The sequence below is a fragment of the Dasypus novemcinctus genome, chromosome 10, assembly GCF_030445035.2.
Source record: "Dasypus novemcinctus isolate mDasNov1 chromosome 10, mDasNov1.1.hap2, whole genome shotgun sequence".
Taxonomy (NCBI): Eukaryota; Metazoa; Chordata; class Mammalia; order Cingulata; family Dasypodidae; genus Dasypus; species Dasypus novemcinctus.
In genome coordinates this window covers 30,097,719-30,159,596 of record NC_080682.1, presented here as the reverse complement: position 1 = coordinate 30,159,596, position 61,878 = coordinate 30,097,719, and the positions used below count along the sequence as shown (strand labels likewise).

Here is a 61,878-nt window from a genome sequence, read left to right as displayed (position 1 = left end):
CACTGCTTGGACCACATTTGTCCTCCTGGGCTTCTCAGATTACCCAAAAGTTTACATCACTCTCTTCTTGGGATTTCTGGCCTTTTACAGTGTTACTGTTGTTGGAAATATTGAAATGATTGTGTTCATCAAAATTAAAACCTTTACTACACTTCATTTCCTCATGTACTTTTTCCTCAGCCATCTCTTATTGGTTTCCACTGTTCCTTCATCACTGCTCTCAAGCTGCTGATAAGGCAACTCCTAGAAGACATACGCACTGCTAGGATGTGTAGTACAATTCTTTTTCTTTTATATCTTTGGTATCTGAATCCTTTGTATGAGCTATGATGGCCTATGACCACTTTGTGGCTATTTGCAACCCTGTGCTCCAAAAATATGTCATGTCACGGAGAAACTCTGTTCTATACTGGTGATAGGATCATAGACATGGGGAGTAGCATGTTCCTTGAAACTCACATGCTTTGCTTTCAAATGATCCTCTCATGTTTTTGACACAATAAATCACTTCTGTGAGTTCTCCTCACTGCTCTTTCTCTCCTGTTCTCATACTTATCTCAACCACTTGCTGCTTTTCATCTTTGTCACCTTTAATGAGAGATTCATCAATCGTTCCTCATATGTGTTCATCATTGTCACCATTCTATAGAAGCATTCAGCCAGTCTGCGTCACCTGTACCTCATACCTGACTACCATCACCATATTTCTTCACACATACCTCTTCCTCTGATGTGTGCTTAACCCCAAAGTATCGAGCTCAAATAGGCCTCTGTTTACACATTGGTGGCCCTTATGTTTCATTCTCTAATCTATAGTCTGAACAACAGAGATGTCAATAACACAGAATAATAGTGTGTAGTGATTTTTTCCATATGGAATGTGTAGCAGTTTGACATGGTTATGAATTCCAAAAATAGATAGAGGATTATGTTTGTAATCTGATCTGTACCTGGCTGTGATTAAGTTATGATTAGAGCTTTGATTGGGCCATGTCATCAGGGTGTTGAGTTCCCACCCCTTGGTGAGATGGGGACTCACAGATTAAAGGCATGGCAAAGGTCAGAGTTGAGGGTTTTTGATGTTGAAGTTTTGATGTTGGAGTTTGATGCTGAGGACTTAAGCTGGAGCCCCTGGAAGTAAACTCACAGAGGAAAGAGAAGCCAGCCCAGGAAGAAAGGAACCTTGAACCCAGAGAGAAGCAAGACCCTGGAAGAGAGGAATCCTTGCAGGTATTGGCAGCCATCTTGCTCCAACATGTGAAAACAGACTTTGGTGAGGGAAGTAGCTTATGCTTTTGGCCTGGTACCTGTAAGCGCCTACCCCAAAAATACCCTTTTAAAAAGCCAGCCAATTTCTGGTATTTTGCATCAGCACCCCTTTGGCTGACTAATACAGAATGCGTACATCTGCGAATTTGTTTTTCAGTTAATGCGTAGTCCTTCTTTGAAATTAACCATTTTGATCACTTATGGTTAGAAGATGCCAGTTTTGTTTTTACTTTTAAATTGATGAAAATTCTGAGAAAATTTTGCCATATTAAACATAAACGTTTTTATCCTGAAGATTATAAATTATTAGAATTTGAATGAGGGCTGAGAAAGAGAAGCTGATGTTTAATGTATGAAGAATTTTTAATAAGGTTGACTGTAAATGTGTGGAAACGGATAGGGTCAGTGACAACATATTATAACAAGCTTAACACTGCTGATGTATAAAGGTAACAGTGGCTGAAAGGGGTAGTCTGAGGACATAAATTTAAACAGAAAGAATGATAGAGAATAATCTAAGGACTGTGTAACATAGAGAACCTAGTGGTAGATGAAGATTGTGATTAATAGTAAAAATACAAGAATACTTTTCTGTGATCTAGAACAAATATAACTCAGTAATACAAGGGGTTTAGAATATGATAGATGAGGAAAATATAATTAATATAACTTATGGTCTATAGTTATCAGTAATATTGAATTTTTTTACAGCAATGGCAAATATGGTAATAAATGTGAAGGTTCAACAATAGGTGGGTATGATGGGATATGGAATTTTTCCTCTTGAAGCTATGAAAACTTTCTAAATTTGATGGGGATGATAATAGCACAACTCTCTATGGTGAAACTGGGAGTAAGTGAGTGATCACTTTGGATAGACTATACAAGGCAAGGGACTGTATAACAGAGTGATGTTTGTTATGCGTGATGGACTGTGGTTAACTGCAAAAATATGAGAATGGAAATTCCCTGTCATTTTTAATGTAATATTTGTGTAACCTATCTTTAAAACATGTGTGTGTGTATGTGTGTGTGTGTGTAATATGGTGTCATTTTGGGGACATTGGAATTATCCTAAATAATGTTGCAGTGACAGATACAAGTCACTAAATATTGTGTCATAATTTACAAAAATGTATGGGAGAGCATTTAAACTATAATGTAAACTCTAATCCATACATAGCAGCAATGCTCCAAGATGTGTTCATCAATTGTAACAAATATACCACACTAATGAAGGATGTTGTTAATGTGGGAAGGTGTGGGAATGGGTAGGGAGTGGGGCATGTGGGAATCCCCTACATTTTTATGTAATATTTATATAATATAAGTATCTTTTAAAAATTAAAATATTTATAAATAAATATAGGAATGTTCTCTCATGACCTATAACAGAAATACAATTCTAATAAAAGGCGTTAATAATAGAATTGCTAGTAGGAAAAGTACGCAGATGTTACTACAGTTTACAGCAATATTTTGAAGATGTTCTTTCAACATTTTAACAAATGTTCCACAATAATGCAGGGTTGGTAGTGGGAGGATATATAGGAATCCCGTATGCTTTGCATGACTGTTTTTTAAATTCACAACTTCTTTAAGAAAATGGGGCATTACGGGAACACTGCACAATTTTTTCTTAGAAAAATGCTATATACCAGAGAAACAACCAAATTTCCTTGTCAGGTATACTGTTGTACTCTGAGGATTCTCTGAAAGTACATGCAAAGAACCTTACATAAGAAACAAGGCAAGTATATAATTCAAGTTCTACCTTAATTAATTTAATCCTGTCAGAAGGTAAAGATGGGATATATCAGGTGTCCTGACACACAGGGTCTTTTGAACATCTTGAAAGTTATATAGCTTGATACTTACATGGGATATAAAAAGATACCTGGTTGCCATTGGTTTGCTTTCTGCTTAGATAGATGCCCACAGAGTAGCTAACAAAATATTAAAATTTCATCCTTGGAAAGTCATGCTACTTTCACAAATATGATAATATAGTGTTCTGGATTATATGACACTTGTCTAATAAGAGAAAACAGGCCAATAAGCCAAGCGCTCGATCTTAAATGTTGCCCATATGAACCTTATTCCTGTAATAATAAGAATATGCCTATGTAAAATTAATACCTAATAAATGCCTCCTAAAAACCTTCTTGTAACTCAGATGTTTGTCTTTCTAGGACAAACTCTGAAAATAAACTCACTCCCCTCCTCCACGTGGTACAAGACTCCTGGGGATGAGCTCCCCTTGCACTGAGGAATTATTATCATGCATTAATCACCAAAGCATATGGAGAAAGACCATGACCAAAAGGGGGAAATATGAAATAAAAAAGACTTATTATGACTAAAAGATTTCCAAATGAGTTGGGTGGTCATGCCAGAGGTTATGCTTATTCATATTTCAACCAGACTTCACTAACTGACACAGTAAACAAAGCCTCAAACTAAAGTACTCCTGAGGGACCTAGGGACATCCAGACACCATAGGCAAGCCACACAGCCTCATGGAATCATCACCCCACCAGTGGAAATACAGGTAAATAATCAATTTCCTCAACTTCTAGAACATAGTTATATTCATTTACAAATTCCTTAATCATTATTCTTCTACTCTTTTATCTGAACCTGTAATTTTCAACTTACCTGTTAATTATATTTCTTAGAGATTTAAAGTCTTTGAATTGTCCTAGCAGATATGCAGTCAACTCCTATTTCTTTAGTTCTTCAGGTTTGCCATGGACAATTAACACAATGATGAGAATGGACCAGCTTCACCCCAAAAACAGGAGTATCTTCAACTGCATGCAAAAGAACTCCATTTCACTGCCCTTAAATATCTATAATCCTGTCCAGCCTGAAGCAGGTGTCATTCCAAACCCCTCAAGATTGTGTAATGAATAAAAATTGGGGGGTAGTATAATCTCTGACCAAAGTGGATTTATTGTTATTGCAGTTATTACCTTTTGTTTAGTAAATAACTTGTAATGTTGATATAAATAATAACTTTAATTTTAAAAAGTAAATGAGAATGGAAACTGCTGAATATTGAATTTCATAGCAATGTCATTCAACTCTTTCAACTTCATCCGAGTTTTATGACAATTTCGCACATTGGTTTTCAAAAACATTATTTTAAGAATGCATTAAACTCAGTTAATTTGTCTTTCAATTTTGCTGACAGTCCAAAATTTAGGAATGACTTGTCTTCTATAAAGATTTATTACTTATTATGGTGCAAATGTGCCCCAGATTTTCCACTCCTTTCTGTATCCGTGACTTTTATCAATGTGACTTTGCAGCACTTCACATTATGTAGTGAATTCTATTTCTCCCTTCCTTGAACATAAGCTGCTCTTAGAATAGTCTTTGATTAAGACAAGGTGACCTTGCACTTTTACCAAACATTTGAAAGGCCTTGTGGATTTTCACACTCTTGTAATCCTGTAAACCTCCCATGTGAAAAATCATGGAATAAATAAGGGAAATAGACCCATAGCTCAGTTGCCCCTTCCCCACATCATACCATCTCACAGCTAGCCAACCACTACAGTTAAGAATTAAGCTCATTTAACTGCCAGCTGATATCATATATATGTGTAAGTGAAGCCAAGACCACCAAGCTTGGACCACGTTAGCACAGCAGCACAGCTAACTCCTGAAATAGTAAATGGTTGCTGTTTTCAGTGAATGTGTCTTAGAGTGAATGCATTTTAGAGTAGTTTGTCATGCATTCTTCCGAGTCATTCACTTTCTCAATTTTGGAAAGGATACCAAAATGACTTTTCCAAGATTTATCATATGACAGTTAAGAACATCTGTTATTTTTCAACATAAAGGCGACTTGCTTAAAAAATGAAGAAAACACAAACAAAAACAAAAAAATAAAATAGAAACTATCAAAATACTGTTGATTTCATCGAACCTTGCAAATATAACATTATTAACATTGTGTTATCTTATGCGATTTTAGTATATTTTCATCAAAAGCATGGAGTTTCACATTTAGATTATTCAATAATGAACATGAAATCAATTCCACTCAGATCTCTTTTTTTTTCTATTTTTATATGTTACATTCAAAAATTATAAGAGGTCCCCATATACCCCGCACCCCCGTCACTCTACTCCTCCCACGTCAACAACCTCTTTCATCATCATGGCATATTCATTGCATTTGGTGAATACATTTTGGAGAACTGTTGAATCAACCTTTAAAAACACATCAAAGCTCCTTAAATCTAGAACAAATAGATAGGCAAGGCAACTTGCTTTGTGTGTAATCCATCAAGACAATGACTTTTAGAAATTTTCTTATTGCTTTGCTCTAATGGAATTCTCTCCTTCAGTAAGGATGCTCCCTATGGCAAAGTTTGGGCGGTGAATTAACAAAAGAAAGAAAAGATATTAAATATTATCATCACTCTTTTATATCTGATTCAAAGCATCACCATGCAGGCTTATATCAGTCTAATGCCTTTCCTTTTCATGGAAAGTGTCTCAGTTTCCTTGATTATAAAACAAATACTAAAAAATAGTTTGGCTTAAACAACAAGGATTTATTGGCTCATGGTTTTGAGGGTAAGGGAAGTCCAAAATCAAGACATCAGCAAGAAAATGACATCTACCCAAAGATTGTGGCATTATGGGTCTGGCGAATAGCAATCCTTGGTATTTATCTTTTCTGTTTGCTTTTTTTTCTGTGTGCAATTTCCTTTGTTTATGAGGACTTCAACCATATTGGATTATGGTTCACCCTCATTCAGTCTGTTATTACCTTAACTAATAACATCCAGGGTCATTTTTACAAATGGTTTCATTCCCACAGTTCCAGGGGTTGGGACGTGAACATGCGTTTTTGGGGGGATATGAGAAAATCCCCAATAGAAAGAAATATGAAAAATCTTTCAAGAAATGAGAAGTCATACCATGATTTGAGGTGCTGTGATTTAAAAATGAACTTCAGGGTAACAACATTTCAAGTTAAAAATAAGCTTCAGGATAACAACATTTCAAGTTAGCATTTTGTTTTGAATTTAGACAATTGTTTTGTTTGTTTTTCTTATGGGGCAACTCATCATGGTAGTATATGAATGGATAAGAAGAACATCTTGATTTTGTAAAGTGAGAGAGGAGGGATTATAGAATACGCTAAGTGGGATGGGAGAACCAAAAACACTCCCAACCTATGGGAATTCTCAGATTAATTTTATGAAAACACATAAAATTAATTATGAAAACACATATGCTAAGAACTTGGATATAGATTCACCTATATCCAAAATAAAAATACCTGTGAAATTTTTGAAATGTTTGGAATATCCAGGATAAACAAAACTCTGGTGTGAACACTATTGGATTAGATAGAATTTATGAAGTCAGAAAAGGACTAAATCTAGGAGAGATCTTTGAGGCATTCCCATTTAAGGTCCTCAAGTATTGAAAATGCCCACTAGGAAGTACCCCATCCCAGAAACCTTCTGTCCCTATTCTAAATCAGTTAAAAAATGGAGGAAATACTTTGTTGTGTTGGTTTCTAGTCCAGATTCTTTTCTGCCCATAATAATCCAGTTGATTCATCAATACTTGTGGATGTATGATCAGGGTCAGGAGGAGAGAGAGTCCTTACTTTCTATTTGCATTTGTGATTTTCTTGAACTTAAAGATATCTTCTTCCAATTAAAAAAAAAATACTACTGACTGTTCCAACTATACCCAATAAATACTTATATTTTGTGAAATTTCAGACAACCTTCCATATTTCTCTTTAAAAGAATGGAGATAAAATGTTTCTATTTCAAAGATGTTATGAGGATTCAAAATACAATGTAACTTATGTAGGCATACATAAAATTCTGCCTGCAAAACAAGGCTCACTATTTTTTAACTTGCAGTGTTATCAAGTCATTTTTAAGATCATCAAAAATTCATCAAAATTATCATTTAATAGCTGCATAGTTTTTCATCATATATATGTGAAATAGTTTTGACTATGTCCCTCTTATTTAACACTCAACTTACTTCTAAGTCTTAATATAAATAATGCTGCGATGCATCAGTAGGCATTTTTGTTAATAATTGCTATTCACATATTTAATCAGTTCTTGCAATAGATTGAAAGCAGTTTAATTAATTTATCAAAAATATTTTTTTAGGGCTTTGGGGTCATAGTTACAAGAAATTCCATAGTTTCAGGTTGATATATAAGATTATCCAATTTGCTAAATTCTGGCAAACACTGAAGTGAAGAATGAGCACAGTAACTGTGCTAATGCTTTTGAGAAAATGCTATTATATACCATCAAAGCTATTTTCTGCATCTACAAACATTAATATAAGATAAAACCTTGGGGGTTAGCAAATTTAAATAAATATTCCTTCACTTTTGTGGGGAAAAATGTATTTGGAACCATGGAACAATAAAGCTACTACAAAATAATTTAACTTATTTCTGATAATTTAATGTCCCTAAAGTGTGGAAGATGAATGTAAAGAATCATAGGATTCTGCAGATGTCAATACATTTAATATTTCTGTGTAAATTGTGAATTAAACAGTCTTATGCGTTGGTCTTCTATTATTTCTGAACTCCTCCTGAACATGGCAAAAGAAATGTCCTGTATCTTGCTGCCCAAAATAAGTTAAAAAATTCTTCTTATGTTTGTTTTCAAGAGAGACCAAAAACTCAATTTTTGATTTATAATGGAAAGTGACTTTTAGTTTATATTTTTTCCCAACCCCAAATGAAGTGGTGATATGAACAAGGAAAACCGCAGCTCTGTGTCCGAGTTCATACTCATGGGATTGTCAGACCTCCCTGAGCTGAGCGTCTTCCTCTTCCTGGTCTTCCTTCTCATCTATGGAGTCACAGTGATGGGTAATCTGTGGGCATGATCATGGGCATGATCACAGTGATTCAGACCAGCTCTCAACTGCACACCCCCACGTACTTTCTCCTGAGCCACTTGTTCTTTGTGGATTTCTGTTACTCCACCACCATTGTGCTGAAGATGCTGGCCAATATCTTAGACAGGGAAAATAGCCATTTCCTTCCTGGGATGCCCTGTACAATTCTATTTGTTTTGCACATATGTGATCACTGAGATCATCCTGCTGGCTCTGATGGCCTATGACTGCTTTGTGGTGATCTGTTACCTACTGCTGTACATGGTGATCATGTCCCAGAAGCTCTGTTTGGGATTGGTATCTTCCTGTTTTTTCTGTGTAACATGCTCTTCTCTGATTCACATATAATTAGCTCTTCAGATCCAGTCCTATAGATAAATGTGATTAACCACTTTTTCTGTGATTTACCACCTCTGTTATCATTTGCCTGCTCTGATGTGTCTTTGAATGAACAGTTGGTATTTATTGTGGCCAATTTCTATGAGATCATCACTATCATGGTCACCCTCACCTCCTATCTGTTTATTCTTGTCACCATCTTGAAGATGTGCTCTACAGAAGGGAGGCTCAAAGCCTTTTCCACCTGTACACTCCCACCTCACAGCCATCATTGTCTTCCATGAAAGAATCCTTTTCATTAATTGCAAGCCCAGTTCTAACTACAGTCTGGAAACTCATAAAGTGGCTATGGTGTTCTATACTGTAGTGATTTCCATGCTGAACCCTCTGATCTACAGCCTGAGGAACAAGGACGTGAAAGTAGTTCTCAGTAAATTGGTGGGCTCCCAAATATCTTCTTAGGGACTTTTTTCATAAAACAGGACTCAAATTTCCAAATAGTATTCTTGAGGAGGTATGAGTAGGTGGACTGCATTGCTACATTGTAGAGAATAGTAAGGAGCAAGGTAGTTATGAATGAGTCTTTTTTGATTCACATTTATTTGTGCCTTTTCAATTTCTAAGAGTAGGATTGAGCATATTTCAAAATATGCCTCTATGTTTTGCTTTTCTTCAAATTGTTTTGTTTAAACTATACATGGAAAATGGCACTACTAAGACTCAGGAATTTAGGTTGCTGTAAAACTTGCATAAATCTAATGAATAGTTCATGAGAATTACACTTTTTCCCCCATAGCCTTTAGGTAAACTATAATTCTTTTCAAAATTGCAATCCTGTTCTTCACAAGGTATATATTAGTAATCGCTATTATAATCATCATCACTAGCAGCATTTGGTACTCCCCTTTTTCTTTTACTGCTTGTATTCTTATTTACCCTATGTTTAACAATTCTGCATGAAATTCATCCTGTAGCTTATAAGTGGATTCCCCAGGCTCTGCACATGTTCTTTGCATGCGTCTCTGCTTGTGCTGAACTGCCCTTTCTGAGCATTTCTTTACAAGCCTAGATCAAAACTCAACACTCTGTTACAATTATTATGAACCAATTGATACTATAATTGTGTTTTCATTTTGTTTCATCTCAGTCTCTACATTATTTACTTTAAAAAGAATATTCTCACCTTCTACATATAGTTATATGAGAAAAGCAATAAGCTTGAGAACATGAAATAATGGGTTGGTGTTTTGATCATTTTTTCATTTGGTAAATAATTAATCTATCCAATTCTCAGATTCCTCAAGTTTAAACATTGGATAACGCAGGCAGCCTCATAGCATTATATTGAAATTGAATTATGACAACATATTTGACATTTGACAGCTCAGTGGAACATAGAATGTTCTTAGCTAATGTCTGTTCAAATGAAATTTTGAGGCTAGGAGTTATTTATCTTTTACTCTTTGACATCATTTGCATATTATAGTTTCTATTTTTTATTTAATTGATGAATGAGTAAATGCTGATGAATAATTCACTCACTAAAATAAATTCCTAGAGCAATTTAATACTTGGAATTTTAGATGTTAGAAAGCGGAAAGAACACAAAAGGGATACTGTGTATTAGTGTACTGATTATTAAATGCAGAGGACAGCTATTACATTTGATATTAGAAGGCAATAAAGAAGAGGTATCATTACCGGGTTCTCAGAGCTTGAAGGATGTGCTCCACTCACTCAGCTGTTTTTTAAATTCTTGGGGAAGGTTCTTGGCTCTCAGGGTGTCTGAGCCTCTGAGGATGGCTTTGGCCTCAGCGTTCAGACCTCTGTTGGCACATCCCAATAGTCGTTCAACATCAAAGTCTGCTGCTTCTATCGTGAAGAGAGAGGGGAAATGATGAGAAGCTGTTAGCCGCAGCCAAACATCTCTTTCTGCTGGATTTACATAAATAGTATTTGGAAAACAAGAAGGAATCCCCTTCTCCTTTCCTATACACATGTTTCTAATCCTCCATTTTTTCCTGTCCCCTTGATCTTGAGTCCCTCTACTGAGCAAAAACAAAAGGGAAGACAGCTAACAAAAATGTCTGGGGTGTGCATTGTGTATACTCCCAGAAGCATCATTACAGCCTCAAGAATGGAAAGGAAGACGTGGAGATGAGACAAATGCAACAAACACACCTTCTGAGGGATTGCAATCCACATTGCAAGGAAGAGATTCTTTTAACCTCTTGTTATCTCCATAAGCACTGATAAATCTCTCTAGAACTGAACACTTAAGGAAGCCTCAAATCTCTTCAGACTTAATTTCATTAAACTAAGCATAGATGCAATAGAAACTTTGCAACATTTGTAAACCAAATGTGATGTCAGTGGTGCTGTTGATTATTATACATTAAGATCTAGGTAACTGAAGTTCTATGGTTCCAATTCAAAAAGTAAGTCTAATGTTTCCCCCACAATTTTTAAAAATAATTAGCCTTAAGTGTTTCCTTGGCTGTTTATAGTGATACTCAATGAGATGAGCCTCTTCTGGGCAGTTTGATTCAAAATGAATTTTACTCATTAATAAAATATTATCATTTGGGGAACTTGGTGACATGACAGAATTGAAAAATCATTCGGAATTGGGAGAATTGGGAAGAGGTTGAGTGTACAATAACCAAACCTTTTATTATGGAAAATATTCATTCACAATGATTTATAATATTGTTTTCAGTGAGATTTCTGCTGAAGCACTTTGCCATATTTCTACTTGGTAGTAATGCCTTCATAATGATTTGGAAGATATTTTACATTTTAAGAACACTAACTCCTAAATAATATATTGAAAATATATCACAGTTTCATATATTTCAATAATGTTATGCATTAGGCATGCTTCTTAATGTATATTTTACTTATTTTATGTTTTAAATTCAAGCAGAAAAAGCAAATTCTGTTCTAGCCTACATGTTATTTTGAATATTTTTTTTACAACTTAAAGTGTAATGTCTTCAACTTATTTGTTTTTCTGTGATTTAGTATATGTTTGTTCAGATTGATTTCTTACAAATTGTCTAATTCCTTTTAAAAATTAACAAATTGTATATTAACTTTCACAATGCTATTCCTTGAGAATCCTCTCCTTCTCTGTTTGTAATGCATCCCTTAAAATAAATGATATCCTTCAATAACCTATGTTCTTAGTATTGATTCTTTCCCTCAGGGCCTTGATAATATCACACAGCCCCCAACTCATTTTCTTTAACAAAGAGAAAAGCAGTCACTAAAGGACAAATATAGCATGATCTCACTGATATGAACTAAAGATATTGAGCAGACTCACAAAGAGAGTCAGGATGATAAGTTACCAGGAGATTAGAAAGAGCATAGACAGTGGTGACCCAATGCACATTCTGGGCAGAATCTATGATAAGGTGAATGGGACTGATTTGACAGTGGATGAAGGTGATGGTGGTACAAAGACATGAGAGAAGTCGACAGTGCTGGGCTGTGAAGGAGATCGGGTATGTGGTGGGTTGGGTTATCCATGAAACTGGGAGAGGGATGGAAGAAGAATCAGGCGAACTTTGGTGAGGTGGTGGTCTGTGGATGAGAATACAATGGTAGGGATATTCTTTTAACAACTGTGGCAAGGAAGGGTCACTGGGGCAGGATCTTGGTGGTAGGGAGATGTGTAGGGAAGGGTGTACCTGAGGCATGCCCTTGTGGAATATGAATGTGTTCATTTTCTCATAGAGTGTTATCTCAGTGGATGGAGATCCAGACAATACACAAGAAAATATTAAACTTCCATCCTGGGGAGTCTTGTTGCATTCTCAAAAAAGAGGAACAAAAATCTCTTGAATATAGAGGTAGTGCCTAATTAAAGGCAAGAGACAAATATGCCAAGCCCTCAGTATTAATGCATGTACTTATTGACCTTATTCTTGTAAAACTGAAATTTACCTAAATAATAACTATTGCCTAAGAGTTGATTCCAGAAAACCTCCTTGTTACTCAAGTTTGGCCTCTTTCTAAGCCAAACTCAGGAAAGATGTATAGTTTGAATGTCATTTACAGTCAAAGTAAAAAATTTCTCCAATTGGAGCCCTGAAACACATTGATATTATGTGAGGCAATAAAATATACCTTTTCTCTTCTATTATTCATTGCTGTTGTTAAATGGATAGACCTATATTGTGTCTCTAGCTGGGTACGATGAACATCAGTGGGAGGATAAAATTTACAATTTAGAAAAAGATTAGACAGTACTTTGAATTGGAGCACATTGCAGAGTTCCTTGCAAATGTTTTTCTGTAAAAGTTCATGTTACTTGGTATTCACAGTTGAAGAAGACAATTAACTCATCCATATCAGCAACTGCTTATCTTAGAGTAAAATTTACTTTTGAAAAGAAAAATCAATAACTAGCAAAAAGTGATGTTCTATAATTTAAAAATTGACTTTAATAATGCAATTCAAGGTCTGTTAAAGAACTGAGGGGACAGACTAAATGTTTATAATGATTCATATTTGGAAGTTTTGTTCCAATACACACAGTGGTTTAATTCTTTTGGTATAACTTTAATGCAATCTGTATTGTAATCAGAATCATCTTTAAAAGTTCAGGATTAGACGTATTCAAATTATTATAGTCCTAAAACAAACCACACTTTAAACTCCTAGAGTCAATATAAACATATCTCATTTTATTGCCCCTTGCTTTATTGTGTTTTGCAAATATTGCATGACTTTAGGAATTGAAGGTTGTTAGCATCCTTGCTTTGAGCAACTCTGTGTCCTTTTTCCAACAGCAAGTGCTCACTTTGTGTCTCTCTGTCACATTTTAATTAAACTATATACATTGTTATTTTTGACAATGCTATTGAACACTTCATACATTTTTTTTTAAATGTGAACATAGCTTTTACATCAACTGGGAAACCAAACATTTCATCTGACTCAGTTTGTTGTCGTTTCTTTATGTCAGCGGTCTGTTACAACATCAGCAATATTTCTGAAGTTTGCCTGTAACATCAATATCTGCTCTGAGCATTTTTTCTTTTTTGATTATTTTTACTTTTTCTTCAATTATGTATAACATTTAGCTGATGAATATACAAAAAAAAAAAAAAAGAAGGAACAACCATAACAAAAAGTACAAGATCTATTGCAAGATTTACCAGAGCTACTAACAGTGATCTTTAGATAAATCTTCCTAAACTCTGTGGTCACGTTTTCTTCAATAACATTTATTTTGAAAGGCACAACATTGGAAAGAATAAATCCAATTCATTATTCAATTAATCCTTAGAAGATCCATGGGTAGTCTAATTGGAAAGATGAGGGACAGTCTGTCCAAGTAACAGGACCACCGTCTTTGAGGAAATTCTCACTATGTACCCTTCTTTTCTATGTCATATATGCTTTAATTTTAATACTCCTATAAGATTGACCATTATTACATGTATACATAATAAATAACTTTTGTTAATTAAATTATAGCATAAGGTTGCTTGTAATTGCACAATTATATACAATCTCAGTGATATTATGGATGAAAATATACCTTAAAATCAGTGAAATAAGGTATTTCCAGATTTGCCAAGAAAAAAAGAACTATTGAATCCAGATCTTATTATACACTTTAAATTAATTTTCATAGCTCGTTCAAGCTATGAATGCTTTTCCATTCATAATTATTTGATACTTACACCAAAGATGGAAGGCCAGGATAGCACAAAGAAAGGTCAAAACATGAGAAGATTGAGAAGGTAAGACTGGAGACCTAGGCCTAGAAGCAGCAATTAATACATGGACTTCAACATAGACAAGTTGTTACCCTTGGTATGAAAACCATTATAGATTTCTTAAATGTTTGAGATGAGGAAAATATGGCTAGAAGTTCTGTTTCAGTCAATCTTAATAACATGCACTTTTGGGTAGATATAGAAATAAATGAGGAGAATGAAAAAATGAAAGAAATAATTTGTGATCTCCAGGAATGTACAATCTATTGTAGAGAGGCCATATACATATATAAAGAGATTAGTATAACACTCTGTAGTGTGACAAATAAATAGTGGATGATTAACAGAACCATGGCTATCAAAAAGTTGAACTTGTTCCAGAAGAATTATAAAAGTCTTCCTGCAATGGTTCAAATCTCAGCAGCTTTTCATAGATGAAATCACCAAAGTTGTTGAGACATAGCATAAATGCACAGATATGTAGACTTGGGAATTGAATTTTATCCTCCATTAAAGGCATGTTCAAGTTTTATTCTGCATTCCAGAGGTTTTATAAATAGTATCTTTGAATATCTTGAGGTGTGTCAGGGTATGGATTCATTTATTTATAGTGGTTTTGAAGTTTCAATGATCCTCTTTAGGCATGGCCAAAATTTGTAAGGGTTGGCCATATTCCTTATAAGTCTTAAAAATGGAGTAAATTCAGACAAGAGAAATAAGAAGAAAGCAGGAGAAGCCAGAGAGAGAGATGATCAAGTGATGGAGGATGATTACTGAAATTCCAGGTGAAAGTTTGGCCTGTTGGGGACTTGATGTTGGACTTACAGCCTACAAAAAATTATGTACTTAAAATTTCCTACCTGCTAAAACAAATATCACTCAAGGGGTTTGCTTAAACAAAGGGGACTTATTGGCTCATAATTTTGAGGTTGGGCAAAGACCAAAATTGAGGCATCAGCTAAGTGATGCTTTCTCCAAAAAGATTGTGGCTTTCTGTGACTGACTGTCAGGGAATGTGGGCCCTTAGCTTTTCTGTCACATGACAATGCCCATGGTGGTATCTTCTCCTTTATTTCCATATTCTGCTGACATCCAGCTTTTGATTGTCTCCCATGGCTTTCTCAATTTTTGTCTGAATTTCGTTTATGCTTATAAAGGACTCCCATAATCTGGATTAAAGCCCAACCTGGTTCAGTTGACCCACACCTTTACTGAAGTTCATCTTGAAGAGACCTTTACAAGGAGTCCACATCCATTAGAATGTGGACCAAGACCTAAGGCACACTCTTCAGCCACAACATTGTGAGACAATAAATGCATGCTGTTTAGGATAACCAGGGTGGTGTAGCACCTGTCATGTTGTATCATATAATTATGTAGAATATTTCTTGATACTTATGAACCTAATATTTGGATACCATTTTTAGAAACTGAGACATCCACCTTTTTAATTGGGATTCACTTACATTTACATATTAGGGAATGATTTGTTTATGATAGCTTCAATTATTTATTTTAATTTAATTTGAACTTATTTAAATTTTTTAGAGTAAGTAATGCATTTACATGGCTCACTTTATCTCCCTTTTAGTCATATGCAAATCTCCCAATATATCCTTCCAGATGTATTTATACATATTCAAACAAATATATAAATATAAGGTGATTTCTTCTGTAAATAATTATTTCAGTGGCAGTGTACTGGACAGATATGAGGACAAGTGTATAGGCAGGAAGACCTAATTGGAAACTAGTGAACAGCATGACTATGAAATAATTAAAATGTGATCTAAGGATATATCAGGGGTAAGAGAGAAAACAGAATAAAAAAATTGGTGGAAATACGGATTGTTAACTGAATGCAGAATTATGGATAACTTGTTGAAAACTATGTGATAAACCAATGAAAAGATGAGATAATGCTGTGAGTAGTAGAAAATATAAATTTAATCAGGGATCTAGGAAGTTGGCAATAACACTAGAAACCTAATGATACTGGTTCTAGCCCCAGATGTAGCTTCTTCTTGGGACACTGAGAAATCAAATTTCCAACATCTATCATCCTATCCTCAATATACATGAAGACATACTTTGTGCCTAACACCCTTGGAAGAAGATAATTAAGTAGCTGAGGGACCTGAAGGAAGGATCTTCCATGTCCCCAGTTAGCTTAGTGTACCAAAGGTGTGATTATGCCTTGCAGAGGCCAGAAATATGGAAGACACTTAAGAAATACATTTGTGTAAATTATAAAGATGACTTCGGCTACGATTCCTTATTATACAACAATTTGTGGAGACTATGGGAAGACATGGTGCGGCGGCTTGCTCGGTCGGTAGAGGTGGGGTCTGGCTGCGGACGAGGGGTCGGTCCAGCTCTGGACGAGGGGTCGGTCCCGCTCGGGATGAGGGGTCAGTCCCACTTGGGACGAGGGGTCGGTCCGGCAGCAGACGAGGGATCGGTCTCACAGGGGTTGCGCGGTTCGGCTGACGGGGTCGCCCGGCGAAGCAGGCGACGAAGGGGTCGCCCGGAGAAGCAGGCGACGAACTGGGGACAAGGGAGGCCAGGCCCTTGTCGGGGGCTCTCAGGACTGGAGGGCGCACGGCAGAAGAACTACCGCGGAGACAAGGTAAACACGCAAGTCCACTTTATTGAGGGAGAGGCAACAGTTTTATAGGGTCTGGGGAAGGCTGATTGGTCAAAGCCACGCCCTGTTCTGATTGGTTGCCGGAGAAAGGTCAGTGGGCGGTACTGGATGGGGGAGGGGTGGTGATTAGGGATTGGCTGTCGCTGTTGCTGGGGGAAGGGGCAGGGTTTAGTGATTGGTGGCTACTGTTGCTGGGGTGGAGGGCAGACTTGAGTTTCCCGCCCACGCCTAGCTATTGCTGCTGTCGGGGGGAGGGAAAAGGGCAGACTGGATTTCTCCGCCCACACCTGGCTGTTGCTGCTGTCGGGGGAGGGGAAAAGGGCAGACTGGAATTTTCTGCCCTGCGCCTGCGCAGGGAGAAGGAAGAAGGGTGCCGCCCCACAAGGCTTCGGGTGGCGCCATCTGGGAGGAGGGGCGGCCGCGGAAGCATGGCTGCCAAGAAGGGGAGACCTGAGGGCACTCTGCGCCCATGCCGAGCGTCCTTCAGGGGTGGCGGTGGGCCCGACCAACCACCCTATTATGGGGGCAGCGGAATTAGGCCTACCGCGGCCGCTCCCCTCGCCAGGTCAGCAAACCACACTTCAGCCCGAGGGGTGACCGCATCATGGAGCACAGTGAGAAGACTTTTAAACCTCTTCCTAAGTTTAATGTAAAATGTTTCTTAAACTGCAGTGGTTTTCCTTCTTGGTTCCCAAGAAACCTGAATTATATCAGAAAACAGTACTTAATATTAATTGCTTGCTTTGAGACCTTTAGAGTTAAGGCAACAGATATTCTCTATGGACCTGCTGCCACAGGGAGTGGAAGTTGACATAGGAATATTAACATCTTCCCCAAACAAACTTTCCAGAGCTTGGAGGATAACTCCATTATTTTTCAGATGCTGAGACAATTTGGATATTTTACATATAAGGCATCTCGAAGATGCCTTTGGTTCAAGCAGTTCTCCTTTGAAATATCATTTTGGAGAAATTTACAGCCACTGCAGACATTACATATCTGGGTATTTCAGGAAAAGAAGCAGACTCTTTCTACTGAGCTTTGTATAGAGGACCTGGCTTAGCTTACCTTCCCAAATGCAAGGTCCTGAAAAACTGTTTTCAGGGAGAGGGAGAAGTAGAAAGGTCTGACCTGAGAGTTTCTGCACTATATGTCTCCCTGCTTCTGTAAATATTTTAAAGAGTTTTACAAGGGAGAATAGGCAGATATTTAGATAAGGTTCACATGAAATTAATAAAATAAGGCTTCTGGTGAAAGAAAATAAACAGAACCACGTTTGTTTACTACAGCCTAGTTTAGTCCATAGTTGCATTCCTCCCTTATATTTGCTCATTCCTCAGTCTTGAGGATTTGGGGATGATGATGCCTTCCCTGCTTCTGATTGAGAGGGGGCTTAGATCCCATGGGGCAAATTGATGGAACTGTCATGCTTGCACATGTAGATACTCTCCATTTTTGTAATGGGTGCTGTCCTTCATCGTTTTGTTAATTGTCCTGGGATAGTCTAATGAACTGGAAAGCAGGCGTTGGCTGCAACTCTGCTGAGATTCAAGGTTTAACCAGCAAATGAACAGACTGAAGATGTAAGTCTCTGGGACACACATTTAATTGGTATAATGGTTATTGTTGGTTCAAGTAAAAGTGGCGTAAGAGCCATGTATAGGAAAATTATAAATGAGTCTAACTTTTTACATTGGCAAGATAGACTAACATATATTCCAAGACAAGGTCCACTGATGCCAAGCCAAATTCCTGGGATTATCTGCCCTGCCTATAGTGTCAAGATGTCTCTAGAGTCCTCAGGAGGCCCCCTGTATAAGGTTCTGTTTACTTTTGCAGTCAGTGAAATCCTCCTGAGATATGCATTAGCGTAACCCCTGAAATGACCTCCCAACTTATTTGAAATTTCTTAGCATAAAAACTATTTGTATTTAATATCTCCTCTCTTGCCACTATATTAGAAAATGTAGCAGGATTCCCCAGGATGGGAATTCAATATTCTTTTTGCTATTGTGGGTCTTCACCTACTTAGACAACAGCCCATGACCACTTGAACACATAATATTCCATAGAGGAATGCTCCAAGTACACTCATCACCACACATCCCCCCAACACCAATGATACTCCCCTGCCATAGCTGCGACCCTTCTGCAATCCAAACCCTCTCTAAAAACAAAGCCAAAAAAAGAAAAAGAAAATGTTAAAAATTACAAAAACTAGTAAAAAGTAACATAAAATTTTAAAAAATTGTGTTGTATCTTTCATTACCATAAGATCTGTTATCTTCTTTGTACCATACATTTTATGTACCAAATGTATGTTGCCCCAATGTCATATTTTTTTCACTATTTTCAAAGAAGCTTTAGGTTACAGAAAAGTCACATAACAAATATAGGGGATTCCCATATACCCCATGCCCTACCTCTCTGCATTTCCCCTTATTAATAACATTTTACATGAGTATGATACAATTGTTAAAATTGATGAACAAATATTGGAGCATTACTACTAAACATGGTCAGTGGTTTATATTATGTTTACCTTTTGCACCATACGCTTTTATAGGTTTTGACAAAATATATAATGGCCTGTATCTGTCATTGCATTATCATGCAGAACAATTTCAATGCCCTACAAACACCCTGTGTTCAATCTATTCTTATATCACCCTGGAGGAATTTTTAATTGTAATGATGTAGTGGGATGCTACTACTGGCATCTAGCGGGTCCAGGCCAAGGACATTGCAAAACATGCTATAATGCAAGAACACTTCCCCACAACAAAGAGCTTTCCAATCCAAAATATTAATAGCACTGTGTTTGAGAAACCCACAAAAAGTGCATTAGGAAGAAATTTTATAATAGTGACTATTGTCTGGAAAAGACTGTCTTCTGATTTGTCCTTAAATCCTTGGATATGGAACAGATAAAACCATTCACAGCCCTCATCTTTGCATGGGACCTCAGGCTTTCAGTGTTGGGACATGTGGAACCTGTCTCTTGAGCTGCAGAATCAGAGAAGATCTACCAAAAGTGAAAGTGTAGTAAGAAATCTTCATTTTAGGGTTTTGACTAAATTCGTAAATTCCACAAATAGTCCTAACTCTTGTCGAAATTAATCTTCTAATATTCTCGTGTCTATTTTTAGGAAAGAGCAAAAACTCATATTTGAATCTTACAACAGAAAATGACTTTTAGTTTAGTTTTCTATTTTTTCCCCAACTCCAGTTGAAGTGGTGACATGGACAAAGAAAATTGCAGTTCTGTGTCAGATTTCATTCTTGTGGGATTGTCAGACTTCCCTGAGCTGAGCGTTTTCCTTTTCCTGGTCTTCCTTCTCATCTATGGAGTCACAGTGATCGATAACTTGTGAGCATGATCATGGGCATGATCACAGTGATCCAGGCCAGCTCTCAGTTGCACACCCCCACATACTTTTTCCTAAGCCACTTGTCCTTTGTGGATTTCTGCTACTCCACCACCATTGTGCCAAAGAAGTTGGCCCATATCTTAGACAAGGAAAAACCCATTTCCTTGCTGGGATGCATTGCACAAGTCTACTTGTTCTACACATGTGTTGTCACAGAGGCCATTCTGCTGGCCGTAATGGTCTATGATCACTTTGTGTACATCTGTTACCCACTGCTGTACATGGTGAGCATGTCCCAGAAACTCCATTTAGGACTGGTGTCTGCCTGCTATCTCTGTGGAACAGTGTCTTGTCTGATTCACATGTGTTTAGGTCTTAAGATTCCATTGTATAGATCAAATGTGATTTACCACTTCTTTGATTTGCTCCTTACCTTATCTCCTCCTTACTCTGTCTATGAATGAAATGTTGGTGTACATTGTGACCATATTCAATGTGATAATCACCATTACAATCATCCCCAACTTCTATTTGTTTATTCTCATCACCATCCTGAGGCTAAGGATGCACTCTGCTGAAGGAAAACACAAAGCCTTTCCCTCCTATGCCTCCCACCTCACTGCCATCATTGTCTTCCATTGGAAAAAATTTTTTTTTCAATTGCAGGCCCAGTTCTAAGTACAGTCTGGAAACTGATAAAGTGGCCATGGTGCTCTATACTGTAGTGATTCCCATGCAAAACCCCCTGATCTATAGCATGAGGAACAAGAATGTGAAAGAATGCTGGGCCCCAAAATATCTTCTTACAGTCCATGGTTTTAAATAGACTCATGATTCCCACATGCAGGGAGGTGGAAGTGTGAGTAGGTGGGTTGAACTGTTAGAGTAGAGAGAACAGTAAGTTATTATCTGGTTTTAAAAGAATAGTGTTGGCTAGCAAATTTGTGTGCATTTTCTATGTCAAAAAGTAGATTTGAGCATATTTCAAAATGTTTATCCCATATTTTTCTATTCTTCAGTTTGTTTTGATTTTACTGAATACAGGAAAAGCAATGCTAGGATACAAGATTTAATGTGCTGTAAAACTATGATAAATCTAATGAATAACTCATTAGACTTACATTTTATTTCCATATCTATTATGGAGACTACATCTTTTTTTTCAAAATTGCATTCCTATGTTCCACAAGATACATATTTGTAAAAGTTTGTATAGCCATATTACCAGGAGCAGTATTTCTGACCCTTCTTGCTTTATCTATTACTTCTTGTCTTCATAGTGATTCTAAGATCTAACCATTTCCCATCAAATTATTCCTGTAACTTTTAAGCATACTTCATAGCTTCTGAAATGTCCTTTGCATTTTTCTTTGCTCTTGGAGAACTGCCTTTTCTTCACCATTTCTCTATAAGCCTAAATCACACCTCTCTACTCAGTCAAATTAATATACAGCAACTGACACCAGATTCTACATTACATTCATTTTTTAAAAAGAGGATTCTCTCTTAATGCTGATAATGATGTGAGAAAACCAATAGGCTATAATGAATAAAATCAAGGATTGATGTTTTGATTATGATTTCATTCAGTTGGTAAAAATTTAAAATTTCCAATCCTCAGTTTTATGAAGTTTAAATTTGATAATTCTTTCTTCCTCACAGCACTATACTGAGATTAAATTATGATAACAAATTTGACATATGAGACATCACTGCAACAGAGGAGGAACTTAGTTAATGTCTATTTAAATGAAATCCTTGAGTCCTGAGATTATTTATCTTTTTCTCATTGACTATCAGTGGTTTACTATAGTTCTCTTAATTTTTATTATTACTAAATGAATGAAAGTATAAATACAGGGAAATAAATATGTCTATTGACTTAATATGATATCTCACTTAATATATGAGCTTACAGAACTATGTTGTCTTTCAAGAACTGTGAATTGGCTTAAATATGTCCCACATTGCCATGAATATTATATCATTTAGGATTCACTCACTGAAAAACTTCTTTAGAGGGATTTAATACATTAAATTTTCTGTGTTGGAAGTCTAAAAAAGCACAAAAAGGATACTATGTATTAATTTAAAGTACATTAACTGCAGGAAATAGCTATTTTAATTGAAATTTGAAGACAATAGGAAGAGGTAATGATGCCAGAATCTCAGATATTGGAGGGGCTCTCCACTCAACTGCTATTTACAACTTGAGGAGGATTGGGCCTCTCAGGATGGGATGAGTTTCAGCAGTGTTAAGACCTCTGGTGACATGACCCAACAGCATTTTGGTACACCAAAGTCTACTGTCCCAACCTGTGAAAAGAGTGATGAAATGATGAGAAGCTGTTAGCCACAGCCAACTGTCATTTCTGCTGGATTCACAAAAATAGTAATTGGAAAGCAAATGGAATTCCCTTCTTCTCTCCTCTCCACATCATTCTAAAACTCCCTCTTTATTTACCCCTCTACCTCCAGTTCCTCCAATTAACAGAAACTAAAAAGATGACAGCTAGTTAAGTTGTCCGGGAACATGATGTGTAGAGTCCCAGGAACATTATCACAGCCCAAAGAATGGAAAGGAAGACGTGGAAATGAGACAAGAGGCAATAAACTCAACTTCTGAGGAATTTGCCCTCTACAATGCAAGGAAGAGATTCTTTGTCCTCTTCTAATGTCCCCTAGAAGAGAAGAGGAAAAAAGAATATGACAGGAGTGGTGGTCATCCACTAAGATTTATTTGAGTAAAATCCATTGTTCTGTATCAAATAGTAAACCTAATACTTATCCATAATTTCTATGAAATAAGTAGTCTTGTATTTTCCTTGGCTGTTTTTAGTCATAGTAACTAAGATGAAGTTCTCCTGGGCAGCTTGATTCAAAAGGAATTTTACTCATCACTAGAATATTTTCTTAGTAGTTGGTGACATCTGTCATTTTGTAGAATTGAAAGAAGAATTCAGAACTTAGGAAGGGAGTGATGAGGAAACATGATTGAACCATAAAGATATAGTTCTCACTTTTAACTTTACTTTCACATTTAGTCTCTGAGGTCAAATAAAGTAATATAGTTAAAGTGTATAAATCACCAAGAAAATATATAAAGAAGATTTTGAGAAGGTGCCCACTCTGTTTCTAATTAAGAGGAAGCTTACGTCCCATGGTGCAGATGGATAGAGCTATCTAACTTGCAGTTGCAGACATACTCTGTTCCCTTGGATAAGCATTGTCGATCATCTCCTTGTTAGTTGTCCTAGGTGAGTCCAATGTCCTGGAGAATAGCCTATGAAACGCTGCTGAAATTCAGGACTCAGCTGGCACATGAATGGACTGAAGATTTAAGAGCCTGAGACATATATTTAACAAGTAATAGTGCTAATTATAGGTTCAAATAAGAAAGGGAGAAAAATTATGTGTAGGGAAACTAGACTCTTAGTCTGTTACATTGGAAAACATAAATTCCACAGTAAGTCTCCCTGACAGGGTGCTAAATTTCTGAGTTTGTCCTGCTTACCGTTTCTGGATGTCTCTAGAGCCCTCAGCTTCCCCCTCTATTTGAGGCACTGTTTACTGTGGTAGTCAATGAGATGTTGTTGAGACATTCATAAGTGTAACTTATGGACTGACCTTCTGACTGCTTTGAAATTTCTTAGCCATACGAACTCATTTGTATTTAATATTTCCCTCTTCATTATTCTATTATGGACTTACTATTTTAGCAATGGAAGAACTTTTATCATTGATATAAAGGCAGTGTCCACTAGAGTTTCTGAGGGGAGGGAAAGGGGAAAATAGGTGTAATATAGGGGCATTTTCAGGATAATGGAATTGTTCTGCATGACATTGCAAGAACAGATATAAGCCATTATTTATTTTGACATAACCTACAAAATTATCTGAGATAGAGTGTAAAATGTAATGGAAACTATAGTCCACGGATAGTAGCAATACTTCGCTGTGGGTTTATCAACTGTAACAAATGTACCACACAAATGAAGGATGTTGCTTATATGGGAAAGTGTAGAAAGGGAGGAAGTAGGGCATATGGGGATTCCATCTATTTTTTATGGAACATTTATGTAATCTATAACTTCTTTCATATAAAAAATTAAAAATTAAAAATTAAAAAACATATATAAAGAAACATTTTTTTCCTTTAATAAAATATTTGGGCTATATAGGGCTTCAGAAAACATTCTAATGCTGATTTTATCTAAGAGACTAGATGACCTAGATCAGATAGGTGATCTTTCATAATAAATCAGAGACCTAAGAATAAAAGAGAAAAATTTAACAACTTGAAAGCATTTCATTTTCTATGATATTTTATATTATTTTCTGTGAGAATTCTGTTCAAGAATTTTGTCATCTTTCTACTTGATGCTAATGTTATCATAGTGATTTGCAAGATATCTTAAAAACATTAATTCCTAAGGAATATATTTGAAAAAAATCACAGGTTGGTATGTGCTTTACAGTGTTATGTATATAGGCATGCTCTTAAAGTATAGTTTACTTTTTGATATTTATGTTCTTTTTTTATTTTGGAAATCAAAGAATAAAAGCTGTGAAAATCTTGCTCTATTTTACAATTTATTTTGAATCTTTTTCTTTTGAAAATGTAAAGCTTAATATATTAATTTATTGGATTTAATGTGATTTTATGTTTGCTGAAAGAATGAATGTTAAAAAATAATTGTCTAACTTTACAACATCCTAGAGTAAGTGGAACTAAGAGGGCTTAGGTGGGGTGGCAGGAGGCGAGGAAACCCAGAGGAGGGAGAGCAGAGGAGGTGCGGTGGGGGGAACGCGGGGGCGGCACAACAACCCCCGCTTGTCAAGATGAGAAGGCGGTGGCTCTCATAACTAAGCCCCTCCACCCCCCGCCCGCGTCCCCAGGGAGCCCTGTCGGTCCCCGCTCCGGCTCTGAGCCCGGTTCCTCCCCGCCGGGACTGGCGGGCGGGTTGCCCCGCGGCTCCCCAGCCCGCTGCGGGAAGCCGCGGGCGAGTAGGGGTCTGGCTGGCAGGGTGGGCAGCTGAGACTCGGGGAGGCTCGGGCGCCTCGGGAGGGTCCCCGGGCCCGAGTGGGGAGGTCGCCCGCCGAGTGTGGAGCTCCGCGCTGGGGCAGGGGCCGCGCCCGGGGCGGGCGGAGAGATTGCGTCACCCCCGTCCCGGCAGGAGGTGCCTCCGCGCGCCCCGCTCGCCCGCTGGGCGGGCTTCGGCGGGAGCGGCCGGCCGGCGGGGCTGGAGCCGCTGCCCCCGGGACTGGCGGGCCGCGGGCGGCGCGGGGCGGGGTGGCCCGGGGTAGGCGGGCGCGGGCCTCTGGCCTCACGCGGCGGGCTCCCCGCGCGGCAGTGTGGTGTGTGGACGGCGCCTTCCGGGTCACCCGATCGAGCCCAGGCCGGCGGCAGGCCGCTCTCGACGCGATGTTCCACCGGAGCTTGAACCGTTTTTGTGCTGGAGAAGAAAACAAATTGGTACATGCACTGTGTTAGTTGGCAGTCATCCCATTTCAGAAACAGACGCTTACATTGCACAAAGATTTTGTGATAATAGAATAGTCTCATCTAAGTATACATTTTGGAATTTCCTTCCAAAGAATCTGTTTGAACAGTTTAGGAGAATTGCAAATTTTTATTTTCTCATCATTTTCCTTGTACAGGTCACAGTAGACACACCACCCAGCCCAGTTACCAGTGGACTTCCATTAGTCTTTGTTATAACTGTTACAGCCATCAAGCAGGGATATGAGGATTGGCTGAGACAGAGCTGACAATGAAGTCAACAAGAGCACTGTTTACATCATTGAAAATGCAATGCGAGTGAGAAAAGAAAGTGAAAAAAATCAAGGTTGGTGATCGTAGAAGTTCAGGCAGATGAAACCTTTCCCTGTGATCTTATTCTTTTATCATCAAGCACCAGTGATGGTACCTGTTATGTCACTACAGCCAGTCTTGATGGAGAATCCAACTGCAAGACACATTATGCAGTACATGATACCACTGCACTATGACAGCCTAATCCATTGATACTTTCGGAGCAGCAATTCACCATTGACCATGAAGTGCAGTGGTGTTCAGAGATGTATTCACCAAATGCAATGAATGTCTCATGATGATGGAGGAGATTGTTGTTATGGGGGGAGGAGTGGGGTGAGGAGGGTGGAGGGCATATGGGACCTCATATTTTTTGAATGTACTATTAAAAAAATAAAGACAAAAAAAAAAAAAGCAATTGAATGTGAACAGCCTCAGCCTGACCTCTACAAGTTTGTTGGATGAATCAATATTTATAGTAACAGTTTTGAGACTGTTGCCAGGTCTTTGGGACCTGAAAATCTCTTGCTGAAAGGAGCTACACTGAAAAATACCAAGAAGATATATGGAGTTGCTGTTTACACTGGGTTAGAAACCAAAATGGCTTTGAACTACCAAGGGAAATCTCAGAAACGTTCTGCTGTCGAAAAATCCATCATTGCCTTCCTGATTGTATATTTATTTATCTTACTGACCAGAGCTGCAGTATGCAATACGGTAAAGTATGTTTGGCAAAGTACCTTATATGATGAACCTTGGTACAACTAAAAGACCCAGAAAGAGCGGGAGATTTTAAAGGTTTTGAAAATGTTCACCAACTTCCTATCATTTATGGTGCTGTTCAACTTTATCATTCCTGTCTCCATGTATGCAGAAATTCTTGGGTTCTTTCTTCATTTCATGGGATAGGACTTCTATGATGAAGAAATTAATGAAGGAGCCCTGGTTGACACATCTGACCTTAATGAAGAACTTGGTCAGACAGATTATGTATTTACAGATAAGACAGGAACACTCACTGAAAACAGCATGGACTTTATTGAATGCTGCATAAATGAACATATGTATAAAGATGTAATGCAGGAGATTGATGGACTCTCTCAAACTGATGGACCTTTAATGTATTTTGGCAAAGCACGTAAGAATCGAGAAGAGCTATTTCTGCATATCTTGTGTTTATGTCACATGGTGGAAATTAAAACAAATGATGCTGTTGATGGAGCTATAGAATCAGCTGAATTAACCTATATCTCCTCTTTGCCAGATGAAATAGCTTTGGTGAAAGGAGCCAAAAATTACGGGCTCACATTTTTATGAATTCAGTTTGGCCATATGAAGATACAGAACCAAAGGAAAGAAATAGAACAGTATGAACTTCTTCACACCTTAAACTTTGATGCGGTCCGCCGATGTATGAGTGTAACTGTGAAGACGCAAACAGGGGACATATTGCTCTTTTGTAAAGGAGCAGACTCAGCTGTTTTTCCTAGGGTACAAAATCATGAAATTGAGTTAACTAAAGCCCATGTGGAATGCAATGCAATGGATGGGTATCGGACACTTTGTGTAAACTTCAAAAAAGTTACTCCAGATGATTATGAAAGAATTGACAGACAGCTCATAGAGGCAAAAATGACCTTACAAGACAGAGAAGGAAAAATAGAAAAGGTTTTTGATGATATTGAGATGAACATGAATTTGATTGGTGCTACTGCAGTGGAAGACAAGCTAAAAGCTACAAGATCAAACTGCGGAGACCACTGAAGCTCTGCATGCAGCAGGTCTGAAAGTCTGGGTGCTAACCGAGAATAAGATGGAGACAGCCAAATCCACATGCTATGCCTGCTGCCTTTTCCAAACCAACACTGAGCTCTTGAACTGAGCACAAAAACCATCGAAGAATGTAAAAGGAGAGATCGATTGCATGAACTGTTGATAGACTATCGTAAGAAGTTGCTGCATGAATTTCCTAAGAGTACTAGAAGCCTTTAAAAAGCCTGGACAGAACATCAGGAATATGGATTAATCATCAATGGTTCCACGTTGTCACTCATATTAAATTCTAGCCAAGACTGTGGCTCAAACAATTAAAAAACATTTTCCTACAAATGTGTATGAAGTGTACTGAAATACTCTGCTGCTAGATGGCACCGTTACAGAAAGCCCAGATTGTCAGAATGGTGACGAATTTAAAAGGCAGCCTAATAACACTGTCGATAGGTGATAGTTCCAATGATGTTAGTATGATCTTGGAATCCCATGTGGGAATAGGTATTAAAGGCAAAGAAGGTCACCAAGCAGCCAGGAATAGTGATTATTCTGTTCCAAAGTTTAAACATTTGAGGAAACTGCTATTGGCTCATGGACATCTATCTATATTATGTGAGAATAGCACACCTTGTACAGTATTTCTTCTATATGAACCTTTGTTTCATTTTGCCACAGTTTTTGTACCAGTTCTTCTGTGGATTCTCACAGCAGCCACTGTATGATGCCGCTTACCTTGCAATGTACAATATCTGCTTCACATCTTTGCCCATCTTGGCCTACAGCCTCCTGGAACAGCACATCGACATCGATGCTCTGACCTCAGACCCGATTATATACGAAAATTTCTGGCAATGCGATGCTTCAGTTGAGCCCCTTCTTATATTGGACATTTTTGGCTGCCTTTGAAGGGACAGTGTTCTTCTTTGGGACTTTTTTTTTTCTTCCAGACTTCATCCCTAGAAGAAAATGGAAAAGTGTTTGGAAACTGGAATTTTGGAACCATTATTTTTAGTCTTAATACACAGTAATGCTGAAACTTGCCTTGGATACTCAATTCTGGACATGGATAAATCATTTTATGATTTGGAGTTCTTTAACCTTTTATGTAATTTTCTCATTCTTCTAGGGAGGAATTATTTGGCCTTTTCTCAAACAGCAGAGAATGTATTTTGTATTTGCTCAAATGCTGTCTTCTGTAGCCACATGGTTGGCCATTGTTCTAATATTTATCAGCCTTTTTTCCCAATATTCTCCTGATAGTATTAAAGAATGTAAGAAGAAGAAGTGCCAGGATAAATCTGGGCTGTAAAAGGGCATCCGACTCATTATCCACCAGACCTTCAATCAGACCTCTTCTTTTACGAACATTCTCAGATGAATCTAATATATTGTAACAGAATCCGAGTCTTGAACTGCCTATGTTACTGTCCGACAAGCATATTGACAGTGGATACAGCTAAAAAAGAAAGCACGAAGAACCAAGTCCATAAAGTTATCATCTCAGGATACTTGATATGCAACAAACTACACCACTCTCTTTTGTATAGGGTAGAGAATAAATATGCATTAAAATACTAAATGACTCTTAAGCATTTGCAGTTATTGCAAGCAGCCCTTGTGACTGAAGTTCTAAAGTTAAGAATTATGTGAAAGTTGAAAGCAAGAATATTTACAATTCTGGCTATAGATAGAATAATTTAACCACCAAATGGGTGCTCTTTTGACCCATGAACTTTGTGAATGGACTTCAATACAATAGTATAATGTAGAAGTCTTGCCTTGAGAATGAATAAATATGCTAATATTACTTTTGCTTGCCTGGCAAAAGAAATAAGATGGTTGGATCACACTTATTCTGGTTGAATGATAATCTTAAATTATTGTTTTCAAATCTGTGAAAGGAATACTTGAAAATACAGGAGAACTAAATGAAAACGGTATCAGCGCATCTGATAGAATAGTTAATCCTTTCTGTTCACCTCCATGCAAATGATATCCTGGTAGGACAACTTTGCCAAAAAAAAAAAACCACAAAAAACAAAATCTTGAACACTTACTGTGGGAAAAATGTTAACGCTGGATATTTTTTTAGGCATGGGAAATTTATTTATTTTTGTTCTTGTCCATTCAACCCCACCTGTGGGGGTGCTACTCAACTTGAGAGTAAAGCATAAAACATTTCACTTAATAGTCCTTGTAATAGGAAATAGATTTTCCTATATCCATTTTACTGGGATCTGAGATGTGCTGGGTAACACCAAACTAAATTACACAAAATTAAAAGCCATTCTGAACATCAGTCTTTAAAATTTTATTGAGAGTTAAGAAGAAGAATAGCTAATTTTAAACAGTCACAGTTTTTATATTAAATAGGCCACATTTGTGCATATATGCAGCACTTGTTTTTTAACTTGCCAACTTGGGAAGGAGGAATCCTCCTTAGAGGGTAGTTGAGCCTTCCCAGTCATGACTCTGTCAACAATGAGTATTGTCTCTCCTATTTAACCTGGCCAAGGTAATGGTCTAATTCTAAACCATGCAATTCACCTTGGTAAAGACTTTGACTTGCTGGTCCAAAAGGAGTTTTGAGTCTCCTGTTGAGTTTGCGTCAAACACAAAAATGATTGTGAAATGTCTTCATTCAGTGTTAAATTGAACACTACAAATGACTACATTCGGTTGTTAGATTGAAGTGGTCTTTTTTAAAATATATTTTTCTTTCATTCTTTTGAATGGGCTTCAAAATGGGCTGGGTTCTCCCAGCATCATTTATTCAAGAGACTGTTCTGTTCCAATTGAATAGGCTTGGTGGCCTTGTCAAATATCAGTTGGCTGAATATGTGCGGTTCTGTATCTGAGTGTTCAATTTGGTTCCTTTGGTCAGTTCCTAATTTTTCATACCAGCTCCCAATTTTGTCTGTACGGTTACTGGTATCTATATTGTACCTTGATCTAGAAAAGGATTGGATTCATTCAGCACCAGTATATTTTAATTGGTCCATAAGGCACATTTGATTTTTTTTACATACACATTTTAGGTTAATGTTTAGATGTAATTTTTCTTAAATTCTCAAAATGACAATTTCAGTTAGAACCCATTCCTTCATCACTGACTCTTTTTCATATTTCATGTGTTCTAATCTTTCAGTGTTCCTTTTTGAGTATTTTGTTAGGTGCCCATCACACCTAACCTAAGTGTGCTGTATTACAGTAGCCTTATTTGAGGTAATCTGCTAAGAGAGTCTTAATATTATAATTTGCCTGTTCCAAAGAACCAAAAAGTAAACCCAGGAAACCTTTTAATGATTTGTTCTTGTTCTCCTAGTTGCTATTGCTGTATTATTGTTTTATTTTACATAAGACCTATAGGGACTGTGAATAAAAAGAAGAGATGATAGGCTTGGTTAATGCAGAACCATTAGTGATTTGACATATTCAGAATACTAGGGTAGTGGAAATACCATTGGCTGCCTGGAAATTTCCTTACAACTTCAAAGGAAGTTAGTAGAGGAGCTGAGGAGCTCGAATTCAGAATAACCTACTTCCTTGAAAGGACCTAGCTTTTCCTTTTTTTGAAAGTTATTTTTTTACAAAGCTAAGAATGGCCAGTGTGTGGTTAGCAGATGGCATAGATGGAAGTAAGCCAGCCAGTATTCCTAGCACTACAATCTAACCACTGTTTTGTGACAATGAAAAAAACTATAATAGAATCATCTGCCCATAATTTGGATACTTTTGAACTTTCAACATGTCCTCGTAATTTTCACAACTGTTGTCCATTGTTTGAGGATGTTGCCTACTAAACTGAAAACATGAATTCCATATCTACTACATAGACACCAGCAGCAGTATAAATGTAGAGCCTAAATTTGCAAAATTCATTATTTAGTGATGGAATTTTTTAATTACATGTGGTAAAGTGTGCAGATTTAATGCAAGTGTTGACAATTAACAAAATCATTTTTCAGCTTGCAAATTAGGACTGCAATATTACATTTTTCACTCAAGCGTTTTTTACATCTATGTTGTTGCTTTCTATAACAAATGTGAATGCCATCTTTTATGAATGCAACTTGCCTTTTTTCATGACAAAATTTTCATTTGATGTAATCAATAAACTTTGGCATGATAAAAATAAATAAATAAATATTTGTCTAATTCCTTTTTCCCAAATTGTACAATAATTTCCACAACATTATTTATGAGAATCCTGTCCTAATCTATTATTTTATGTCATATCTGCTGATATATATAACATGCTGATATATATAACATATATAAACTATATTCTTAGACTTTGTCTTTCCTCAAGGTGCTTGATGATATCACACAGCACTCACCTCATTTCCTTTAATAAATATAAAATATAAATATTTTCTAATGTTTTTTAACATTTAATGTACATAACATATTGTAGCAAAGCCATGAAATACATTGGTAATATGTGAGACAACAAAATACATCTTCTTTCTTCCATAAGTCATTGACGTATTATTAACTTGACAGAAGTGTCCCATGCCTCTAGATGGGTACAATAGTTATAGGTGGGAGGAGGGCATTTATAAACTAGAAATGCCTTAAATATCACCCTGAATGGGACCATTTGGCTAGACACTTGTATATGTTTTTCCATAAGAGTTCCTCCTATTTATCATTCACATTCCAAGGAATCAGTTAACTCCTCCGTATTAGCATTTGTTCATCTTAGCCTAAAATTTGCTTTTGAAAAAATATCAGTGACCAGCAAACTGATGCTCAGAATTCCAAAATTAACTTAAATCTTCAATGCAAAATTTGTTTAAGAGCTGAGCAAACAGTAAACAGGGTTAAAATGTTTCATATTCTGAAGTTTGAACCAAGTTTGAAATTTGAAATCTACCAATTGCTTAATTCTTTTGGAATCACTTTTATGCTATTTGTATTATAATGAGAATCATATTTACAAATGTAGGAATTAGAGGTAGTTCATGATATTATAGGCCTAGAGCAAACGACACTTCAAACTCCTAAAGTGCAGTCATACCTCACGTTATTGCACTTTGCTTTATTATGCTTTGCAAATATTGCTTGTTGTTATAATTTGATGGTTTCTGACAACTTTTCCTTGAACGAGTCTATGTGATCCATTTTTCCAACAGCCTGTGCTCACTTCATGTCTCTGTGTCACATTTTAATTAATATATGTACATCGTATTTCAGACATAATGCTATTGCACGCTTAATAGACTATAGTGTAAACATAATTTTACACGTGCTAGGAAAACAAAAAATTCATGTGACTTGCTTTACTGCAAATGCTTCTTGATGGCAATCTGGAACCAAATCTGCATTATCTCGATGCTACGCTACATCATTATCAGATTTTAAGGGTTTTTTGCTGTTTATTTTTACGTTTCGTTCAATAGTGAAAAATATTTAGATGAGGAATATACAAAATAAAGAACAACAACAAAACAACAACAGCAAAACATATGTTCTATTGCCAGTTGTTCCTGTGTTGCTAGCTACAATTTTAGACAAATACACAAAACCCTTGTGGCCACAATTTCATCAGTAACACTTATTTTGAAAGACACAAATTGGAATGAATAAATCTCAATTAGTCCACAGAATACTTATGGGTATAGTGATTAGACAGATGGAGACACTGGCAGTACCACTCTCTCTCAATGTTCACTCTTCTCCTCAGCATCTATTACCATTTCATAGTTAAACCCTTATAAGAGTCAACATTGTTAAATACTCTAAATAAATTAGCTTTTATAATTAAGCTATAATATAATGATATTTTTATTCTCAATTGTCAAATAGATTCAATCTCAGAGATTTTATTGTAAGTGAAAATATACCTTAAAGTCAATGAAAAAATGGCATGTGATAACACTGTAAATAGTAGACAATCTATATGTTTATCAGGGATCTAGAATCATGGCAATAATGTTAGAAACCCTCATAATACTGGTACTAGCCCAAGATGTTACTTCTTCTGTGGACAGTGAGAAAAATTCTCTGTATTGGCTGTCAGATCCTCAATGTCCAAGAAGAGATACTTTGTGCCTAACACCCTTAGCAGAAAATAACTAAGTAGCAGAGGGACTTGAAGGCTGGATCTTCCCACATCCCCAGTGTGGTTAGTGTCAACACCAGGCGATTATGACTTGCAGAGGCTAGGAGCATAAAATAATCTTAAGAGTTATTTTTGAGGATGTTAAAACATGATTTCTACTGATTCATTATTATACAATACATTTTTGAGTTGGTAGGAATATCACAGAGCACAGGGAGAAGGCCTTTAAGCCTTTATCTAAGTGCCATATAAAATGTATATAAAACTACTGTTGTGTTCCTTCAGGGTTTCAAAAAAATCTAATTATAGCAGAAAACAGTAGTTAATATTAATTTCTTGTTTTGAGAGCTTTGAAGTAAAGGCAGCAGATTTTCTCTAGGGACCTGGTGCTACAAGGTTTGGAATAAATATAGGAGTCTTAGCATATCCCCTAAATAAGCTCTCCAGAGCCTGGAGGCAGAATGCCTTTTGTTTACTGATTCTGAAAAAATATGGATTCTTTTGCATGTATGTTATCTAGAAGATATCTGTGATTCAAGCAGTTCTTCAGGAAAATTCAATTTTGTGAATTTTCCAGCCACTGCAGACATTATAATTTGGGGTATTTGGAGGAGAAGCAGATTCTTTTCCATGGACATGTCTATAGAAGACTTTACATAGCTTGGCTACTCAAATACATGTTCTGAAAAAGTGTTTCCTAAGAGTGAGCAATACAGAACCTGAGAATTGTCAGCAATGTATGTCTCCATAATTCTGTGAAGTTTTGAGTGACTTTACAAGGGAAAATAGGCAGGTGTTTAGATTAAATTCACATGAAATGAATAAAATGAGACTTTTGGAGAAAGCAAACAAGTAAAACCCAGTTCTAAATAAGATTTTAGAGCATTTTAGAGCAGTGCTCCAAAATGTATTCACCAAATGCAATGAATGTTCCATTATGATGAAAGAGGCTGCTGATGTGGGAGGAGTGGGGTTGGGATGGGGTGGGGTGGGGTGTTGGGTATATGGGTACCTCTTATATATTTTAATGTAACATTTTTTAATCTAAGTATTTTCAAAGAAACAATTAAAAATAAGTAAAGAAATAAAAATTTAAAAATAAGATTTTACAGTATGCAAAAAATATTAAGACAATAAGAAAAATAACTGGGAAGGAATTTTAAGGAGAGAATATTAGATACCATATACCCTGGATTAAAGATAATATATATATATATACTTTAATTAATACACTTAACATAATTTGGAGGAAAAAAACCCATGATATTAAATCTGCACATAGTTGTAAGTTGAAATTACACTGCAGAAATGTTTAAATTTACCAGAATCAAGGAAATATGGTAGTCTTTCTTATCTAAGGGTGAATAAAAAAACTCCCAATTCAAGGGGCTATATGACCATATCTGGAGCATTTTTGATTGTCAGGACTGGGTAGGGTGCAGCTACTGGAATCTAGTGGGTACAGGACAGGGACATTACACATGGTACAATACATAGACAGCTCCCCACAGTATCAATAAAGCAAAATATCATTAGTGCTGAGGTTGAGAAACCCAGAAATAGGACACTAAAACTAACTTTACAATAGTGTTGTTGTCTATAAGAGCCTGTCTTCTGTTTTGTTCTTAAATCCTAAGAGCAGGAACATTGAGAGTCCTCATATTTGCATGTGACCTCAGGTCTTCCATGCTGGAACATCTAGAATCTATCTCTTGGGTTTCAGAAGCAGAGATAATCTTACCAAAAGTGATAGTCTCCTATGAGATCTTCATTCTTGGAAGTCTGACTAAGGGGATTCTTGGCATGTGGAATTTACAGCACCAAAATGAGGAAAGTCCATATCTTTTGAGTGGATGATCCTGAGATTCTCAGTTACTGGGTACAGGTTTGCTAGATTTAACAAATAAAGATATAAGATCCCCAATTTAATTTGAAATTTGAAGTAATAATGAAAACAATTTTAAATATGAATGTATTCCAGATAGTATTCTTGACGTACTTAACCCCAAATATATATATCAATATATATCAATATATATATCATTATCCATCTGAAAGTCAAATTTAATTGGTTGTTCTATATTTTATTTGACTAATTTAAGCTGGGCAGCTATATACAAATTCACAACATACTTTCTGTATTAAGAACTCATTTATCACAAATCTGTGTAGATGGTGGTAGCACCATAAGTTTCTTATCCATCTTTTAAACAAATAATAAAAGTATGCAATGCATATTCTAGATTCCTTGAAAGGAGAGAAGATTGTGAAGCCTAGAAAAGTTATGTAACTCTGTCAAAGTTTAATACTTTTTGCATATTTAATTCTGAATGAGGATATTTCTCTAAATTCCATTCCCATATGAGACATCTTGACACAGCTCTTTATATCCTCTCTTTGACTAAACAATTTTGTTGGACTAATTTCCAAGTTTTATACTCTAATGTTTGCCATAAATGTGATTAAGATAATTAGCACAATGAGGCATTTTCAAATGGAATCTTTATAAAATGAAGATTTTAATATTTCATACTGTAATAATGAGCCTAGCATATAGAGAGATGGGGGCATGTCTGGAGTAGAGGGATGTGAGTTGGAGTTGTAAGTTTATTATCTAATATCTTAATGTGATTTGGAAACTCATGACTTCCTCGGGCTTCCACTTGCTCATCTGTAAAATGAGGCAGTTAATCAGATATTCTTTGTTGGAAAACCTAAGGTAATACTGACTTTGATGTCAGAATTACTGGATCAAAAAAGGAAGAATGAGGAAGTGGTAAACTGCCATTTTAAGTATTGATTTAAGTTATACGAAAGGGTTATTTTTCCATTATACTACAATATATGCATATAATTATTAGTAATTAGAAGTACTTACAGAAATTACTTTAGATGCTTTCACTTTTCATTAATTTGAGTAGAAAGACATATACAGTTCTTTCATTTTCTTTCTAGAACTCATGAAATTCAGGTGATTAGAATGTCTTCTATGAGGATTTGATTCCAAGTCATCATACATATTGCTTGATTCAATAATTACCACATATACAAGTCTTTAAAATTAGATTTCAGAACATGAACAGAATTAAGATTTATAGTTCTTGAGAAAGTAAAATTACTAGCATTTCTATCCTTGACATTTTCCAGTCTTGAATACTTAACAACCATCAGGATTATGAAAGAAGTCTATTTTGCCTCACCTTATGCTCTAAACAGGGATTAGTTATCCATTCTTCATTTTTATCACTTTTTTATATTTTATTTTCAAAATTGATTTTCATAATCCATCAACACAAAATACATATCTGGAAGACAGACATGTAATTGCTGGGGCCACATTTGCCCTCCCAGCCATCACAGATTACCCAGAATTAAAGGTTCTTGTCGTCTTGATATTTCTGAAAATTTGATATAAGGAATATTGGAATAATGGCAATCATAAAAATTAAAGCCAAAACTTCGTACCTCATGTTCTTTTTCCTCAGCCATCTCTCATTTGTTAATAGGTGCTATTCTTCCATCATTGCACCAAAGATACTGGTGAGCCTATCTGAAGAAGACAGATCTATGTCATTTTTAGGATATGTAGTATAATTTTTTACCTTCTATAACACTTCAGTTACCAAATCCTTTTTATTAGCTGTGATGACCTTTGACTGATTTGAGGCTTTTGCAACCCTCTACTTTACACTGTTGCCATGTTCCATGATTGTATCATAGGCTTGGGAAGTCACCTGTTCCTTGATACTCACGTGCTCTGTTTAAAATGATCTTTTTTTGTGATATTGACACAATCACTTACTTCTGTTTTCCTCATTACTCTCTCTTTCCTGTTCTGATATTTATCTTAACCAGTTGCTGCTTTTCATCTTTGGCACCTTTAATGAGTTGCACACACTAATCATCATTTCACCACTTATAGGCTCAACATTGCCACCATCCTGAAGAAGCATTTAGCCAATGGGTGCTGCAAAACTTTTCCACCTGTGCCTTACACCAGACTGCCATCACAATCACCAAAGCCCCATCTTTTTGCTCCGCAGTGTAACCAAATCCAAAATCTCCAGCTCAAAGTGATCTCTAAAATTTAGTCTACAATTTGCGAAATAGATATGTCAAAAACAGAGAAAAGTTAACAGAATTAATTTTCATCCGAAATGCATAAATCAGCTAATTTTTTCTTCAGTTATATATAGTATATCACCTCTTCTAAACATAACCATCACAATCACTCAATGCTAGAAGTCAATAGGGTTCAGTATCAGTTTTATTTCTACTTTTAAATTGATGCAAATGCTGAGAAAATTTCACTAAATGAAAAATGAAGATAGTGGCCAACAGATATTCTGAGGGGCAGGAGAGGAAAGAACAGGTGTAATATGGGGGCATTTGGGGAACATGGAAATTGTCCTGCATGAAGTCTCAATGATGGATATATGCCATTACATATTTTATCATAACCTACAAAATTGTGAGACAGAGTGTAATCTATAATGTGAACTACAGTCCACTGTTAGTAGCAATGCTTCAGTATGAGCTCATTAATTGTAACAAATGTACCTCACTAAGGAAAAATGTTGTTAATGTGGGATAATGTGGGAGCGAGAAGGAGTGGGCATATGGGAATACCCTATACTTTTTATGTAATATTTATGCAAAATAAAGCATCTTTAAAAATAAAAAAAATTACAAAATAAATGGGAATAGAAAATCTGCTGAAAATTGAGTTATCATAATAAATTCAATCAACTCTTTCAATCCCATCCAAGGTATGTGCTTATTTCTCACATTGATTCTTCATAAACATTTTAAGAATGCATTGAACTCAGCTAATTTGTCTCTCAATTTTGTTGAGTTTCCAACATTTAGAAATGACCTGACTTTCATTTCTAAATGTTTTAGTTTAAGTAGTACAAACATGGCCCAGCTTCTCCACTTTTCTCTGCATCCCTGACCTTTGCTAATCTAACTTTGTAGCTCTTCACATCAAGTAGTGAATTCTATATCTCCATTCATTGCCATTAAGCTGCTCTTATAATTTGTTTTAACCACCAGTAGGTGACATTATGCCAGTCCCAAACATTCGAGAGGCCTATGCACACTGTTCTCTAATCCTGTAAACCTGCCATGTGAACAATCATGGACTAAACTAATAGAAATAGAAAGACTCATAATTCAGGCACCCCTACCCCATACCATACCAGCTGACAACTAGCTAACCACCACTCTTGAGAGTAAGGTCATCTAAACTGCCAACTGACCATCTCATGCATATTAGCAAACCAAGCCAAGAACAGCCAAGTCTGCAATACATATTTGAAGTCATTTATTTCTTCAAGTTTTGTAAAAGATACCAAAAAACTTCATCCAAGATTTTATCATATGACTATAAAGGATATCTGTTATTTTTATAATTAGGGACACCTTATTTAAACAATGCAATAAATAATTTGAAAAATTATTTTGATTTCATTGAACCTTGCAAATATAACATTTTATTAAAATTGTATTATCTTATGTGCTTTAAGTACATCTTCAACAAAAGCATAGGATTTCATATTTAGATTAGTCAGTTTATATACAATGAGCATGAAATAAATTCCATTAATTTTTTTTTTTTTAATTTCAAGCAACAGTTAAAAAGACCTCAAAGTTCCTGTAACCTAAAGTAAGTAGATAAGAAAGGCAGCTTTGGTGTGTGTGTTTTGCCTAGATGATGTAAGTCATCAATGCAGAGAGTGAATTTTGAGATGTTCTTATAGTTTTGATCCCATGAAACTCTCTTCTTCAGTAGGCATCCCTCCTTTAGGAATAATTTAGTGGTGAACTAAGACAAGAAAGAAAGATTGTTAAATATTATAATCATTATATGGGAGTCCTGTCTGTTGATATGCAGGTTTGTTTTGTAATGGCACAACTTTTACTATACACTTATTGTATATAAGTGTTCATGTATGAATGATAAATGTGAATAAAAAAGCTAAAAAATCACCATGTAGGCTAAAATATATGTCTTTTGCCATTCCTTTACATGGAAAGTGGGTTACTTTTCTGGATGCTAAACAATTCCAAACAATGAGTTGGCTTAAACAACTAGAATTTATTTGCACATGGTTTATGAGGCTAGGATAAGTCAAAAATCAAGATGTCACCAGACACAATGACCTCTCCCCAGACTGTAGCATTCTAGGCTTTCAGCAACCCTTGATCCTTATCTTTTCTGTTTAATTTCTTGTTTAATTTTCTTTTCTTATAAAGAATCGAACTATCTTAGATTTACACCCACCTACAGTAGTTTAGCCTCACTTTAATACTTCATCAATAGTCCTGTTTACCAATGGTTCATACCCCAAAAGATCAGTAGGTTAGACTTGAAAATGCCTTTTTGTGGAGATGTGATTAAATACCCAATAGAAAGAAATGGTAGAAAGCCTTGAGGAAAGGAGAAGTCATACCATGATTGAAGGTGTTTTGTTTAATTAAAAATTCAGGATAACTGTTTCAATTTGTCTTTTTGCTTTGAGTTTTGAATATTATTATTGTTTTTGTCTGTTTTTCTTATGGGACATTTCATCATGGTAGTTGTGACTGGTTAAGAGGAATATCTTCATTTTTCAAAGTGAGAGAAGAGTAATTGTAAAATGTGCTAAGTGGGAAAGAAGAACCAAAAACAGTTCCCAACCTAAGGGTATTCTCAGATTAATTTTATGAAAACACATATATTGATGTTAAGAATTTGGTCATACAGTCAACTATAACTAATTTTATCCATGATATTCTTGAAATGTTCAGTATATCCAGGGCTTATAAACTGTGGTGTGAACACTTTGGGTTAGGTAGACATTATAGTCAGCAAATGACTAGACCTGGGAGAGATCTTTGATGCATTCCTATTTAATGGCCTCTGATATTGAAAATGCCCACTAGGCAGTATGCCATCTCACCTCCCTTCTGTCCCTCTGCTCTTCATGTAGTCTTATGGGTTGCGAAACCAGAAAACAGCATGTGACCTCTTCTTACCAGTGACTTCTTGCATGATTCTGGGCAATTTACATCTGTCTTTTCTACAGTTGTATCATTTATAAAGGACACAAGAGAAAACTACCTATTTCACTTATTCTTACAATGATGAAGAGCCTTAATTCTTGTATTAAGAACAAATAGCATATAGTAAGAGTTCAGTAATGTAAGCTATTTATTATTTTTATTATTATTCGTATGATTCCTGTTATTCCAAATAAAGATAGTTCTTTACTCCCACACCTTTCTGGTATTGGTGGAATTCTGATATGGCCTCAGACACTACATCCTGTAGGAAGTTAAGAGCTTTTGAATATGGACAGGCAACATTGTAAGATATGTTTATATACTTAATAATGGCAATGTGAACTCTGGCTCATAAGGTAATGCTCAGATGCAGCATACAACGCTTTACAATTCATCATGAATTCTGGAAGCAATTGCATTGCATTACAATACTATTTCTCCTCCCTTCTGAACTTTTTCTACTGCATAAACATCAATAAGTGTTTCTGTACCATGATACATGGTTTTCTTGATGTCTTATTGCTATCCCACAGAGATAAATGCTTGTGAGAGAGCTTAAGGAACATGGACTCCAGGGATGCACAAGAATATATAAAACCTGTTACATTTTCCATATAGCATCTTCAGAAAAGGAAAGCAATGTTTTTCTCACGGTTGGTGATTAGAATAAACTTTTTTTTTTTTGAACCAGGTCTTGATCCCAGGACCTCCTACATGGGAACAGACATTCCATCACTGAACTACATCCGTTCCCCAATGAGAGGGTTTTTTGTTTTTTCTTTTTTCTTTTCAATTTTGGTTATTTGAGAATGGCTATGAATGATATTTGGGGGAGAGCTGGATGGTTGTTTTCATTTTTCTCCTTAAAGGGGTAATTAAATATAGTCATATCTGAAATAAATAAGAATTGTTAAAGAAGAGGTGTCTCAGAGATTCTTCTTACACATTTCTATTTTAGCTGTCTTTTAATTAAAGAATGTATTAAGCAAAAAACATGTTTCTGAGCACTCCATCATGCAAATATTTTTCTCTGAGATTTATGAAATTAGCTAGAAAGGAAATGAAAACAATTTAATTTGCAGAACCAAATATCCTGTTAACTCCTATTAGTAGAAGGAACAGTATAGACCAAGCAGAAAGCATGGATTATTTGATTTTTAATTTGGAATTTACTAACTTCACCCATGGAAAATTGTAAAGAAAGCATGGAGGTTCTCCTCACAGTCACCTTGATGCTGAAGGTGGCAGTTACAGACACTGAAGACTGCTCAAGGAGGGAACAATGAACAACATCTGAAGTGGAAAGGAGAAGCTTCATTTTGGTCTTGTGTAACATACTCAAAAATGCAATTTGATGGCTGGGTTTCTCAAACGTTGTATTATTTTAACAAATTGTGCCAGAGTAAGGGAAATATTTTTTGTGTTAGTTTCTAGTCTACATTATCTTCACCCATAGTAATCCAACCTCTGCCTCTACAGTCGTATATGCACTAACCATGAGGTAGGAGAGATGTCTTTGCTCTATATTTTCTGTGGTCTTGGACCTGAATGCATCTACCTCTGATTAAAGAACAATGCTACTGTCCTTTCCACCTATCAATGAAAATACTTATATTTTGTGAGAATTCAGATAAGTATATATATTCCACTTTTTTTTTTAAACAAAGCAAAATTATTTACATTTGAAAGATGAAGATATTATGAAGAATAAATTAAAAATGCAACTTAAGTAGGCAAGCATCATATACTATCTGTGCAATCTGGCTTCATATTTTTTAACTTGCAATTTTATTACAGTGATTTTTCAGGTCACTAAAATTTCTTCAACCATGTCTTTTTTTTTTTTTAATAGTCCAGATGTAGCTACACTTTTTTTTGTAAGCTCTCTGTTTTTAAATTATCTTTTTTTAAAAAGATACATAGATTACACAAAATGTTACATTACAAAATATAAGAGGTTCCCATATACCTCCACCCCCCACTCCTTCACACTCATCCCACATTAACAACCTCTGTCATCAGTGTGGCACATTCATTGCATTTGGGGAATACATTTTGGAACACTGTTATACAGCATGGATTATAGTTTACATTGTAGTTTACACTCTCTCAACAATATCATTTTAATAGCTACTTAGTTTTCCATTACTTATACATGTCATAGTTTTGACCGTTTCCCTCTTACTTAACATTTAGGTTACTTTGAAGTTTTAATATAGTAAGTAATGCTTCCATGCATTAGTAGACATTTTTATTAATAATTCTTATTAACATTTTCATCAGTTCTTGGAATAGATTGAAAGCAGTGAAATTAATTTGTAAAAAATATCTTTTTAAGGCTATATGGTCATATTTACAAGAAGGTTCATATTTCTAGGAAGATAGTTAATATTATTAATTCCCTAAAACCTCGCCAACATTGAAGAGCATAAATATGAAATCACTGTTCTAAAGTTTTAGTAGAAACAATAGTATAAAGTATAAAAGCTCTTTTCTACATCTACAGATATCAGAACAAAACAAAAACTGGTGGATTAGAAGTCTTAAGTATTTATTTCATTATATCAATAGATAACTCAGAGAAGTTTATTATATTTTTTAAACATTATTTTCTTGTATCCTATGTTTGAATAATTAACTGAAGGTTGTGGGGAAAAATTTTGTAACCATGGAGCAATAAAGCTAATTAAATAATACTTTAATTTCTTCTAATGATTTAATGTTAAATCCATAAACTGTGGAAGATAAATTTAAAGAACATTATAGGCTTTTGTAATTCTTTAGGTTTTCATTGACTTTGTGTGATTGCTCAATTAAATTGAGAGCTTTAAACATCTGACCTCCCCCTAAACTTCAAAAAAGCATGTGCTATTCTTTATTGCCAAAATTAATTTTCCTAATTATTCTCTTTACTGTTTTCAGGAGAGAGCAAAAAAATGAATTTTAGAGTCTATAATGGAGAATGACTTACAGTATTTTGTTTTTTTTTCCCAATACCAAATAAAGTGGGGACATGGGACACGGACAATGGAAACTGTAGCTCCGTGTCAGGGTCATTTGTGTGGGATTGTCAGAATTCCCTGAGCTGAGCCTCTTCCTCTTCCTGGTCTTGCCTCTCATCTATGGGGTCACAGTAATGGGCAACCTGGGCATGATCACCATGATCCAGGCCAGCTCTCAGCTGCACACCCCCATGTACTTTTTCCTGAGTCACTTGTCTTTTATGGATTTCTGTTACTCCACCACCATTGTGACAAAGATGCTGGCCAATATCTTAGACAAGGGAAAGCCATTTCCTTCCTCTACTTACTTTGCACATGTTTGGTCATGGAGTTCATCGTGCTGGCTGTGATGGTCTATGACTGCTTTGTCGCCATCGGTTACCCACTACTGTACATGATGATCATGTCTGAGGAGCTCTGTTTGAACTAGTGTCTGCCTGCTACATATGTGGAACAACGTGTTCTCTAGTGCACATATGGTTAGCTCTTCAGATCCAGTCCTATAGTTTAACCACTTCTTCTGTGATTTAACCCCTATCTTATCTCTTGCCTGTTCTGATATGTCTATTAATGAGTGGCTGTTGTTTATTGTAGCCACTTTCAATGAGATCACCATCCAGATCATCCTCATCTCCTATCTGTTTATTCTAATTATCATCCTGAGGAAGTGCTCTGCGGAAGGAAGGCACAAAGCCTTTCCCACCTGCTCCTCCCACCTCATTGCCATTGTTGTCTTCCATGGAACAATCCTTTTCATTTAGTGTAAGCCTAACTCTGACTATAGTCTGGAAACTGACAGTGACCCTGGTGTTCTATACTGTAGTGATTCCCATGGTGAACCCCCTGATCTATAGCCCGAGGAACAAGGATGTGAAAGCAGCTCTCTGGAAAATGCTAGGCTAGGAAATATCATTTTAGTGGATGTTTCATAAACAAGACTCAGGTTTCCAAAATAGAGTGTGATGGAGGGATTAGTAGGTGGCTTGTAGTGTTAAAGGGGAGATAAGCAAGGATCTAGGTAGCTTGGAATGAGTGTTTATGATTCTATTTCTGTGCCTGTTCAATTACCACAGTAGAGTTGGGCATATTTCAATATGTTCATTCCATATTTTGCTTTTTCCTGTTTTGTTTCAACTGGATATGGGAAATGATACTAGTAATGCATAGCCATGTAGTTTTCTGTCTAATGAAAATCTCAAGTGAATTATACTTTGGGTAGTATCTGATATGGAAAATATGATTCTTTTCAAAATTGTGTTTCACTTTTCCACAAAATATATGTTTGTAATCATTTGTGTATCATTACAAATAGCAGCATTTATGACTCTTCTCACTGTATCTTTTACTTCTTCTCTTCATAGTTACTCTACAAGCTTTCACAGTGAATTAAATTCTTTGTGGAACTTAGAATTTAATCTTTGTTCCCTTCCTTGCCTCTGTTCAAGTTGTTTGCATGTACCTTTGCTATTGTTGAACTGCGCTTTCCTTACCCCTTCTCTACAAGCCAAAATGTCACCTTTTTATTCAGTCATATTTAATATGCAGCAATTTATGCTTTAATTGCACTTCCATTATGTTTCCTGTTATATTTCTACATTACATTTACTTTTTAAAAAGAAGTTTGCTCCTTCTTCCAATAATGATGTTAGAAATGTAATTAACTTGCTTTCCTGAAACCATGGATTGATGTCATGCCTATGTATTTTTTATTTGGGAAATAATTTAAACTCCCCAATTCTTGGCTTCCTAAGTTTAAATATTGGATAACATTGCCAACATAATGGTATTATAGTGAGAACAAATTGTGACAATATATTTGACATATGACAGGTCACTCAAAACAGACGAGTATTTAGTTAAAGTCAATTAAATGAAGTCTTTGAGGTCTGGGTTTTATTTATCTTTTTCTCTTTAATTACCATTGACATATTATAGCATCTATTAATTTTTCATTTCATTAAATAGATGAATTAATAAATACTGATGAATAAATAATATATACCCAAACTTAATATATGAACTTACAACACTATATTGACTTTCAAGAATTGTGAATTGGCTTAAAATTTTCCCAAGTTGTCATGAATATTATATCATTTAGGATTTACTCACTAAAAAAAAAAATCCATGGGGGATTAAATGTATGAAATTTTAGATGTTGAACTGCTGGAAGAGCACAAAGTGGGTACCGTCTTAATTTAAGGATTATTAACAGCAAGAAACTGCTATTATATTATATTATATTATATTATATTATATTATATTATATTATATTATATTATATTATATTATATTATATCGTATCATATTAGGAGAAAACAGGAAAGAGATATTGTTACCTGAATTGCAGAGCTTGAACAAAAGTCTCCACTCGGCGACTCTTTAGACCTTGTGGAAGCGTCATCAGTGCCTCTCAGCGTGTCTGAGCCTCTGAGGATGGTTTAGACCTCAGTAGTGTTCAGACTTCTGGTGGTATGTCCCAACAGAGTCTGTGAACACCAAGGCTGCTGCCCCCTTCTCCACTTAAGAGAGTGGCAAATGATGAAAATTGTCAGACAGAGACAATTGTCTATTTTTGCTGGATTCACATAAAATGTAACTGGAAAAGAAGAGGGAATTCTTCACATTTTTCCAATCCTCCCTTTCTCTTTCCTTGTCCCTCCACCTCCAGTTCCTCCACTGAATAGAAACTAACACGTAGACAACCATCAAATTTGCCTGGGAGTGCAATGTGTAGATTCCCAAAAGCGACAATGCAGCACAAAGAATGCAATCTACAATGAAAGGGAGAACATTTTTTTTTTACCTTCGTATAAATCCTAGAGTACATAAATCTCTCCATAATTGAATACTGAGGTAAGCAGGCTTTACATCACTGTATTAATCATAGATGCAATTGAGACTTTGTAGCACTGTAAACCAAATGTCATGGTGATAGTGGTCACCAAAGGTCTAGGTAAGTGATGTTCCATGGTTTCACATGAAATAGTTAATCTAATACTTTTCCTGTGATTTCTATAAAATAAGGAGACATGTTTTCCTTGGCTGTTTTTAGTCATAGTTACTAAGATGAAGCTTTTCTGGGAAGCTTGTTTCAAATGGAATTTTAGTCATCAATGGAATGTTTTCCTCATAGTTGGTGACTTCCATTGTATGATAGAACTGAAAAGATTATTCAGAATTTATGCAAGGGGTGAAGGAGAAACATACATAACTGAAACATGAGGATGTAGGTGTCATTTTTAACTTTACTTTCTCATTTTTCTGTCTGCGATTGAATAAAGTTTTAAATAAATAATAAATTATTTATTTACAAATAAGTTTATTTACAAATGAGTTTTATAAATAAATACTTATAAGTTTATTTATTTATAAGAGTATGTATCATCATGAAAAATATATAAAGAGACATTTTCACTAAAGTAATGTTTTTGGGGTATAATAGGTCTTCAGAAAACACTCTAATTCTTATTTTATCCCAGAGAATAATCACTTACATGGCAATCTAAAAATTAGGGATAGAAGAAAATACATTTTAAGAAATTTTACATATGGAAGCATTTCATTTTCAATTATTTTCTGTAAGATTTCTGTTCAAGCACTTGGACTTATTTCCAATTGGTATTAATGTTTTTGTAATGATTTTCAAGATATTTTATATATTAAGAACATTACTTCTTAAGGAAAGTATTTGAAAAATCATCATAGTTTGGTATGTATCACTTAGATGTATGAATTAGGCATGTTATTGATATGTAGTTTATTTTTTTGTATTTATATATATATTTTGCAATTAAAAGAATAAAGCAGTGAAACAAATAATGCTCTATTCTACAATTTACATTGAGAGTGTGTGGGTTTTTTTTTTTAAACTTGAAACTTAATTTCTTAAATTCATTGGTATTTATATGATTTTGTTTATTTACCAAATGATGGCTTAAAAAGTAATTGTTTAACTAATTTTCCCAAACTGTATAGTAATTTTCACAACTCTATTTAGAGTCCTTTCCTTCTCTATTGGCCTTTTGTATATCACTTAAAATATAAAACATCCTTAAATGAATTATATTCTTAGGATTAATCTTTCTTCCAGGTTCCTCATAATATCACACATGCCCTACCTAATTTTTTTTAGTAAAGAGAAAATATAAATGGTCTATAATGCCATTTAACAATCTATTTACAATTTTTTTTCTAATGGAACCATAAAATATATTGTTATTATGTGATATAATAAAATATGTCTTCTCCAATTAGTGATTGTCATACTGTAACATGAACAGAACTGTATTGTGCCTCTAGCTAGGTGCAATAATCAGAAGTAGGAGGAGGGCATTTAGAAATTATTACAAGATTAAATATCACTTTAAATAGAAACACATTGGAGAGTTCCTTGTAAAGATTTTTCCATAAAATTTCATCTTATTTGGTATTCACATTTCAAGGAATCATTTAACCGTATAAGAGTTACTCACCTCATACTAAAATTTGATTTTGAAAAGAAAAATCAATAACCAGGAAAAAATGATGTCCAGAATTTAAATATTAACTCAAATATTTCAATTCAAACCTGTTTAAGAACTAACAAAGAAGACTTCAGGTTTTAAAGGGGGGAGTGGTAAAGACAGATGAGTTTATATGGCTAAAAGTCTTCAAAAAAAAGAGTCAGGAGGTCATCTGAGGGGTTGAACATATGCACGCCTCAGCAGGATCCCAGAGACAGCCAAAGGAGGTACAACCCCAGGTACTGGATTTCCTGAGGGCTGCAGAAACACACAGGTCCTATGATCATGGCAGTTGGCTCTGGAGTTCAGTGCCTTGTCAGTGTTCCTGAGTGTGAAAGAGTTGACTCAGTTGTGAACTTTCTACACAAGCCTATTCTGTCACTTTTACTGAACCTGTGGTTAGCTCTTGGGTTGGTGTATACACAGGAGACTTCAATCTCTGGACTAACCATGTGCCAGCTGGGCCCTGAGCCTCAGCAGAGATGCAGTTCCTACTCTCCAGTTTGTGGGACTTGTGCAGGTCGGCTAATGATGATCAACCACCATACCAGGGAATCAAGACTGCCCACAACTCCAACCAGGAGAACTGCATCCATCAACCACATGGGATCTAAGCACCCTCTCAATATAGAGGTGGAGTGGACTTCGTCAGCCCAGGGTCCAAAGGATGGAGGAATAAAATATGAATTAGAGTGAACTTACTGATATTCTACTATAGAATGATTGTGACTAGTAAGGGAAGAAACTGTAGCATTGATCTAGAGAAAGTGGCCATGATAATTGCTGAGGGCAGGGAGAAAGAAGAAGAGATGAGATGTGGGGGCATTTTCGGGACTTGGAGTTGTCCTAAATGATATTGCAGGGACATATGGTGGATGTTATATATCCTGCCATAAACCACTGAATGTACTGAGTGAGAGTGTAAACTACAACATAAACTATAATCCATGTGGTGCAGCAGTGCTCCAAATGTGTTCACCAAATGCAATGAATGTGCCATAATGATGCAAGAGGTAGTTGATGTGGGAGGAGTGGGGAGGTGTGTGTGTGGGGGGTGCAGGGCGGGGGTGGGGTATGTGGGAACCTCTTATATTTTTTAATGTAACATTTTGTGTGATCTATGTATCTTTAAAAAAAAAAGACAACGTAATTAAAAAAATAGAATGATCCATGTTCTGAAATTTTGTTCCAATATACCCAGTGGTTAAATTCATTTATTATCACCTTATGTGATTTGTATTATAATCAGAACCACTTTAACAATTGTAGAAATTAGAGGTAGTTCAGAATATTATAGGCTTAGGGCAAACCATACTTAAAACTCCTAAAATCATTACAGTCATTCCTTATTTTATTGAACTTTGTTTTATGAAGTATTGCAAATATTGGGTGTTTTTACAACTTGAACTTCTGTGACAACCTTGTGTTGAACAAGTCTGTCTATGTGATTTTTCCAGAAGTATGTGCTTACTTCATGTGTATCTGTCTCATTTTAACTAAGGTATGTACATTTTTATAGACATGCTATTGCATATTTAATAGATTAGAGTGTAGTATAAGCATAAATTTTATATGCACTAAGAAACCAAATAATTCAAGTTCACTTTATTGTGGTCACTTTATGTCAATGGTCTGAAACCAAACCTAAAATATTTTTAATTTCTGCCTGTGACATAAATATCAGTTTGAAGGTGAGTTTTTTGTTTGTAGGTTTATTTTTACATTGTGTTAAATAATACATAATATTTAGGTGAGGATTAGTCAAAACAAGCAGAAAAACAAAACAAAACCCCCTACAGATTCTATGGCAAGTTTTGCCTATGTGACAAATCTAGCATAACTCTTGTGGTCACAATTTCATCAATAACATTGATTTTGAAAGACATGAACCTGGAAAAACTAAATCTCAAATTGTTCTCTAATTAGTCCTTAGCAAACACATCAGTATCTGAATTAAATGTATGGGGAAACTGTGACCAAGTTTCAGGACCATTATCTCTGATCTGTTTCTCACTGTGGTCCTTCATTTCAATGGCCATTACCACTTAATAGTTACACTCCCATAAGATTAACCATTATTAAATATATCCAAAATAAATAAACTCATCAATCAAATAATGACATAAAAATTTATTCTTAATTTTAAAATATATCCACTCTGAGAGCAATTATAATAGATGAAAATATATATTTATAATCTAAGGAATATAATTTGGATTCAGATCTGTGAGGAAAAAGAACTATTGCAGCCACATTTTATTCCACTTTAAAAGTGAATTTTCATAGCTCACTCAAGGTATGGGTGCTTTTCAATTCATGATTATTTGATTCTTTCACAAAATACGGAAGGCCAGTATAAGAAGGAAGAAAAATAAGACTAGAAGATTACATAAGACTGGAAACCCAGGCCTGCATGCAGCAAGTAATGTAAGGACTCGATCAATAGTCATGTTCTTACTCCAAGAATAATGAGGTTTATAGTTATCTCAAACATTTCTGATGAAGAAAATAAGGCTCCAAGTCTGTTTCAATAACACTTAGTGCCATGCAGTCTTGGGTAGACACAGAAATGCAGGAGGAGAATACAAAGGTGAAAGAGAAATAGTGTCTGATCACAAGGAACCCACACTCTAGTAGGAGAGAAAGCCACATAAATGAATAAACAAATAAGTACAACACACTGTGTTCTGAGAAGTGAAGAATGGATGATGAGCAGAAATTTTGACTGCCAATGAATATGAACTTGCTTTGAGGAGTCAGAACTTAAATTCAGCAGATTTTTGTTTGTTTCCATTTGTATTTTACAACCATGTATATTTATCAATTCTGTGTATTTTTTCAAGTCATTTTCCTTTAAGATACACTTTTTTCCCCTCAAAATTGCATTCACAGTATAGACACCATTTCAATCCTTCTTTCTTTTATCAGTTAATTTAGGCAATATCTTTCATGCTATTAATTCTTATATTTCTATTATGTTATTATCTCAGCACTTTTGATGGATAAATTCTCTTAAATTGATGAGACATTGCACAATGTGCAGACATGCAGAATTGGGAACTGAATTATGTTCCCCACAAGAGACATGTTCAAGTCTTAATCTGCATCCAGTGGCTGTGTATCTATTTTTAAGTATCTGAATATGTCAGCGTGTGAACTTATTTGTGAATAATATTTTCAAAGGTCCTACTTGGGGTGGGCAAACTATAAAGGTGGGCCTTAATCCCTATGACTGAAAGCCTTATAAATAGAAAACTTCAATCCTGAGATGTCAGAAGAAACCAAGAAAAGCCAGATAGATCTGTCCTTGTGGTGTAGGATTGCCTTCACTAGAACCCTACAGACAACAGGTAAAAGCTTGGCCTGTTGATATCATGTTGCACATCTAGCCCTCAAAACTATGCAATTTAGTTTACTTGCTGCTAAAACAAAATTGGTTCATGTTTTTGAGGTTAAGTGAAGTCCAACATTGAGGCGTCAGCAAGGCAATACTTGCTCCTTAAGACTGTGCCCATCTGGGGCTGTCTGCCAAGGAATATGGGTCCTTAGCTTTTCCGCCAAATGGCAATTGTTATGAGGCTGTCTTCATCACTCTCTTTAGTGTTCTGTTGACCACTCGATTCTGGCTGCTCCCTTGGTGTTCTTTCTCTGCAACAGAATTTCATTATGCTTACACAGGACTCCTGAAATCAGGATTAGAGCCCAGCCAGAAATCAGATAAGCCAACCTTAATGAAGTATCATATTGAGGATATGATAATAACTTTTTTATTTATTAACTTTTTACAAAAAAAGTAGAGACTTATTCAGCTAATAAGAAGCACATGGATGCCATTATTAGGAACTTGAACATGCACCTATATGCCTGGGAATTACTTACATTTACACATGGGAGAGGTTTACTTATGATAGCTTTTACTTAGTTGCATTCATTCAGTTAACACTTATTTCATTTAATTATTTTTGGAATAAATAATGCTTTCACATGTTCCACTTTCTCTCCCCTTCTTTCAGTCAGATACAAAATTCCCTGTATATCCTTCCAGAGGTGTTTATGCATGTCAAAAATATATATAAATATAAGTTGATTTCTGTTGTAAATAGTTGTTTTAGTAGTTGTGCAATTGGCAAATATAAAAGGACATGTTTATAGGTAGGAAGACCAACTTAGAGGCTAGTGAATGGTATGAATTTGAAATAATTAAAATATGATCTAAGGAAATATCAGCAGTAAGAGAGAAAATAGAAACAAAAACTTGGTGGAAAAATGGGTTTTTAAGTGAATGCTGAATTCTGGATGTCTTAATGAAAACTATATGATAATCGAAAGCAAAGATGAAGTAATGCTTTGAATAGGAGATACTATATACACTTAAGAGGGATCTTGGATTTGGGCAAAAACAATAGAAACCCTAATAATACTGGTTCTAACCCAAGACATAGCTAATTCTGGGGACACTAAGAAAACAACTCCCAACATCCCTTGTCCTATCCTCAATATATATGAAGTGATACTGTGCATCTAACACCCTTGGCAGAAGATAACCACATTGCTGAGGGAAGAAGGCAGGGTCTTCCTGCCTCTCCAGTGTGGTTTGGTCATCGGGGTTGTTGTTATGCCTTGAATAGTCAAAGAACATGGAAGACACTTAAGAAATATTTTTTCAGTAAATTAAAAAGCCAACTTCTACTATGATTCTTTAGTATATAACAAATTTTGGAGATTATAGAAAGATTACAGAGCACAGGAAGATTAGCTAAGTTTCATCTTAAAATGTTTCTAAATAGGCTGTAGTTTTCTTTCAAGATTTCCAAAGAACCTAATTACAGCTGAATAGGGATATTAATATTAATTACTTGTTTTGAAAGGCCTGGAGAATAAAGCAATAGATTTTCTCCAGGGTCCTGATGCCACAGGAAGCACAAGTAGATAAAGGAGTCTTAGATAGTCGCACAAACAAGTTCTTCAGAGCTAGGAAGTGGGCTTCCTTTTGCTTGCAGGTTATGAGAAAATAGGTATATTCTTTTAAATGTAAGTTATGTAGCAGATGCCTTTGTTTCAAGCAGTTCTTCATGGGAAAAAAACCATTGTGGGGAAATTTCTAGTCCCTGCAGACATTAAGTATCTGGATAGTTGGGGTAGGAGAATCAGACTCTACTGAGCTTTTTTATAGAAGACTGGGCTTTGCTTAGCTCTTCAAATGCAGCATACTGAAGAAATGTTTCCCAGGAATGGGAGAAATAGAATAGCACAGACCTGAGAGTATTTTACATTGTATGTATCCTGCTCCTGTGAATTTTTGCAAGAGTTTTAAAAGGGAAAAGTCACAGGTATTTACACTTGAAAGAAATGAAATGAGCTTTCTGGAGAAACAAAATAAAGAGAACCAGCTCTAAATTAGATGCTAGCACATGGAAAAAAAAACATCTGGCTCATTAGGGGAAAAAAAAAAGTTAAGAACTTATAAGGAAGATTTAAATATCACTCTTCCTGGATTGAAAGATGATATATTTAAAAAATCTGTATAATGGCATCATTTCAGAAGAAAAGATAACCTAATGTGAAATGTACACCTTAGTTTTAAGTTGAATTCAGGTAGCAGAAACCTTAAATCTATCAGAATCAAGGAAATAAGGGGGTCTTTCTCAACTAGGAGTTATCATGAGCAACCCACCTCAAGAGGTTAATTCACAGTATGTGGAAGAATTTTTGATTGTCACAATGGAGTGACTGGCAGCTACTGGAGCTTATTGGACAAAGACCAAGGACTTTGATAAACAAGGCACAATGCAAGAAAAGTTCCTCACAACAAAGAGTTTTCCAGCCCTAAATATCAATAGTGCTGAGGTCGATAAACCCAGAAAAAGTACACTAAGGGGGAATTTTATAATAGTCAAGACTATCTTCTGATTGCCTTTAAATCCTTGAATGAGTAGCGTTTAGGACTATTGAAAGCCCTCATCTGTGCATGAGACCTCAGACCTTCAGTGTTGGAACATCTGGAATGTGTCTCTTGGGTTGCAGAATCAGAGATGACCTACCAAAAGTAATAATATAGTTAAGAAATCTTCATTCTAGGGTTCTGCATAAGGTATTTCTTGATATGAGGAATTTATAGCACTAAAATGAGGAATGTTCCTATCTTTTGAGTTTGTAATGCTGAGATTCTTAGTTGTTCTGGGCACATGCTAGTGAGATTTAGAACATAAAAATACAAGACGCCCAGTTTGATTTGAAGTTCAGATAAATAATGAAAACATTTTTAAATATGAGTATACTCCAGGTAATACGTGGGATAGGGATATACTCATACCAAAACAAAAAAAATCCCACATAAAACAAAAAGCAAAACATTATCTGTATAGGGAAGCAGACTTGGCCCAGTGGTTAGAGTGTCTGTCTACCTCATGGGAGGTTGCAGTTCAAACCCCAGGCCTCCTTGACCCGTGTGGAGCTGGCCCACGCACAGTGCTGATGCGCGCAAGGAGTGCCATGCCATGCAATGGTGTCCCCTATGTAGGGGAGCCCCATGCGCAAGGAGTGCACCCCATAAGGAGAGCCGCCCAGCATGAAAGAAAGTGCAGCCTGCCCAAGAATGGCACCACACACACACGGAGAGCTGGCATAACAAGATGACGTAACAAAAAGAAACACAGATTCCTGTGCCGCTGACAGCAACAGAAGCAGACAAAAGAAGACATGTCAAATAAACACAAAACTGACAACTGGGGCAGGGGTGGGGGGGGAGGTTGGAAGGGGGGTAAATAAATAAAGAGAGCATCTAAAAAGCTATGCCAAATGAAACACAGGTTTCAATGGAATTTAGAGAAATGTCTTTATTCAGGAATAAGTACAGAAAAAATATTAAATTTTGAAAAAAATGACTAGCTTTTCTAGGCCTTTCAACTTACTCTCCCTTCAAGTGATCTATTAATAGAATGCACATTGAACTTGTATTACTTAGTAAAAAAGGTGGAAGAGAATCTTAAGAATCACTACAATTGGAAAATATTCATGATAAAGGATTTCTTAATAGAGAAAGCATGAGATTTCTAAATCTGGTGGCAGGCTAAGTTTGTCAGATAAAATATAGACAGATAATGTTTTGTTGTTGTTGTTTTTATTACATGCTCAAGCGAGCACAGTGATTTAATATATATTTGCACTGATTTTTAGATCATGGAAAGAAAGATTAACACAGGATATAAGCATATCATCTCTGCTTTTGTTCTCAGTATTCTGAGAAACAATCTAATACTTCTAAACTTTTTTATAGCCTATTTATTGTTCAAAACTACCTGTCGTAGTTCTCAAAGTCACTAATATTTACATGAGTATTTTTCATCATAAATTTACATCAAAAATGAAAAACCTATAGCCCTCTGATATACCAAACATATCTGATACTCATTGTGATTCCTGGGAAATACATAGATCATCATTTCTGTTCATAAACTCATATTTAAATTCCACTTGCTATCCCAGAAATATATCCCTTATTAATCAGACTAGTGTATTCCTTTGCAACAACAAAAATCGGTTAAATTGACCTTTTTTCTCTTGTGGTAATAAAGTTCTCTGTGATTTTCATCTATATTTAATTATCATTACTGTATAACTCTTCAAAAACTTAAATATATTACAAATTTTGAAAAAATTATCAGAGAAACTAAAAAATTTCACTGGAAATGAATCTCTTAATGGTATAGAAGAGGCTATTTTTTCTTTCATTTAAAGTAGTCAAGTTATCCATGTACAAATTTCTTACTACTGGAATAATACTGATTTCAGCATTTCTAAATTTGATCACACTGAAAAAAAAGAAAGACTAGAATTGTATTTCCTTTTTAAAATACCGGTGTCACTCAACTTTTTCGACATCATCCTTTTAATACGTCAAAGTTTTCTCGGTCCTTTACCATCAATGAATATTTTAACAATTAATTAAATGATTTTATGGCTTTTTACCATTTTTGTTGTAGGCCAATTTATTAATCTCCTTATCTTCAAATTCAATTTTTATGCAGTTATTTAGAGGCATTCACTGCCTTGGTTGCTGAGATATTTATAAAAAGAACTTTAAGTTGATTTATTAAATGGAAATTTTAAAAGCTTTGTAAAATTTTTATTTACTTGATTCTTATATTAAAAATATAATCACAAGAAGCAGATGTGTCTCAAGTGTTTAAGCTCCTGTCTACGTATGGGAGGTCCAGGGTTCAACTCCCAGGGCCTCCTAGTGAATGCAAGCTGGCCCGTGCAGGGAACTGGCATGAACGGAGTGCTGGCATGCACAGGAGTGGTGGCCCGCCGGCCTGGCAGGCTGGCCCAAGTGGAGAGTTGACACAGCAAGATGATGCAACAAATAGAGACACAGAGGAGAGACAATAGGACAAAACAGAGCAGTGAGCTGAGGTGGCGCAAGAGACTGAGAACCTCTCTCGCACTCTGGAAGGTCTAGAGATTGGTTCCCTGTGGTGCCTAAAGTGAAGAAAAGCAGACAGTGTAATGCACAGCAAATGGACACAGAGTGTGGACAATGAGATAAGGAGGAGGAAAAAATAAATTCTCCTTTAAATATATACACACATATATACAATTATATTTCTGTTTTCAATTTAAAGAGCTTTTCTCCAACTCATATTATATAAACCTCGATATTCTTGAAATCACAAATTTTCTGGACCCATCTGATATCTGAGGGCACAAATAGCAAATAACCACTTAAAGCATTCTATTTCTAGATAAGTTAGAGAAAGAGACATTCTCTGAGGTGCAGTTGTAAAAAGAAGACCTAAAGCTTAGGGTAGATTAGATATTATGACTCTTTGACAAATCATAGAGTAGTTTGGGACAAGAACTCAAGGTTTAGTGACATACTTTGATGTAAAAGTAATATATGAGACCAAAGAAAGGCAAAAAGTCTAGCCGTGAATTTAATGTTCCTTGATTGAAGAATAAAAATTAATGATGGCTATATGCACAATATTCCAATTTATCCCTTTGTTGTGGTCCACAGATTTTCACTCATGGGGGTTATCAATGCAAATATACTGGTTACAACTTTAGATTTTTAATAAATTGTGAAAGGAAAAATGAGAAGAACAAGAATATGCCCTCAATATTGGAAACATTCTCTTTGCAGATCAATTTTAGAGGCACATTATATGATCGTTGAAAATATGAAAGTTACTTCACACGAAACTTTTTATTCATGTACACCTTGAAAATACTTCTAGTATGCTCATCGATATACACACACGTTTGAATACTGTGACCTAGATTGACATTATAAAGAAAGAGCACATCTAGGATGGATACTTGAGGTCGTCCCACTTACTGACTGCCAATACCGAAGATTCATTAGGGAAAATGCAGCCCCAGCACTTGCTCTGGGTCATATGGGTGAGGAAACCAGAAAGCAGCAGGATTATTTTAGGTTGACTTTGGCGAAGTTATACCTGCCTGCGCATCAGTCAAATCTGATAGGTGGGTAAACAAAGAGGTGATACCTTGTTCAGACAGAATTGTTAAATAACTTAATTTACATAATATTTAAGATGTTTGGGTGGGATTTTAAGAAGACTGAGTGGATACGTGAAGAATATTTGAACAGATTCTGGCTCATAAATGCTCAATTGTGTAAGCTAATAATAAAATTGGGGGGGGGCAACTCGTTCATTACCTGGTTCATTACCTGTCTGGTATTTGAAAGAGTTCTGCTGTTGCCTGCAGGAAGGTAGGAGATTTTGTAATACTATAATAAGGGGAAAATTCATAAGAAATATTTATGTAATTTCAGAAGGGCATAAGCACTATAGCTCACAATACTGGGATGTAGAAATCCATAAGGTACCAAGAAATTTGGAAGAAGGCATGTGTAGCATTAAATAATTGTTTCACAAATTAGTATTAAAAACAAATCCTGATGATAGACCATAGAGATTATTTGTTTCCCTCTGGTACCCTCTACAGCATCAATTTTATTTTTAAACTTTTTAATTCCACAGAGAATAGTAATTGTTTGGAGAATTTAATGTTGTTAGTTCCAAGGAGCTTAATTATGGCATAAAATCTTAACTCTCTCACACATTCTTACATCTTCAGGATCAGGGAAGAAATGTCTGCCCGTCAGATTTGTCAGCAATAGAATCTGAATTTTTGAAAATGGAAATCGATTTATTTTCTAAGTAAATATCATTTAAAAATATGCCTAAGTCAGCTCTTCTAATTAGAGAACTTTAGACAGAATCCATATTGTGATGCAGTTATGAAATAATTCTTTTGGCATTAAGAGATGGTGGGTGAGAAATTGGGAAAATTTCATCTGAACACCAAACATTGCATCACATCTATTAGTGTGGGAAAGAATACAGACTAAAAAAATGGTATAACCTTTCCTTGTTTTTTTCTTCTTATTTCTGCTTTCCTCCTTTCACACCAATTTTCTTAATGGAATCTAATAAAAATGACCATGGAGATGCTCTCTAAATGTCACCTTAATTCTGAAGGCTGAATTAATATGTTCATGAACTGGTCATTGGGAGTCATGGACATATGAACTATCTCTGCTGGAGAAAGAAATTATATTCTTTTAAACTTTCTATTGGGTTTACCAAAACATAGTTTAACCATTGGTCTAGAAAATTTGGAAGAAAAGACTCAAAGTTAATTTTCTTCTTTTCACTCTGGGCCAAGTAACTCACATAGGTTTGATAAAACTTAACTTCAGGACTACGTTTTGTCTCTATTTCTTAAATCAGTCCAAGTTATGGAAAAAATCAGGTTCTGTGATTTCTAATTCAGCCTCTCTGCACTCAATTTTCATTTCATACATGTATGAAGTCAGGCATGTACTCCTCCTGAACAGGATTGCAGAGGACTTCACCTGGGTAAATTTTTATTAGTGGCAGAATGAACTAAAAAAATTATATGGTATCACAATAAGTATATTAATAATTGGACAAAGTTTATTAATTCTTTTAGGAAACAGGTGTTAATTTCCATGGGGCAGTAAGCATTTCATTGATTCTATTTCAAAGTTCATTAATCCCCTAACATATTAGAACATTTCAATTCTATTGCTGGAAGAAGTGTGGAGAATCATGTAAAGCTTCCTTTTAAGTTAAAATTATTTTTAATCAGTGGGTTCCACTGAGGTATTTAACATTTGGAATAATTTGAAAACAGTATTTTTCTTATAACTCATATAAACAGTATTCAATATCAAGATTCCCTTTTGCCGAAGTTAATATAAAATAATTTTCCTCTATTAGTCTTTTCCCAGAGGACAGACAAAAAATTTTGTGCTTTTATGAATCTGAAATATATTGGCAAATGGGCAAGGGAAACTGCAGCTCTGTGTCAGAGTTCATTCTTGTGGGATTGACAGACCTCCCTGAGCTGAGCATCTTCCTCTTCCTGGTCTTCCTTCTCATCTATGGAGTCACAGTGATGGGCAACCTGGGCATGATCACAGTGATCCAGGCCAGCTCCCAACTGCACACCCCCATGTACTTTTTCCTGGGCCACTTGTCCTTCGTGGATTTCTGCTACTCCACCACAACTGTACCAAAGATGCTGGCCAATATGTTAAGCAAGGACAAAACCATATCCTTTTTGAGTTGCATGGTTCAATTCTATTTATTTTGCACTTATTCAATTGCTGAGGTCATCCTGCTGGCCGTGATGGCCTATGACCGTTTCGTGGCCATCTGTAACCCACTGCTGTACATGGTAATCATGTCCCAGAAGCTCTGTATGGGACTTGTGTCTGCTTGCTACATCTGTGGAGCAGGGTGTTCTTTGGTACACATGTGTTTAGCTCTTGAGATTCCATCGTATAGATCAAATGTGATTAACCACTTCTTCTGTGATTTACCCCCTATCTTTTCTCTTGCCTGCTATGATGTCACTCTGAATAAATTGGTGGTGTATATTGTAGCCACATTCATTGAAATCATCACCATTGTGATCATCCTCACTTCTTATTTGTTTATTCTCATCACCATCCTGAGAATACGCTCTGCAGAAGGAAGGCGCAAAGCCTTTTCCACCTGCGCTTCCCACCTCACGGCCATCGTTGTCTTCCATGGGACAATTCTTTTCCTTTATTGCAAGCCCAGTTCTGATTATAGTCTGGAAACTGATAAAGTGGCCACAGTGTTCTATACTGTGGTGATTCCCATGTTGAACCCCCTGATCTACAGCCTGAGGAACAAGGATGTGAAAGCAGCTCTCAGGAAAATGGTGGGTTTTAAATTACTCTTCAAGGGGCCTATTTCTTAGCTGGACTCAGGGTTTCAAATGAAAACTTTAAGGAGGATCTTGTGTTTGGGAGGGTGGGGATGAAATGGTAAAGCAAGATGTCTTTAAGAGCTTGGTTCTATGTATTCTTTCTTATTGTCTACTCATCTGGATCCTTATTTTGAAATACCTAGTATTGGAGAGAGAGTAATTCAAATTCAAATGCACCTGCCACCTTTACTGCTGTTTTCTAATCCCCAAGTATTTTGAGTGGGGTGTGTGGAAACTTTCTTTAAGTTTTATATAATGTGTTCTAGACAACATGAATTATAACAAAGCACAACTCAGGAGACTTGTCTTTACAACAATTTTAATATATATGATCCTTCTTATTGAAATGACTTATCTTCCAGAAAATAAGTACACACTTCTTTCATATTACTTGTATTTTCCTGAAAATGATGGACTGCATTTCCCATGGTTTTATGTGTATTTGTGGTATTGTTTTTTGGTCATATTTTGGTCATTATCCTCTTATTTACAAACTTTTCCACTGCAAGGTTTATAAAAATAAGTTTTAGAAAATTCTCTTATCTAAAGAAAGGAACAATTGTGATTAGTAAGGGAAGAAATTGTAATATTGATATGGAGAAAGTGGCCACGATAGCTGCTGGTGGTAGAGAAAGGGAAGAAGAAATATGATGTGGGCACATTTTCAGGATTTGGAATTGTCCTGGGTGGTGCTGCAGGGACAGATGCTGAACATTGTGTGTCCTGCCATGACCCACTGGGTGGAATGGGGGAAGAGTGTAGACTACAATGTAGACCACTGTCCATGTGGTGCAGGAGTGCTCCAAAATGTATTCACCAGGTGCAGGGAATGTACCATGATGATGGAAGAGGTTGTTGATGTGGAAGGAGTGGGGTAGGGGGAGTGGGGGTATATGAGGACCTCATATTTTTTTAATGTAACATTTAAAAGAAAATAAAGAAGAAAAAAATGTGAAAAAGGAAGTTATAATATTCTAAATATCATAAAGTTAACAATATTTAATGAATATTGAAAGTTAAATTATGAGTGTTAACATATGGAATACTGCAATTGATTAATAATTATCTGACATTGTTGCTATTGCTTTTAACTTTT

At 35.8% G+C, this 61,878-nt stretch overlaps 1 protein-coding gene and 4 pseudogenes across 1 annotated transcript; all 5 read left to right on the top strand.

Moving 5' to 3' along the window:
* The first annotated feature begins 8,037 nt into the window (after nucleotides 1-8,037).
* LOC101447156 (olfactory receptor 5L2-like) lies at nucleotides 8,038-8,988 on the top strand (annotated as a pseudogene).
* An 11,162-nt stretch (nucleotides 8,989-20,150) lies between these two features.
* On the top strand, nucleotides 20,151-21,105 carry LOC101447602 (olfactory receptor 5L1-like; annotated as a pseudogene).
* A 4,599-nt stretch (nucleotides 21,106-25,704) lies between these two features.
* On the top strand, nucleotides 25,705-29,324 carry LOC101437038 (phospholipid-transporting ATPase IG-like; annotated as a pseudogene).
* A 13,150-nt stretch (nucleotides 29,325-42,474) lies between these two features.
* Nucleotides 42,475-44,883, top strand: LOC101410642 (olfactory receptor 5L1-like; annotated as a pseudogene).
* Nucleotides 44,884-59,822: 14,939 nt separating this feature from the next.
* On the top strand, nucleotides 59,823-60,773 carry LOC101437467 (olfactory receptor 5L2-like). The gene has a single exon (XM_004466629.2). It carries the CDS (start codon nucleotides 59,823-59,825, stop codon nucleotides 60,771-60,773), a length of 951 nt encoding a protein of 316 aa, XP_004466686.2.
* The last annotated feature ends 1,105 nt before the right edge of the window (nucleotides 60,774-61,878 follow it).

What these genes read in the sequence shown, in the direction of transcription:
- LOC101437467 (XM_004466629.2), top strand. Translation starts at nt 59,823, where the DNA reads ATGGGCAAGGGAAACTGCAGCTCTGTGTCAGAGTTCATTCTTGTGGGA.